This window comes from Rhyacophila brunnea, unplaced genomic scaffold, assembly GCF_057557595.1.
Source record: "Rhyacophila brunnea isolate RB1 unplaced genomic scaffold, BYU_Rbru_1.0 scaffold_4, whole genome shotgun sequence".
Taxonomy (NCBI): Eukaryota; Metazoa; Arthropoda; class Insecta; order Trichoptera; family Rhyacophilidae; genus Rhyacophila; species Rhyacophila brunnea.
The window spans coordinates 36,182,707-36,254,795 of NW_028233068.1; positions in this window are offsets into that span (position 1 = coordinate 36,182,707).

A 72,089-nucleotide genomic window follows, 5' to 3' on the forward strand; every position below is an offset into this window, starting at 1 on the left:
GTCAATAATATGTAAAACATGCTTTTAGTTTTCCAATACAGTAAAAGTGTGCGAGTGACTGGGTACTTTTTTTATTTATAGAGACAGGATACTAATATAACATAATATAATGTTCATATACTACATATCTATACTATTTACCAGACAGGCATTTTTTGCCTGTAAGAACTAAATACTGCACGCTACTGGTAATAAATACATAGGCACCATAGTTCCAAATTTGATAGGTAATACATAGCCATAACAAATGATATTTCCAAACAGTCACCTGCCTAGAGTACCTAATGCATTCAACATTCAATATCAGAAATAAGGTACACGTACAAAATTAATAGCGATGACCATACGTTATTAATCAATGCCACAATTATCTGGAACTATTTCTACACGGAGGAGCAATAAATAAATAGTTACAACTTAATGTCATTTTCGTCGAGGCATCAGAAAGCTGTTCCGTAAAAGAGGTGCATTTAAAAATCATGAACACAATATTGTTATCGAAATGTCTCTTCTTTAAAGTGGCTTTGTTTTTTAAAACAGGGTTGTACATTTTTTATACAGTCTTTGTGTGGTCTAATTAAAAAAATCATTACAGATAAATAACATAATATTCCATAAGAGTTTAATAATAAATTAATTAAATTACACAAAAATAGTTTTTTGTTTCGTCGTTTAAAAAAAGTATGTTCAACAAACAGCCCAAAAAATGCAGAATATAATATTATGTAAGACTAAATAAAAGTGTGTTGTTTATTTAAATTTAATTGCTGTGGTATTTTTTCCAATAATTAACAGTACATTAAATTAATTCTGATTAAATGCTCACTAACATTTAAATTTAAAGCAGATAACAGCTAATTTATTTTACATATCTGTTTTAACCTATATTGATTTTATTTTCATAATAATTATTATGTAGGTACCTGCTAATAAATGGGAGTAATGGTTTAATAGTCACATAATTAGGTACATGATGTGTATAGATTTAATTACCTACCTATCAGTTTTACATCCATGTATGTAACCATTGTGGCCATTCAGCTATCATTTGTAAAAAGGCGCCACAAATGTTGGCCTTCGTTTCAAGTACTTCTCGAGTCTTTTCGGATGTCACTGCATTAAAAATGATTTATAATTCCTTAGTTAGCCCTTAGTCAAGCCGGCTTGAGATTGAGTCGATTGTTTGGGCCTCACATCAGTTGAAATACGACCTTAACGAATTCATAAGAAATTTTTGAGACTCTTTTACTTGAGGCTGTATTTATATCTACTATCCGTGGCTTTATTCAACTAACTGTCTTTTAGATATACTTACATATGATTGAAGGTGTCTATATTTGGCAACGTATTTTTTCGCGACGTATACGTGGTGTAGGTATATGAGAACTTTACCATTATTTGTAATATTTACATGTGAGTCTTTGATAACTATCTTAGAGGTCGGTGTAAATACTTTATATGTTTTGTATTTACTCTTATTTTAATACTATTTCTTTGTTTTAAAATGTCATGTTGTGAACGTCTTGTATTTGTAATTTGTAAAATTTACTATATGTAAATAAATTTGAATTTGAACTAAACTAGAATAATAATTATTGACAATCTTCATAGAGGAGACGACACATAAAGAAGAAGGCGTGCGGATGGTTTCTTTGCATATTTTGTTTTTATTATGTCTTAGTATATATTATGTATACCTATTTAATTTTCTTGAATGCAAAGCAAAAAATAATTAACGCATAGCATTTGCCAACCCTGCTTTAAGAGATTGTTTGTTTGATGTTTTAGTGAGCGTGTCCCTGCAAGTGTTACTGATTTGATTTTTGTTGCTTTTTTCTTTAGGGCAAGTCTGGGGCAAGTGGCGCCCAATGAGCTAAGACATGGTTTAACTCATTAGAGACTTTAATTTAAATGATTCAGTATGATATACCTTAATAAAAAAAGTGATTTTAATTAAATTATCTAACAGTTAGATTCTAACTTATCTGACTGTACGATTTATTAAATACTTATTGAATAATATACGTATGTTTCATCTAGAAAAAAAATCTTCCAGATCGGAGGATTGGTCATTAATCTGGACATCGTCAGATATTCATTTTTAGATCTCATATCCAAAAATAAATGATTTATCCACAGAACATCAATGAAAACTACTATGACTATAAATAGACCTAATGATTAATAGTCCAGATTGGACCCTTGGTTGTTGTCTGAACTAAGGAATGTGGCCTTATTGGCCAAAAAGTCCCCAGAGTAGTGCGAGGATTTTTATGAAGTGGTCCAGTTCCTTATTTCAATGTTTACAAAATTTTGCTAGTAAAATCATGCGAATAAGAACACCCAAAAATAATAGTCCATGAAATTTTGAGATAACTTCGAACTAAGTAACAATCATACGCATAATATATGTAGAAATGACAAAATTAAACAGACCCACTTGTGATAAAATAATAATTACAGCAGGCATTTTTTAATGGGTTAATATTGATAACCACAACATTAAGATAAGGAAAGGTAGTTAAACCTTTAATAGTTGACCTTTTTCATTATTGTCTTCGCTGACGCCACTTCCACTCGCTCACTATCCACCACCTCACAACTCCAATAATAAAAATGGTTCTCAATATTCCAATGTCACAATGCTTTTGTAACTGTGGGGATGAAACTTACTCCTAAGTTTAATTACTTAAAAAAACTAGCACAAAATAAATGAAAATTATTTATTATTTGGATAGAGACTCACTTTAAAAACTAACCTCTTCTTTTCCCGATGATTTGGGCCCAAGTTAACGTTATTTTAATATTATGGCGATATTGGTGGGAATTGTAAAAATCAGTGAAAATCACGGCATTTACTGTATTCTGCATTATATTAAGCACATGGCTACGTTTAGCTGAAAACCACATCATTAGTGACTATCTTAAAATGTGTGGGAAGAGCTGCTCAAGTCGATTCAACCAACTGTTGGGCCCATCAGGCCGTCCTACTTAGTCGCCATAAAGGCCAATTTTGTTGCACTTAGAAAATTTGCGGCGTCATATTGCCAACGTGAGGATCTTTTCACTTGTTCGGCAGTTTTGTATTGTTATAACTTCTGATGTGACAAATTTGTTAAAATGCTTTTTTTATCTTTCCTGTTTATGTATATTAGATAGATTAGAGCCTTCATATTCTATAATAATACACCACCATAATCTAAATATAATTAATTATAGAAACCTCTCAATTAACAATTCTCATTTTTATAAAGCTTCAAATACACTCTATGACGATCGGTCATATATATGTCGAAAAACACGTTTCTTATGTTTGCGTCCTGTCTCACAGGGTGTCATAGAGTGTAAATACGATGTCATAGCTGTCATACAATATGTATGTATAAATGTCGGAATGGCATAGATTTGATCATAGACACTAAAACGTTCTTAGCATATATATGCCCGATCGTCATAGTCTATTTGAACCTTAAGGCTGCAATATCTATTAATTTATTTCCAATGTACGTAGTCATCACATCGGAATTGCTACAAACACTCGATAACGTCCTAGGGGCGGCAGGTTATATGAAAGTATGGTGAAGCAGGCTGGTATGGTGAAAAAAGTATGGTGAGGCGGACTGGTAATCAATTTGCGGCAAAGTTTCCACGTTAACATTATATTATATAGGTACGTTATAATGACCAAAGTAAATCCTCCGTTTGTCCTGCATTTTTTTTTATCGCGTCGCTATTTCTCGTAAGTTATCGGCTATTGTTGGCCTGGTTCATTCAGTCGTATGAGAAAGCCGATTACTTGCCCCTCTTTTTATTTAATACCTCTATGATAACGTCGAACCCCCGACTATCTACCTATCTATTATGTACTTACTTAGAATTTAGATGGCTGTGCATATATGACGGGTGGTGGTGGGCACTTAGATCAATGTATTCACAAACTTACAAAAATGAAAGTCTACGTTAATTTGTGTGCTTATGGGAAAGATTAACATTCCTATTTCAATTGAATTGTTTATCATTCTATTTAAAAAAAAAAAAAAAAGAATGATTTTACAAATGTTTACTGAACTACTAAACGCGGTAGGTAACAAAAAATGTAAAAAGTAAATGTGGTTATCGCATATGTTTCACAAATTTTTTTACAAACCTACAATATTCTCATATTTTGAAAAATACAACGAACTATAAAAATTTTTGATTGTCATGTCATGATTAATTAAATGATTTATTATTTTTTATGAACAGTTAATGCCGTGTGAAATGTCACGCCATTTTTGTTTTACTTTGAGAAGCACTGTTACAACGGTTGATTTCGTTATTTCACGAAATCGAAGATGTCTCTCAACGATGACCAGTTAATTAATTTAATCGAACTCAAGTATAATCTAGACTAGCTTTTTGGAAAAGTTTGAAGAATTTGATAAAACTAAATACCTACCGTGGATGATTGTGACTGTTTATTATAGGAATTGGTTTTAATGCCCTTTTAGTGATAATTTTAACGAAGTACTCATTATCAGTTTTAACTACGAATACTTACCTGCACATACTTGTGAGTCGTTACAATATACCTCATAGTAAAAAGAAATATTCAGTGCCTCATCTTAGATACCATTTCAAATTAATAGCTTTTTTAAATTTAAAATTAATTTGTAAAGACAATATAATAAGTGAGTACCTACATTCCTACATATTATACTAAACATCAAGTGTGTTAATTCGTAGGCCATACGAAATTTAATAGACTAATATACTTATTCACTAAAATTTAGATATAGTTAATCTATTATATACCTATTATTAATATTAAACTCATGTCAACAAAAAGAATGTGTCATCGAGTATTATTTAATAATGAATACTGTGATATCCCTATCCAGTTTTGTGAATAATATACCTACATCAATTTAATTTCATAACTTGTCATGTATTTCAGAAGATAACAATATTTTAAAAGAGATTCATTCTTCGCATTTCGGATAAAGTTAAAAATAACGAATTATTAATGTTTCCATGTTCGAGTTTTTCCACTGCCTCATGACGGATTTTTATTTAGTAGAAATGGAATCATTACTTTGGATACACCGTACCTATATATATACGCATAATTTAAAAACACATCAGAGAAACATATGACGACTAGAAAAAATCTCTTTTCCCAGCGAATGCGGGTTCGAATCCCAAAATTCGCGCCCATGTGCTTTGACCACTAAGCTACGTGTGTCTTATCTAATTGTGATGAAATAAACTAGCGATTCTTACAATTCTTACTGAAGCGCTCTCTAAATTGAGTTAACTGTTTGGAAATCGGTTTTTGTATTTTAATCAAGGTGTAAAAAATTTAGGTACCTACCTTAATTATACTAAACGATGTCAGGATCATTCAAAAATTTTATTATAACGTAGGTACTTGCACTTGCTAAAAAAATAATAAACAATTTTTTTATTCAACGAATAATTCACAAGATTTAAGAATGTAACATTCATTCTTTATTGAACACACAAAATTTGAAAACAGCAGTGAGAAATATATAACTATTAAAAATATATTTTTGAAGTTATACTTCTTTTAGCGTGTAAAACGCACTCGATTGGATTCGAACCACCGATTGTTCGGTTATCAGCCGAACGCACTACCTTTACGCCACAGTATGATACTGCAATCGTGACGATTATACAGTATAATATTATAGTTTAAAATTGTTCCGTTTTCTAGGCAGCGAATTTATTATCGTAAGTTGTAAATAGTTTAGCGGTCAAAGCACATGAGCGCGAATCCCAGGGAACGTGGGTTTGAACCCGCTGGGTGTTGTATTAAAAAAAACGATTTTTACTAATGGTTGTATGTTTCTCACGGATGTTTTCAAATTATTTATGTTCAATAAAGAATGTTACATTCTTAAATCTTTTAAATTATTAGTTGAATAAAAAAAATAGGATAGTATATAAATATAATATATAACTATTATAAAAAATCCAACCTCCAACAATCGTTCTTCCTGGTCTATTATGCTCCATGTTAACCCATTGGAGACAGGCAGAACAGGAGAAAAAAGTGGACCTACAGCCAGATTAAATGTTGTAGTAAATTTAATAAGAGTTTACTAAACCTGCTACAATGTTTATATTATATGATTATGTAATTATTTAACCATTTTTTTTAAACTTGTGTAAGTATTGAAACACTTATTTTTAACTCATATTTTTAACATGCAGGTAAATTTGAAGGGGCTTAAGAAACATCTAAAAGTAAAAAATAAAACAACGGACAAACCGATTGTCCAGTATCGCTTGGTCAATAGCTGCGTCAAATTGGCGCTGATTGTCTCCAATGGGAACAAAATTATTTTGGTCCATGTAGTGTATGCCAATTCAAATCATGTACCTACCTACCGTCTGGGCCTTTAGAATATCTTTACGAAATATAATGTAATATAGTTTAGTAATTTTAGTATTTACAGTAGGTGCCTATATGTATGTTATAATTACCCATGTGAATTTGGCATGGTCAGTGGATTCTATCCCGCAATCCATCGAACAGAATGATGGAATTCTAGCCCTCACATACTATAATGCCTAAGCTATAATAGATTAACTTGTTTTATTTTATATATTTTAATAATAACTTTAATTAATAACTATCCGGCTACCATCCACAGACAGGTAAATCATTATGTAGCGGTGGCATCAATTTCTTTTAGATGACCAATTTGTTCAAAAACCACACGCGGTGTTCTTTTGTGACCATTAAACAACCTTTTTGGTGGCAAAAAAACTAAAGCTGGCAATCGGTAGCGTTTTCACCTAAGGGCAAAAATAAAACGCGATTTACTAAAATGCCTAAAATGTTATATTGTAAAATCCCTTTATTGGTCATAATTTTTATTCTATGGTAAATTCATAATAGACTAGGTTGTAACCTATTTCGTATAATGAAACATGTATATATTAAAATATAAAATAAACACATGTTTTACAATTTTTACCTACATAATATTATGTAGGCGAGTGATGTTTCCATTTACTTGCCTTTGCATGGTGTGGGCCTTTCAATAGATTGGATGGTCATCTATGAATAATAATATATTGACATTTATAAAAATGTTATATCCACTTAAAATTGAAATGTTAATTTATGTTTACGAAACACCTAGATCCTAGAATTACATGAATTAGTATGATAATTTATCTTTAACAATCTAAATTGATAGCATCTGCTGTACCTACAGATTAGTTTTTGTTTGAATAATATATTTTTTGAACATACATAATTAATTTAGAAAACACTTTTAAGAAAATGTATGTTCAATAATTAGAATGGTACATTCTTAAATCTTGTGAATTATTCGTTGAATAAAAGAAATAGTTAATTAAAAAAATATTTTTTGTTTACGACGCTAAGGAATCATGCAGACCACAATTACTAGCGGATATGATATGTACCTACCTATGTCATAATTTTTACGATTTTCTTTTAATATCTTTGTTTAAGAAGAAATATCAAAATTGGTAGTTATTAAATTGACATACAATTTAGAATATATTATTATATACTACAAAAATGGTACGGAATGGTACCTACTGTGAGTTGCACTGTGCCTAGGGGCGTCACTTTGTATAAAACATAATATAAACTTATTAAAATGACTAGGAACCATATTAATCCGTATAATTAGGGGGTATCTTAAGATATGTTTTACATGTTACAGTTAGCTACGATTCTTTCAACCCTTTTTCAGATGATGAGAAAAGGATGAAGAAATGGAAGGTCATGATATTCACCCATATCCCGGATATCCATAAAATATCAATTTTCAGAAATGTTTCGTAGAACGTACAAAAATTTAGTTTTGAAACCATTTTAGTGGAAATACCTACATAATTAGGTATATGGAACAGTGTCATTAATTATGCTACCTAATCAAACTATGTATTCTCAAGGAGTTTCAAATAGTATGTAGATTTTTCAAGCTATTCCGAATTATATAATTATCAAAGAAGAATGAAACGTTCTTAAGTCGTGTGCAATATTGAGTCATTGACAGTTAATTATTAAGGGGTTAAGTTACATAATATAGACTGAAAAAGAATAAGTAAATCTAATACATACTATCGTTGGAATTACAATTCGCGTGAGCAAAGTAATATCACCTAGTATGCATATCATTGGTAGCTGCAAACTACTTAATGCTTATGTCTTATTCTAAGTATATTATATTTTCACTGCGAAGGGTAGAAAGTCACTGTCGTTCAAAATATCAGGGTGGTCACGATCCTCAGCCTTGAAGTAATGACTAAAAAGTAATATTTTATTTTCGTATTATAGATTTTTCCCTACCAATGTATAAACACATATTCACTGATTGATGACACAGTGTCATGATATTCCTAGTACTTACGCCCTTTAAATATGGTAATCAATCGTTCGCTTCTATTAAAACAACGCCCCGTTATATCATCGATGGATTCATACAATATTGTGTCATGATATTTTAAACACCGTGTAGATATATTAAAATGTAGCTTTATATTAAAAATTAAAGTGAGACCAAAACCAGTGGCTCTTTCACGTAATACCAGTGGCTTGAAATGATGTCTGGTATCACGCGACAGGAATTGTAAACAAAGCTTTGCGGACAGTTTAATAAAATATAACTGAAAAATATGAAACTATCATAAAAATAACGTAATTGGTAGATTTAAATTTATCATACTTGGGTATTATGTATACCTTCCTCAAAGATGTATATAGAAGCAGTTGAGATTAATTATAATATATTATGAAAGTGAAGCGGTAATATGTAGCACTAAGAGCGATTTCACACGAATGATTCACGTATCCGATACAGAATTCAGGTACGAGTATAATGGATACAGAGTTTACATTGTAATAAATGGATCCTTGCACGCGAAGATATTAGTGCGTATTGAGTAAACTAAGTATAACTATAATAATACCCGCACTTTGGCTAACGATTAAATTAACTACAATATTTTGTATTGCAGATTTACTTGAAGCAAGATTCAAAAGTGTTCCATGAGATTTATTTACCAAGGTCACACTCAAGTTTCTTAATGGACTGGAGCGCACCGGAACACAGCTCCGGTTCATGAAATTCACGAAATTATCGTTCAGTTTCGTGTAAAAAATAATTTGGCCATCTGAGTTATGTGTGCCATAAGAAAAAATATATAACATTTATTTTTACAAAACATACATCAAATTAGATTATATGGTATTATTTTCGGAAAATTATCGAGCGAAAATTTTCCATTTCAAGCGCTTGACTCACAATAGCATAAAAACACCTCGCAAGCATACATACCTTGTATTATAAGCATAATATAAGAAGTAATTTATCATTGTTTAAATGACCAATAATTGCCAGCTATCGAAATAGAAAATTTTAAGAACCGGGAAGCGCTATGCTTTCCCTAAAATATTAAAAAGTGTTCGATTTTTTCAATGTTTCCCTTCGGTTCTAGATTTTTTATGTTCTACAAGCACGTATTCTTATAAAAGCCACAATAAACTTGTATCGATAAACGGAGGTTCGAATCCCGCGTATAGAAAATTTACATATCATTTTTATTACCTTACCGCTTCTTGTCGCTTCTACGGTCATCCCTTGCAAGGATTGGGATGCTAACCTTACAGTCCCTGCACGGGAAAATAATTTCTAACAAACTATTTCGTTATTTTATGTAACTGATTCAGAATTTACTATATCGATACCTTAGTGCTATATAGAAACAACTCAAAATGCCTTATTATAAGAAAGATAATGGCGTTTGAAAATTTTACTCAAATTTTCATAATGTTAAATCAAAGCCTTGATTTTTAAAGTAAATGGGTTTATTTTTTTATTTAGGTCAAATGAACTTGGCAATGCACAATGAAATGTTACAGCTTAACAATCAACCCAGACATTCCCATTTATAATTGAATTAATGATTAATCCCAGAAAGGTTTATTCGATTTTATCACCCGTTGAAGAATTTTTTTGATTATTTTTTGTGTTAAATTATAAAGAACAGACTTTACTACATCAAATGGCATTATTAACTCTAAATTACAATGAAATTATGAATTGTTTTCCTATATAACTAGGGTATCGACTATCGATATGTTTACTATATTTTCTCGCAAACTAACGCAGTCCTTAACGAGCATTGATTATCCGGGTAGGTATATAGACATAAATGTGTTAACCCTTTACTGCATGATTTTTTTTTTTTGAAAAATTTTATTTTTTCTTGGTGTCAAAATGCCTTGTGAATAATGGAAAAATAATGAAAAAAATATTTTTCGAAAATTTCATTAAATTTTGTATGTTACTGCGTGGTGTAGCAGATTTACGACATTTGGAAATCTTACATTTCAGTATGACAAAATACAAAACCAAATGAAAAAAATTATAAAAAACTAATGTACACACCTTATTTGATGTGTAGATATTTTTATTCAACCAATTTCAATCTTCTGTATATTTTTTTTATTTATTTACAAATGCGGATTTTCGCGTACATACGAATTCGTCAACTGTCAAAGCAGAAATGCAGAGACTATAATGCAGAAATGCTTTATTTCTTGAAATTTCTAAACAAAATCGGTAAAGTAGGATGTTTATGGTAAAACAGTTTTCTAGGCATCGAAAAAGGATAATATTTGATAATTTACACATATGGCATTGGCTATATCGAAATAGTTTGAAATGTCGCAAATTTGCGACACTATGCAGTAAAGGGTAAAGATTCCTTTCAATATTATAAAACGTTAGGTTTTATACTTACCTGAGTAAAAAAAACACTAGGTATCTATATGGAGGTCGCAGATGATGAAGTATTTACGTGCCTACCTATATAGAACGAGTGACACAAGGATAATTCACATAAATCTGATTCCACGGGAGAATTAATAATTGATTTCCTCTGGAAAGAGGGACAGCCAAAATACCTTTTTGGTTTTTTAAAAGCTTTTATGACAGTTGGCGACGCCATGTCACTCTTAAAAATACACCGTGATCATAAAAATATCCCGAGATAAAAATAGTAGGAACCCATAAAAATACCAGCATAATTTCTAAAGAGGTTATTAGTTGATCACTATTATCTCACATGCATTTTGATTCTTGTATAAACATATATGGATTTCTTCTTATCTATTCTTATCTATATAAATGGTTATCATCATCATTACTGGCATAAAAACCCTGGGCTGGTGTTAGCCTTCTCCAAGAACTTAAGAACTTCCTCCACCCCCTCTCCTTATCTTGGGTCAGTATATGCGCCAGTCTGTCTAGCATATTTGTTGACATCGTCCGATCACCGGAGTCTGGGCCTGTAAGTCGACCTCCGACCGTCCATTCTGATATGCAAGATCAAGAAGATATTTCTTGGAAGAGGTTGTAGAGCCCCAGATTTTGTTATATTATACGCTATTCAGTATGGGTCCATATATCTTACACAGCATCTTTCCCTCGAATAAATCGATCCAACGCTCCGAGCCGTAGGTCAATATTAGTCGCATCAATGTCATGTATATCAGTGTATGACAGTGACGTCCCATGTGGCCAGGCAGGTCATGCGTTGCTTAGGAGCGGTAAATTATAAAGGGTGGAAAATTAAGAAATGTGTTTTTAGAGTATATTCTGCAAACACTATATTTAAGCATGTGACACTGGCGGCTGCTACTCGCATCCACTTTCAGTGGATAAAGATCAGATTTTCGATGCATTCATCCATTGAAATATTATATTTTTAGCAAGGAAACAATTTACATAAAAATTAAGACAACAAATTTTGTTATTTTAGTGCATATGGGCGGGCACTTTACCTATGGGTATCTCTGGATCTGGAAGGGGATACTATGTTTTGGGAGCATCTGCAATGAACATGAGCTTCAAGATCAACAAAACAAAATTTAATTATATATCCGTTCTGATCAACTAATCACATATTTTTCTGATCTCCAAATCAACGACTAGGTACCTCTTAAAGCGTGTCGACGCTTTGCATTCATCGGTTTTCTTTGTAACCAACCAAAATGTCATCGGTATAGAAATAAAATGGAGAGATATCAATAAATATGTGCTATTTTGGTCTACAAAATCTACTAACATGAATTTTTTTAACCATGTCGGATCCTAAAAAACTTTGCTAACACAACGAGGTTGTATTATTTTTTTATTATTGTAACGAAAAATGGATGTTAGCCACTTACTCAACTTATTAGGTTCATTCACTGGTCCAAACACATATTGAAAAACAGCATGACAGTTTTTTTCAGACCCTGAATTCAAACTTGGGACCCACGACATTAAAGGAATATAAAAATCCCCCCAGATTTCAAAACACCCACAGTGGACGTTGAAGCCCCTGCTAAGAAACACTGCTCTAAATGATACAACAGTTACCAATCAAACTAGTTACCATAAATAATATTCTTATTATCCATTTCTATTATCTCGGTACTGAGAGATTAATATAAAGATATGCCAATCGGCAAACGGATACAAACATAGTAACATCACTAGAATTTTATACAATATTAATATTTACGTGCAACCTGTAGTTCTAAAACCTTCCCAAACCAAAAAAATAATAATGATAGGTTCATTTTACAGCCGATAAGAAGGGATTCAGGACCGACGCGCATTATTTCAATCAAACCGCAAATAATATTAAAAAATACTACAACGTGCTTTGTTCTTTCATTGATAAATCTTATTTATCCTGCTCATTTTTTTTTGTTGCCTCTAGCATGAAATTAGTGCAGTCTCCCATCATTTCTCAATACAAAATTCAATATCGAATACATTTTCTTGAAGTAATTCCATTTAACAGACAGTTTTTAATTACATTTAATTAAACTTTGATTTTGTATTAAACAAATCTATAGAATATGCTAGTGTGTCTTACATTATGTTGTGTTTTATTTAAAGCTAGAGCTTTCGATTGAAAATTCTCGAGAAGTAATGGATAATTTTGATTCTTGTTTCTCGAGAATATTTTTTATTTTGAAAATCTTACTGTCGTAACTATTACTCTATACCTACGAGATTTGGGAAGACCTAAAAAGGTTGTAACAATTAATAATAATTAATGTTTTCCTTGTAAGGCCTAAAACAACCCCATACAAAATTTTTCAAGATTGAATGCATGAATAAAAAAATTCGGAAGCTTCTGAATTTTCATGCGACAGTAGGATTTCGTTTGATCCTGCGCTTGCGCAGTAGAAAATAGTGGCGAATCTGCCGGCAAAAAAACGAACTACACCGCGCAAAGACTCATTTTGAGGTTAACCGATTTTCACTACCTGTCAAATAGTACCATAAAATAACAACATCGCGTCCGCACTTTTACGTTTAAACAGTTATTGTCACGATAGTTTAAAATACACACTATTGCCGCTAGTAAACCCATGCACATGTACAGGCGCTATAATACATAATACGATGAAGCTAAATAATAAAGCATTGTTTCAATAGGCCATGTAAAGAATATTAAAATTGAGCATAAAAAAAGTATTAATCATTGGTATTATAATAATGTCCGCGATGGCCGAGCGGCTTACGCGTCGGCTTGTAATGTCGTAGGTCCCAGGTTTGAATCATGGGTCTGGCAAATACACAGTATATTGTTTTTCAATTTGTGTTGTTGTAGTCAGAGTATTGACTTAATAGGTTAAACAAGTGGCTAACAATAATATATTCTCGTAAAACAAAAATCTTTTAATACAAACATCCACTCCGTGGATGCCCATAATGATCCTATTAGGATCGAATATGGTCAAAAAAAGAAAGATAATAATTTTAAAAGTTCAAGAAACTTTGTTAAATTGGTATCTACGCAATATCATTGTTGTGAGTGTAAAAATATTCCCTAACAAATCTTTATAGCCCCCCTCATTTGAACAGTGGTGGGGTGTGGGGTGTATCACAGGGGGGCATATTAATACGCGCTTGGCATTCGAACCCGCCGCCACTGCTTCACTTTTAGTCTGATTGGTTTATAATTACGTTACGATCGAGCGGCTTGTTATTGCTTCGCATATTCGCGATTTTTATCGCAACAACAATTTTACCTAGCGTTCTTTTCTATTTATGCTTATGTGATACCATTATTATGTAACTTCCTACCCGAATACTATGTAAATTCGGCACAATAATGTAATACGTCGGTACTTAGCAGGTCGTGAATATGATTACAATGTAAATAACATTAATCCGTCATTATGAAATAATTTTGCGCAGAAGTAAACCACGGGCATCCGGATATTGCATTATTATACAGATTCAAAATAATCGTTATTTTATTGCATAAGGTAATTTAATAAAATTACAATTCGTATCACATCTAAAGAGTCGTGTAAAACTATTTCATAGGTAGGTAGACATGTAGTACATACGTCCAATACAAAATATCACGCTTTTAATGATACTACATAATTGTATGCTCGCCATTCATCGGAAATTTCATGATTTCCGGTATGTATAATAATATAAAAAAGTTAATTTTAAAAAACGGTTCAAAATTATGGGCTCAGATTCTATCAAATTGCTATTTATATCATAGCTGCTATGGTACTTAGAAGCTCGCTCGCTCTTTCACGTATATACATATACCTAAGGGCGGCAGGTTATATGAAAGTATGGTGAAGCAGGCAAGTATGGTGAGGCAGGCTGGTAATCAATTTGCGGCAAAATTTCCACGTTAACATTATATTATATGGGTACGTTATAACGACCAAAGTAAATCCTCCTTGATGCCCTGCATTTTTTTTATCGCGTTGCTATTTCTCGTAAGTTGTCGGATATTGTTCGACTGCTTCATTCAGTTGTATAATTGAGCCGATTCTTTGCCCCTGTTTTTATTTAATACCTCTATGACCTATACCCACGATCCCCACGATCCCCACGTCTCTTATTTATGCTAAAATAGTATTATAAAATTATAGCCATGTCAACTTCGTTGCAGAATTGTAAGGTTACCCAGTGCAGACAACAGAAATACTTACTAATTAGATTGGTGTTTCATGGTTTGAGTTAAGTAGGTAGATAGTTACCATTTCCAATTTCAACTTAATCGTGATATCATTATTATACATTTATGTGAGAGTTCTATTTCATTAATACAACAGTTAAGTTAAATTAACGACAAAATCGTTTCAAAATTATGATATTAATTAACCTACTAATTTCATAAACTCAACAATCTCAAATCCGATTGAGTATCGTAACGTAACAATAACATAGCAATTTACATAATGTGTGTTTCAATGTACCTAACTAGGAACCTATTAAATTGTAGATATCAGCGGGCCTATTCTATACACAAGGCTACTTTTAGTCCGCTACGGCAACTAAATAGGGTAGGAAAGTATCGAATTAATAACAATTATTGTAACAATTACAATAAGTTAGTTATAATTGTTACAATAAGTGCTTTGTTTTAACAGCACCTCTCTTCCCTGTGATAAATTTTAGATAGATATATACAGTTTTGATAGTTCAGACGGCTAATTTATTGTAATTTTTACAATAAGTCTTAATGTTTCGATACTTTTCTACTCTATTTAGCTGCTGTAGCGGACCGAAAGCAGGCTTGTGTATAGAATAGACCCGCAGGTCGGCCCTCCACATCACTGACGATGAGCAAAGGTTTTTTTGCTAGTACTTAATGACCAATTGAATTATAATAATGTAAATGGCCTGTCATTCAGTCAATATTTAGATGATTTTCTAGAGATACTTAATTTAATATTAACACATTGTAAATTGATAATAGAAGTCTATTGTATTCTCATAGCGCGTACCCAGTCGGTATCAACTGTTGTTAAATTCATTGGAATTGTTTAGTCAATAATGGAGATCACGTCTGGATTCTGTGGAAGCATAAAATGTTGAACAGAAAGAAAGAAGGTTTGAGATATTATTTGGTATTCCACTAAACCGAGCGAGGCACTTTGCGAATGTGAGTCGCAGGTCAATATATGAAGCACGTATGTAATAAAACTATACAGTCAAGACTTATTTCTACTAACGTTTGGCCAGGTAAGCTGAATTGCAGATCTAGATGTCGTCTTGAAAACTGAATTGCTCGGTAATATAACAACTGCCTATTTTATAAGATTTCGAAGAATATCCTTCTTCTGTATATATACTGCATTGATACCTATATGGAAGCTATTTTTTTTATTAGAATTAAATCACCATGTCGTTGCATTTTCGTACAAGGTGGTTGTTAATAATTTTGAACAATCACAAACACCAGGGCTTTGAGAAAAACACAAAAATATTGTGTCCTCGCCGGGAATCTAACCCAGAACTCTCGGGTGGAAGGCCAGCGGCTTATGCACTGCACCGCCAAATATATGCAACGTATTGCTTTAAAAAAGGATTAATGATAAATAAGAAAATAACGATTACAAATAACACGATTTCATGATGAACGAGATTAACAGGTAACATAAATGTTTTCACTCGTAACTAATTTATTGATTGTATGTGTGAGAAATTAAAAATAAAAAGCTCTGGTCATAACGTTAGTCAGAATAAATCTATATATTATTTGGATTCTTAACAAATTAGAATGACGTGTCTGGGAAAATTAAAAGCTCGCATAACCCTTTATTTTGATTATATTGACTTCGTTGTTAGTAGAAGCGTTTGTAGAATTTTATAAATGTTATTAATTCAAGAAAACCTTGTACCTACCTATCTAGATGCTTCTTATTTTTAATTCTTCACATATACCTACAATCAACTAAGTACTGCTAAATCGTTTCTACCTAGCCGAAATTTATCATGTGCGAAAAATTCTGTTTCCGGATCCGGTGTTATTTGTAACTGTTCTTTTCTTCTATAAGTGTTTTCATAATTAATTTTAATATAACTGCAACTAACTGACAATGTGAAAGGTCGTTTAACGCATTATCACGAAATAAAATTAATTTACGGTAGGTACACCATTTGTCAAAATCAGTAAGTTCACTTGCTCCCAGCGCTCGAAATGAACCAGAGCGGGCCGGAACATAGCTCCGGTTAGTGGAATTCCCGAGAGACTACCTACCGTTCCATATAACTTAATTATTTTACATATTTCTCTTATTGTTTAGTATGCTTATGTGAAACTTACTGGACGCATGACAAAATATAATAAGTATTTATGGCTTGTCGTAAACCTCTACTTTTACAATCAATAATGAGATCCTGTGTTATTTTTTTACTAAGATTTTTTATGTGATTTTCATTCAATTTTGGCTCTTAGCGAACAGACTTTGTTTTATATCGGGTGTTCTTCATAAAAAAACATTAATGTCTCGGGGTAGATATACCATACACTTGTTTATGGTCGATACCTATGGGAAGATAAGTAAATAATATAAACTTTGACAGTATTATTCGTAGAAAATCTTTTTTTCGCGTTGCCTACCCAAATATGCAGTACCTAGATGTGAGTGTCATATGTTTGAAGACTATTATTTCATTTGCCTCATATCAATCACCGCTTTCTCTAATCAGTTTAATCAGAAATATATTATCATTTTTTAAATCGTGTTTCCTATCCGATACCATATATTTATTTTCCGTCAATCTGTCAACAAATTAATTATAATATCATTTGATGCTTTACATACATATAGGTACTCGCACAGAACAGATAATAAATAGAATACCGATTGGCTATAGGTATTCAATAAGCCGCATGGTGAAGCAGGCTTTTGAATGTGTGAGTGTCCTACGAAAATGAAGCACGCACTATGCACGTGCAATAGTGTGTGTAATAGTGTGTGTAATACACCAACATTAAATTAGCGTAAATGCATAAACCAAGAGCAGTTTTCAGTATTCGACGTAAAACGTATTCTAGACATGTGTGTAAGTTTAACCCGGATTTTTCCTTACTCGAGTCGGTTACCTGCTATCGCCTTACCCGTTGTGTATTTCAGGTCCCATTATTTCTAACTTCCCTGGGTACTCGATATGCAGCTATTACTGAACTGTCAACATCAGAAACTATTATGAGAGTAAGCTTTAATTATCTTTAACGACCTACTTAAATTAATCTATTTCTTTATTTACGAGTCAATTTATTTTTGAAATTTAAGATTTTTCGTGTTTAATTTCTTCTCTCTCTTACAACTCTTCTCTTTCTCTTTCTTACAAATTTTCATATATTTTCTCACACGTGTCACAGATAAATCAACACAAATATATATTTAATGAAATCAACGATACAATTATGAACCTTTTAAGTAATTTATTCATAAAGCCTGTCGAATGTCCATGTCATGTTATTCACACAAGAAATTCAATATTTTTCTAAAGATGTTTGTTTTTCCTGTTCGATCTCAAAGTAATGTATGTAACGAAACAATAAGTTAGTAAGGCTTGAGAAGCGGCTGACGCGTGACTCGACTCGGAATGGTCCCATTCTGGTTTATATAACGTGGGGGGACCCCATGACAATAGCGTAATGTGCAACTTATTGTTCTGCGCGGGATAGCGCTCCTAGTCCCGTTGGTAGGATGACACCACACCAACTGATTCCTTGGAGGACTTTGTAATTTACATGATAAATTAAATATTACATGACAGTTATATAATTTGCAGTTATAATAGAATTGTAGGTTTTGAGCTAATTGTGACTTTGCTAAAATAAAGAAATCGAAATATCAAAAAAAATCTTTATTTTTCGGGTAGATACATTTTGTTATTTTTCTGAAATAAAATCTTGGCATCTTGAAGGGCCTCTAGTGGCTGTCACTAATAAGAAAATATGGACTAAGCATGAACAAGAAGTTTATGAGAATCGTGAGCAAAAATAATATCTCTGTGTGTAAAAAAGTACATTACCATGTTCTATCATAATTGGAGCATATGGGCCTATATGTAAAGAGTGGAGGTTGTGTTAACGGATTTTTACGATGAATAATTGTCAGCCATTTGCCCAACCGGGGATCAATCAATATACTATGACGTTGAAAAAAGAACATGAATATTTGATCAAGCGCGGGTTGCCAGACCTCGTAGTTCTACAAAGACGGCCGCTCTACGCGCTAAATGTTCGTCATATATATTTGATCTGTACCTCCTGTGATCCGTATTACCGTTAGTGTTTTTCCATTGTGGGCACCTTCAACTAACTTCGCAGGCTACTAGGCGCTAGCGAACTATCAGTTAAGGATCATTGAATTACGTGGCGCAAAAACGATACCTAACTGTTTGTTAGCTTTCTTCTCCATTGTAGTGTCCCTTACCATTGAGGATTGTGACTCCCTTAAATGTCTTAAGATTCACTTGGTCGAACCATCGTGTGGACGATATCTATCTTCCGCGTCGACTAATGATGTCTTCCCTTCTGGCTATATAGAAAAAAAAAACTGAAAAAGTCTGTGGAGAAGTGATTTTAGAGAGCCAGTCTTACACGTTTATTTTTCCAGTCCTCTTCCCCGTCTCTGGAATTCTCACAATACCATGCACCACCAACAACACCACATATCAAATTAATCACATCGTCTGTCTTTTTCCTTATTGTCAAAGGCTCACCATCATAAATAAAAATGGAAAGGATTAGACTCTGCGCGATGCAATCTTTGGTGCATTTTGATAAGGCACTCTACTTTTCAATATTTTGTTTAAGCTTATATAAATATAAATTTCACGCTGTGGACGTCTTGAATTAATAATTTGTTATGTACTAAATGTGTTTTTTATAAATAAATTTTGATTTTGGTATTAGATTCGTTTATCTCGAGACCCCGGCTCTGCTTTCCACTTCTACGTATTTAAGGAGTGCAGCCATCACTTATATCATATTTTACAATGAGTTCAGAGTCGTCTGCGTAGTTAAGGTTATAATAGTTTTTTCTACTTATAGATACCTACACATTCCTTCTAGTTTTCAACTAACCTGTACATTATATATATATATATATTAGCACAACAACAGACCATTATGCCCAATAACACTAGTATAGTGACACAGAAGTATAGTATAGGTAAATCAATATACTGCGGCACCATAGGCACGGTAAAAGCGCCTTGTTATTGTAGTGGTATTGTTTACCTGTATAGAAACATGCATTGCAAGTAACCCGCGCAATTTATTAGGTATACCTATTGTTATCTTAAAATAAAGGGAACCCCATACTGTTATCATATTTCCACTTTAAATGGTTTATTACTAGTAACATGCAAGACAAAACAGGGGGCAGCACAAGTTTGATATTAAGGTTTTTTCGGATACTATTTCTGGTGCTTACTCCAGGCCAAAATATCTACATATTTACATTGTATAAATATTAAACATTTCGATAGGAACGTTGAAAATGTTCTCATAAAAATGTCCATGACTTTTTGTATTCCGTCGTGGCTGGAAAATATTGTCCACATAATGATCTGTAGATCTCCTTGGTCTGAAGGCATTAGAAATAGTCCCAAACTTATATGAGTAATTATAGGATGTTTGCTAATATTATATATAAGATAGCGCGGAAAAAAATAAGATTAAAATAGAAACCTTAATTACCTTCAATTTTGTAATATTAACTTGTATGTAGATGAAAAAATTCATATATTATTATGTATTATAGTCACATACTCAGTAGCAGCCAGTCCCAAGTATGAATAAAGTTTGCACACCCATCCCCCAGGAAGAAATTACCCTATCACTTATTTATCATATCGTAAAAATGAGAGCCTCCCCACCCCACGCTTTTCTTTACATAGGTACCTATATATTCTTTGCTGTATATTCCTGCTGCAATTATTATTACGTGTTACCGTGGTACCTATTTTAGGAAGTTCATTGCGCCCGTTTGCTTTTATAACGGATATGGTATTTATATATAGTAAATGGACACACTCTTAAGTGATACCTACTTAATTTTGGAGAATTATATACACAGGTTTATTTTATTTTTTTGATTAATTAGGTACCTACTTAACTAATTATTTGTGTATCTATTTGGGTGTAGTAGTGTCTCTAGTGTATTTGTAAGTTCTCATTTATACTCCTAGGCAGGGCTTTTTTGTAATATAACGCGGTAGAATGGCGTTCCGGCACCTTTTTTCACGGTATTTTTAATATTTAAAAAGCATTTAGATCATGGGTGGCCAACACGAGGCCCGCGGGCCGCAAGCGGTCTGCTGGGTGTCAACTTGTGGCCCGTGGAGCAGTGATAAAATAAAAATAATATCAAATGCTGCCGCTATATGTGCTAATTTTGCAAATTGAGATTCGATTTTGGCTCAAGATTTTAAAAAGAACCGTGTACTTTTTGCTGAATTTGCAACGCCATTCTCCGTAGACGTGAATTTATTACCGAGAAATTTACAAATGGAACATTGTGAAATATGTTGCGATGAACAGTTAAAGGAGAAATTCTATCAGGTTGGTTTGGAAGAGTTTTACAAAACATATTTGGACAAGGAGAAATATCCTGCATTTTACAAACATGGTCTAATGATGACTTTGAAATGTTATTTTGCTGGCTATTTGGAAACACTTACACGTGTGAACAGCTTTTTAGTCGGATAAAGCATATCAAATCCCGAGTGAGAACACGAATCACTGATGTGCATTTGGAAAACTGTTTGCGTGTAGGAACGACCTCACTCGATATCGATATTGATGCACTTAGTTCTGCCACACAAAATCAAACTTCTCACCAAAATTTATTATTTTTATATTATTTTGTTTATTTTTTATTATTTAAAAAAGTCTAATCTAATAAATATATTTGATTCTCATTTTTGTTTTATTTTAATACCTAATATATAATATATATTTCTTTTTTGTTTTGTATAATAAAAAACATCGGTTGTGCGGCCCGGTAAGAAATCTCATTTTTAGAATCTAATCCGGCTGCTGAAAAGGTTGGCCACCCATGATTTAGATGAAACATTGTTCGCGATTACATAGTACAAGTTAATTTTCCTGAATCATCTCATATGAAAAGACATATCCTAAAATATCGCGTTTGATATGTGCATTGAGTTCTATTACCATTTCTTCAAGTGAATGTGAACGCGAATTTTCACAAATGAATCTAATTATTACCCCAATAAGAGCTTCGTTGAAGACCAAAACAGTTTCGGCACTTTTGGTCATCAAACTCGTCGGACCACATAATGACACTTTTCGATCTTTCAAAATACATTGATCGGTGGTGACTCAGTGGAAGAAGACATTCGGCCATAGACTCTAACTATAAAAAAAGAATCGAGACGATTTGTCAGACGAAAATTGGACTGAACTTTGGAAATCCCCATGGCCCCCACAAAGGGGGGGCTGACAGGGCTTTAGCCGGGGGATCGACCAGATAATTGAAATAACGCACATCACAAATTTGCTCTAATTGTAAAAAAAATCGCCTGCAGCGCTAATTTCTTTCGAGCATATTAACATTTTACAATATGTGGTTGTGTAATTGCATTTTTTGGTTAATGTTTGTTGATGCACATAACACCTTTAATTTTACCTCGAACACCATTTGAAAAACGCCACTATAGAGCATCATACTGCCTTTAACCTTAGTGATAGGTAGGGGGCCCGCTTCAGGATGTGGGTACCATGGAAATCACCATATACTTTTATTCAAATATATGACGTTTTTACAGTAGGTAAATTGTTCGGCAAGAAGTGAGTTCCGGCACCTTTATTTAAAAAAAAGAGCCCTGCTCCTAGGCCATCTGTATAATAAATACTCACATATCGTGATGGGTTTCGGGAATTTCCCGACGGGAATTCACGAGAAATTTTCGAGAATTTCCATCCCGAAACTCGAGAATTGAAATTTTTAATATTTCGGGAAATCCTGGATCTCGAGAATCTTTTATCGAGATTCGAGATTACATTATTATCAAATATTAATTAAAAAAAGGATATTTTTTTTTAAATTAAAATTAACAAATTTTGAGTTCGAGTGTGTCACAATGTGCCGTGCCCGTGATTGTGAACACCAGCGACGAAGAAAAAGATATGGCGAAACAACTTGAAAAATATATTATCCAGCAATGCTCAAAACCAAACGCAAACATTGCACAACATGCGACAAACGAACTTTTTTCGTCGTTTAAAAAAGAACTTAATGTACATGAAAAAAGTGGATAGAAAACACATAATTTTCAAAAACTGATCGGGACATTTAACATAATAATTAAGCCAACGTCGACTCAAAATGAGCGCAATTTTTCAATTTTGTGTCTCAAAAGCGTACGCGATTGTCAGACGCAGCCATTGACAGTGTGTGCTTTTTGAAATTCCATTTTAATAAGTGATGTTTTGGATTATTTTTGTTTCCCTACTTCTATTTATTTATCTTCTTACTTAAATAAAAAAAAATCATATTTTTTTGGAATTTGTCTGTTTTTACACTGATTTTATGGATTTTTACAGGTTTTTTTTTATTCTCCCGATATCTCTAGAATTCCCGAGAATTCTTTTCTGGAAATCCCGAATCACGAAATTGAGATTTTCTGGGAAAATACTTTCCTCCCATATAAAGTATAATTATGTTACACTAGCTCCATATACACTATTTATTTAATATTTATGTTATAACTACTTAACCAATGTATTTTTCGGTCAATATTAATAATAATAATAATATTGGTTCGGTTATTTCGGTTGTTATTTCGGTTAATATTAATAACAATAATAATATTGGTAACCAGGTGCACACACAAAATAATAATTTGGGAGGGGTCAATTTTGAAAAAAATATCCATAATATTCGTTAATTATTGATTTCTAACGCGGTGACTTCAACATTCACTCCGGATACCACTAGTGCTTCCCTTCACTTCAATCACGGAATATCAGACTTTTTACGTACACTCCTTATACCAGACACTCCGCACTTTAAATCTAGCGATAAAGACCGCAGGTAAGGGTATACTTGTGAGTTTTGTGAGCTGCCACACCCACAAGTGGTTATCGAGTGCGCGTGGATTAACAGTGATAATTATTAGGATCGTAAGTATCGGGTTGTGTCGTCAGCGCTGTCTTGTCGCAGGTCTTGAATGTAGGTATAATGCTGAGAGAGTGGGGTCAAGCCATTTGTAGGCTGTTCGATGGCCTCTCTCTCTGCTATCTGGAAATCATTCAGGTCACGATCCTCAGTCATAAAATCCTGATAAAGTAATATTCCATTACATTAAATAATTTGTATTTTTCTGTTATTGAAAAAAAACATTCAGTGATAATATAGACCTTCATACCTATAATGCCTTTTTTTCGACCATGTCCGATCCCAATAGGATCATATGGGCCTCCACAGAGTAGAGGTTTGTATTAACAGATTTTTGTTTTTTACGAGAAATGGATGTCAGCCACTTGCTCAACCTATTAGGTCCATACCCTGACTCACACACAAATTGAAAAAACAATATGTGTACTTGCCAGACCCAGGATTCGAACCTGGGACCCACGGCGTGATAGTCCAACGCTTAAGCAGCGCGGCCACCGTGGGCGCCTATAATGCCTACCTATATATTATCAGCATCATGATCCTGGACATTCATATAAATATGACTTATTTTATAATTCGAATACCAACTTTAACACGTACCTAATCCTTTTTATGTACCTACGTGTAAATGGTTTCATTGGGTTATTATAATATTTATCTGCACACAAAGTACAATAATGAGATACATATTATGTAGCTGCGTTTTGTAGAAGAGTAGCCCTAAATAAGTTACAATAAATATTTTTAAAATCAATATGAAAAAAGATGAACTTATAAGATATATGTTTTGTTACAATTAAAATAAGGGGTAAAAAAAGTTTAATACGAAGGGAAAAAAACTTCATGTTTCCCATATAAATAACCCAAAACGTTTATTTTCACAAACTGTCTTCTTCCGTGTTTATTTCTACCTTTTTTCAAGATGACCTTTAAAAAAACACGAGGAATAAAAAAAACCTAATAAGTGTCATCATTATAGAGATGCCGCCGTAATGAAAGGGTCGGCCCTACCGGATAGGGCGGCGATTCGCGAAGTCTCCTGTGTTCGAAAAAGCTCTATAAAATATCACCACTTCCTCAAATTAGCACCGCTTGTTAAGCGCGTTTATGGACACTGTTGATATTAAATTTTTATCTCGGCTTTTTGGCGACCGGGTGTTCACAAACAAGATTATAAGTTTGAGGCAAAGATGTTTTGCATTTTATCGTTTAAACGTTAAACTTATCAGTACATATTATAATATTATGTTGTGTGCGTATAGGGAGCTCGTTGATTTTGTCTGTTCTCTTTTGTGTCAATGTTGAGAATTTTGGACCTTAGTCATATCAGTCTGGAACATTTTTTTCTTGCTGCTGACCTTTTAATTACCTTTTAATTACCACACTTAAGGGCGGACATGCTCAGCGTAGGTGTATAGTAGTATCATTAGAATTATCTTCAAATGTGTTAATCTTGCCCATTTTTTGAATAATAAAATGCCTAATTCTTGTCAAATTTGGGATCACAGAGATTATCAAAATATTTTTTTATCGTAAATATTTCACTATAATAATGTCGACATAAATTATACTAATGGTTTTATAAATGCGTTTAAAAATTAATAAATGTAAAAAATCTTAACACCACTGCACATGCATGTACTGAAATATGACTATATTCTAAAACATTAGAGCGAGAGGTTTAAAAGAATACTATTTTATGTAATAAAAATACTTTATGCAGTCATCAAATGTTTAAAATAAATATAAAGGAGAATAAGGGTTCAAAATTATATAAATAGATTATCTACAACGTTTAAGGAATGTCCAGGATCATGCTATGAAAATGCAATAAAAGCTCCATTTTGACCTACGCTGAGCATGTTCCCCCTTAAATAACACGTTAATTATATCTAATGGCCAAGTACTCCAATTACGCCAGTCGCGGTGTTATCACTAAAAGCAGTAAGCATATTTTTCTTATCGTCCCCGGAGTATGTACAACAACAACAATTCATACAATGTGTCCATGATCCTGAGGGAGGACCCATTGGGTTAAACAAATATCTAACTGCCATTCCTTGTGAAAATCTGTTTATATACCATCTCCACTTTGTGGACACTCATATGCTCCACTTGAGAGAAAAATGTTTTATTTTAAGGATAAGTATAGTTATAAAATAACAATAATGTATCAATTCTTTTAAAACAAAATATAAAGTATCCAATAAAAAATACTCAGTTGAATGGAGATGTACACTTTATTAGTCAACGACTAATAACAAAATAAATCATTACTTAACCTACTAAACTTATTATTTAGGTATATTATTTTAGGTATGACAAATAGTTGTAATTCAATTATCGAACTTATTCGGTCCTTGTCCCAGGCGAACATACACATTGAACAAACAACGTGTATTCTTTTTCTGACCGCGTGATATAGCCCGCAACCAACGGAGCCATTAACAAGTAAGTCTTCATGGGCGTAGGTTGTAGTATTTACTAGAGGTGAGTTGGAAATACTGTCACCAGTTTGTGTACTCAAGTATCGGATGAAACTACCCATACTCAGTACGTATGGCCCAATAAACTTGTTCCAAAAAACTTGTGATGATATCATCGCGAGTCGCTGGCTAGTTGGTAGACTTTCAATACTATTGACATTAAATGTGCGCGAGCGAGGTAGCACTTGAATACAATTATATTTTAATTTATTAGTCTATGCGTGCGAATGACATCATTTTATGTATGAACAAATAAGTCATAAATTTTCTGTATCAGCATATTATTCCCTCGGAAATGTGGTGACGTGACTGAGGTAACACAGTTTACAATAAAAAAAATCATTGTTATTCATTTTATGTTAACAAGAAGAGTATAACATAACATAAAAACAACTCATAAATTTAAAATGTGTTTAAAATTTTATAATAAATGGAACATTTCGAAAAGCCCGGCTCAGTGTATTTTTAGCGATTCTATTGAAGCCGATATTTCAAATACTGATATAGAGTTGTTTTAGCTCCAGTTTAGTATGAGACTTATGTCGCATACGCACGCCAACCGCTCTATATAGTATTCCAAATACTAGTAAGTATTTTGGAATAAGTTTTGATTAAGTATTTTTTTATACTGGTATATATGGTTTTATACTGGTACTTAGTCTTCAAAATCGACCAGTTTTCCCACTTCTAGTGTTTACCATTTATAAAAATATAATCGGATACGTATAGGTATCCGTCAATATATTAAGTTCTCTACAAACTACAATTATTCTAACAACGTTCCCTTTTCTTTTTCTAACCACCTTGTAGTATCACGATTCATTCATAGAAACAATCATTGAAGAAGTTTTATATCTTCGTTTCCTCTTAGACATGCTACAAATGGATAGGTAGAGAGATACCATAAAAACCGCAAAAAGCATCAATTCAATCATTAAAATACTAAACACGACAATCGAATTTGTACATTGCCGAGATGCAACCCAAAACAGAGATAACAAAACGTTTACTTTTATATAAACACTGACTATAAAATATTTAATTCACAAAAGATACTGTTTATTTCGTGTGGTTTTTATGAGTGAACCAGCCATGGCCACCACAAGGGGGGGGGGGCTGACAGGGCTCTAGCCTGGGGGCCCGGGCTCAGGAAGAGCCCGGCGTCACGAGTCGACCAGACAACTGAGATAAACACAGTTCACAAATTTGCTCTAATAGTAAAAGAAGTCGCCTGCGGCGCTATTTTCCATCAATGTTATTAATAATTTAAAACATTTGGTTTTACGATGCAATTTTTAACTGTGTGCCGATACTCGACAACTACATAATTCAAATGGATTTACAAATTAAAAATACAAAAAATCGCTAAAAATACACCTTAATTTTACCGCGTACACCATTTGGAAAACTCTACTACAGTGCGTCACACTGCCGTTACCCTTATCGATAGGTAGGGGGGCCCGCCAAACATCCTAGTCTGGGAGCCCGCTTCAGGATGTGGGGGCCATGGAACCAGCAGTCAAATAATATTCTTAATATTTCAATAAAAACATATGCGTATATACGTATTAGTATTATATTATCGTTTTCAAAGGGGATGAGCTCTAGATATATATTTAGTATTAAAAAACTTGTATTACCGAAATACGAAATATTAAAATTATCATCAGTTGTCGCCTTATTACTGGGGATCGTAGTCTTCCTCAACAATTCCTATCTTGCTCGTGATTCTCCTCCAGTTGTCCATGGAACTTCAAATTACTGATACAAATGAAGATCCTGGTCGATAGATCCGGCGTCCGGGTGTTCTTCCTCTTTTACCATTTATTATTATACTATCACCACCCTGCCAATAATGATCACATCTTAGCTACATATTTGATTTTAAAAACACATAAGTTTTACGTACATTACTGTTAGCATTGCAAATATTTTATAAAGTACATACTAATTTAAAACCTTTTCATCTTTAGGGGGTGGCGAAAATAAAACATAAGAACTTAGCAAAGAGAACGGTTTATATTTTATAGATTAAGACAAACAGCGTACAATTTACAATACATAGTATCATATAAGTACCTAAATTAAAGACTTAAAATGGAGCGGCCTGCTCGGTGAAGTGAAAGCTCCGAGGCCATTGTTACTAACAGTTATTCGCATGTATATAACAAGAAAGTGACGATTCTATCAAATTTTTATCTCAGCATCTAAGATCCCAGCCGATGCTAAGTGTCGGTGTGATCCACAGAACAGATAATAAATAGAATACCGATGGGCCATATTCAATACGCCGCATGGTGAAGCAGGATTTTGAATGTGTGAGTGTCTTACGAAAATGAAGCACGTATTATGCACGTGGAATGATGTGTGTAATACACCAACATTAAATGAGCGTAAATGTATAAAACGACAGCAGTTTTCAGTATTCGACGTAAAACGTATTATTGACACGTGTGTGAGTTTAACCCGGATTCTTCCTTACTCGAGTCGGTTGCCTGCTATCGCCTTACCCGTTATGTATTTCAGTTCCCATTATTTCTGAGTACCCTGGTGTGACCTTATCAAAAACGGCTCAATGGAGAACATACAGGTACAAGGTTAGTCACCATCTAATACATAGTAAGCCATACACATTCATAAAACTACTTAAATAAAAAGTCGTAGAAAATCCTTGCTATAAGACCGTTAAATGACGATAATTTAGCGTAATTCTCGGAAGAAGGCAATTTAATGGATACCTACTTGAAAAAATATATGTATCGAATGTAAAATAGGATGACTATCCGAATATTAAACGCCTATAATAATATTATTTAGGCATATAATATTTTATATTATGACTTACCTACCTTTATATTAATAATATGCAAAAACGGGCTCCAAAAGAAATTGTTATTTCTACCTGTCGCGTATTAAATCCTCTACCTGCAGTCCGATTTTTTTTGCAATGTTTTTATGACACACAAAGACAAAACTCATCACAGGTGAATAAAAAACCCCACCCACAGTTAGGAAGCAAAAAAACACGTTATTAGGCGATTATTAACTCTGTTCTGACAAATAACTGGCACTTCGTTGAAATATGATTTCTCAGTTGAATCTTCTTGACTCACAAGGTAACGAAATATACCACTTTAATGATTTCTTAAAGGTCGTGTATTTGTACCTAAATTAATATCTTGACGTTTGCGGATTTGGTTTCAATTTTATTGCGGGTAAGTACCTACCTATTTAAATTAAACATAATAGTATTATTACCTGAATAGGCTATAAAAAATTCTTCCGGAACAGGAAAACCAAATAAATTATCAGTTTCAATGGGTCGAGTGACGAGTCATCTTACTTACAGTTACACAATTCTACTAGTTTACAGTTAATAACTAGAAATAACTACATTATTATTATTATGTTTGTAAAATATTTTACTAGTAACTTTTCCATATTTATGAAATACTTACATCGGCTTTATCTTATTATTATTAACATTGTCAATTATTAATCTAATGCGAGGAATGTGTAAATACAAAAAATACATAATATAATATTATATTTTGATAAACCTATTTACTATTCAACTAAGAACTCCATTTTACCACGTTTTTCTTAGCTCGCATTCTTGTTTGTCCGGTGGTTGTTTATCCAGTACAAATCTTGCAATCGATTTTTAACTAACTTCCCGACTAGCTAGACATTTGAAACTTTTAGAATATATCAGAACACGATGCCAATGCATCCTTTTAATACTTGTAGCCATCTTTAAGTAGAATTGAATTCATTTTCAGTTAATTCTGTTTTGTATGAAAAGTTATTTCGGAAGAAATCCGTAATACAATCCACTATTATTGGTTGCTAAGGGGGTGGTCCTAGCAACTAAATTATTAATATATACGTGCGGTACTATGGAAATCAAAATAACATTTCAGTATTCTATATTTGTTTGTTTGTTGCAAAATAGCAAAAAAAATGATTTGCTGACAATTGCCTTATTTGTCCTAAATTATTAATACATATAATTGTCAAGCTTATATGATTCAACAGAAAATTTAAAAACGTGGTAAGATAAAAAGTTCTTTTTATCTTATAATTATTTAGTATAGGTTCAACGTGCATTTCATCCACCATTTGACACATCATTACTCTACCTTTATACTGTGGCGTAACAAACGTTCGTTAAACTTAAATGTTTGAGCTTTGAGTGTTGCATGAGGAACTTTCAAAGACGTCTCGCCTGAAAGTGATGAAAATGTGTCAGGTATTAGGGAATGTTATAATCATGTTAATTATGGCCGAACCATGTGGAAAGAGATCGTTCAATGGCTGATGTCATAATTTGAAAAATCAGGCTATTGTATTATTCTCCCCCCTCCCTTCTTCCTCATCATCATCAAGGTAAAGGTAAGAATACATATATATTTTTTGGCTGTCTATTACCTACTGGCATTTCAAGTAAAAAAAGGTTATTAATTATAATTTTATTAAAATCTAATGCACGACTTTACACCAATTGGCCTAATGACTAATTAGTACTCTCTAGCATTGTTATCTGTATTGTAATTCACGGGTTCTCAATACATCAAATCGCCAACTAAAAAATAGTAAACTGAAAAAAATATGGACTATGATGCAACTTTTTATAAAAAAAATTATTTTTAATCGGTGTCACGATATTTGAATAACATGCTGTCAAAATATGTTGACCTTCTTTGAACGAAATTTTATAATGAGATTTATTTTTTGTGAGAAATTTGTTTGCCAGTAGGCGGCTCTCGTGGTGCAGTACGTAAGGCGCTGACCTTCCATCCGAGAACTCTGCGTTCGATTCCCGATAAGGACACAATATATGTAGGTGATTTTCTCAAACCCCGGGTGTTTGTGATTGTTCAAAACTACTAACAACCACATTGTACGAAAAAGCAAGGACATGTTTATTAATAATTTGAAGAAAAAAAAAGTTTCCCAGTAAGCAAACAGAGATTAATAAAGTGAAATCAACTATAATGTTTGCTAATGCAAAAGTAGAAGTAAATCCAGCCTGAAATGCGCACGAATCTTCTGTGCAGTTCTAATTTCAAAAACATTGCTTCGAAGTCAAATGATGACAATATGACAGATGAAAAAATTAGTTATTTATTAAACTATTTGTGAATATTAATTATTTTGTCGTGTTCCTCATGGGGAAAATTTTCGCAAAGCATGAAAAAGATTTATTGGAAAGTCTTAGAAGACATTTTGTCCATTTAGACGACTTTATTAATAATTATTAATTGTGAAAAAACACTTTTACATACGCAGGACCTTTTCCTTGGCAATGGTAAAAAATGATTAGGTATGGGATTAGGTACAAATTTTATAGGGCGACTTTTTGTTATTTTAGTTGTTTTAGACTTATTGCCATCTACACAAGTCATGGTGCGGGTAACCTAGTTTTATATTTTCGAATTTGGTAGGAACTCGCTAAACACAAAATAACGAAACAGTACTTATTGAAAATTCCCAGCCTGGACAGTTTAAATAGAACTTTACCCACATAAATATCTTATAAGTATATTAAAATTAAACAATAGTGACAATACGACTGAGTGGTAGTTTTCGTTGAAGCGCAGAATATTTTCAGAAATTATAGATGCCAACATAAAATTCGTAATAATTAAAAATAATTTACATATTATTTCGTAGATTCTTGAAAGAGCTGTCCGCCGAGTTTTAAATAATATTGTAAGAGATAAAACAACCAATTAATAGTAATATAAAATTATGGTCTTTTTCAATTTACTTAATTAATATTTTTAGACACTATTTTGATATTTTAATAACCGGTGTCTTGGTAGTATTTAATAAAATAGAGATTAATTTGTCGACATAATTAATTACCTCTAGCATCTATTAGGAATATTATCATCAACTGTGCGTCATTGGAACGGTCATAAGAGCCTAATTAAAACTATTTTCGATACTTACTATCGCCTTATAATAATCGAGTGCCAAATTTGAATCGAATGACAGTTCGATGGGTCCCGTTTGCTACCGGAATAAAAAACTTAAATTAATAATGTCCGACTGAGTGTTACATTAAAAATCAATCGCCTTATCTTTTGCCTCTTAATGAGGTAGGTGGTTAAATGAATGGCTTAGAGGAAGAACAACAAATTTAATATTATGTTTTTTATTGAATGAATAATACAGAGGATTTAAGAATGCAACCTAAAGAGCTTTTCATGTACATCCATCGCTATCCGGGTAGGGGTTAATCGATTAAATTATCGAAAAAAAATCTATCAACTATCTATTTATAATTGTGTCTTTTCTTCAGTAGGTATGTTACACACAATAGTTTTGAGTCACGTGAATAAAAAAATATGTCGCTGTTATTTTTATCTTCATAAATTAGGAACCAGTACACTAAGCGTATAAGAGAGAAACGATTAGTCAGTTCAATTTATATGTGATTATGGGAAATTAAATAAATATTTAAGATTTATAATATATAAGTAGATACATATTCCTTTTAACACTACAATAGATCTAGAGCCCCAATGACAGTAGTGTATTTAGTAATGGAAGAGAAACAACCATAAACACTTAGGCTTTGGGAAAATCACATTAATATTACTGTGTCCTCGCCGGGAATCGAACCCGGAGCTTTCGGATGAAAGGCCAGCGCTTTATGCCGTGTCTACACTGGCAACAAGTTGCTGGCAACCTCGTCAGATTTTACGAAAATTATGATAATTATCGTAAAATTTATTGAGGTTGCCAGCAACTTGTTGCCAGTATGGACACGGCATTACGCACTGCACCACGAGAGCCCGTCGCTTTGATTTTTTTTTTATCTATCGACAATAGTTGTCTTTGCTATTACGAAATTTTATTAATAAATAAATAAAATTAAAACATATTATGGCTTAGAAAAAAGTTGTGCATGGGAGGGAGGTTTTGATGTTTAGAAACTGCAATCCGGCACTATTTTAATTAGCACTACACCACTTCTACTAAACTAAACTATTCAAAAATTGTGTTCAGTTAAACAGGTGGTAACACCATACATATACATAATAATATAGATATTAACAGGAGCTACGTTTTTCTCAGGCAGTTTATTCTACGTATGGTAAAAATAAGTATCTACTCAAATGAACCCTAATGTTAATCGTCGTTCTCATTTTTGGGACCTAATGTTTATTTAACTACTTTATTAAATATACCTAATATTGTTATATCTAATGTCTTAGATACTACTGTTTTCCTTTAAGGTATAGCAAGACTAAATTGGGTGGATTACATTTTGTTTCGACCAACTTAAATGTTTCAATAAATTAGACCTACTTAAATACATTCGTAATCGATTCATGCATCTCAAGCAACCGTCGTATTTATATATTAATATTTAACGCTATATCGTTATAGAAAACAGGGCAATACACTATTCTTTAATACCTAATATATTTAATTAATTAATCTGGCAATCATTTTCTTTTTTTATTACATAGGTTCTTTATATTAACTCGATTTTTTCGCCCATTTCCCGTACCCACCCCAGATATATAATATTCGGTAAACATGTAGTAGGACTGCGGTGACAACATGTCATATTCAAATTTAGGGGCGGTCCGGTGCTCCAAACACTTGGTCTCTATACAACGTTCTTAAAAAACATATGTTTTGTTATTATAATGATCATATCGATCTGAAACCTTCACTAATCTATTTCACGTGGTCTGCATGCATTTATATTTAATTCTCAGATTATTAGTATTAAGACCATAACTATATAAGATCATATATAATCATCACTGATGCATTGAGCAAATAGACGCTCTAATCTGTGACGATGACGTATTTATTATATACTTAAAATATTAAATATATCTTAATCTTGATATATTTTGAGAAAAAATATCCCTTACCATAGAAACCTTTACGTGTTTGATTTCTTAGTTCAGATATACATATGATTTTTTTTTAAATTTTTCTATGGTGGCTTCATTTATTTTGTATTTTAAATTAGAATTATAATTCGATCTACAGGCATTCCATATATTAAAGTAAAGCGAGCGAAGATTTTTCTTCTTTCCGTATTTTTTTCTAATTATTTTACTTATTTGAATTAATTTTCCTATTATTATTTATTATTTAATATGACGAAATTCTGCCTCTATAAAAAATTCTTGAAACCAGATTATGTTACGATTCTGAGGCGTGGAAATTAAGGTTCTCAGATACTTGAGCGTGAAACCTTGAAAAATACCTTTGAGGATGGCAATAACGTAACTACTATTATAATCATCTTCACACCTTTATAAGCTTTTTGGTCAGCTTCACGTTGTCAAATATATCAACACCTAATGCCTGCGATCATGGCCCCCACATCCTAAAGCAGGCCCCCCTACCTATCGCTAAGTTTAATAGCATGTGAGATGCACAGCATAAGCGTTTTCGAAATTGTGTTCGAGGTAAAAGTAAGGGCCTTCAGTTTATTTTAAGCGATTTTTTGTAGTTTTAATACATCTACTTGAATTATGGAGTAGTCGAGTCAACACAAAAAATCAAAAATTGCAACTTACAATCTAAATGTTGACGACCCCGTCGTGAAATAGCGCCGCATGAGATTTTTTTTACTATTAGAGCATTGTGATGTATGTTTATCTCACATATCCAATTGACCCGGCACGCCAGGGCCCCCCTGAGCCCGGGCCCCTAGACTAGAGCCCTGTCAGATCCCACCTTGTGGGGGGCATGCCTGCAATAGACAAACCATGTGATACGTAAATATAAAGAAACACCGACAAACGTTTAATGTTGCAAAAGAGAAACAGAGTGCGGTAAGACCACGACTTGGCATGATGGCCTACAGAGAGAAAGCTGTAATCTCTATTAGTGGACGAATGAAGTACGTTACAAGGAGAAGGGTGTGCCTGAGGTTATAGTACTAGAAAAAAAGGAAAACCAAGTTGTAAAAAGTGAAAAATACCCATCAAAGAGCAATTGAAAATCACCTATTAGAGAGCTTTAATTCATTAAAAATAACATCACACTCGTTTATTAAATACTTTCGTTGAACTTTCAAGTAAGCACTTGTGAGTCCATTTGCCGGAAGTTAGAGCTTTCTGCGGCTGCGCTGTAGGAGAATCCGTCATTGTTCTTACAGTTTTTACTGTGTAAAAAGTAATTTGCCCAATTTAGCGAACCCATTCGTATAAAATAAGTATACGTACTTAATCAACCACACAAGTAAGTAAATATATTATTCATTTCAGAAATAATTGTATTAATTGCAAACAGTTTGGTTTAAAAATACGTGATTTTTAAACACTTTTTGTCGGGACATAAAACAAATTAGTTAAGGTCACGACCCTATTAGAAGACTTACATGACAAATAAATGTAATTAATTAATTAATTAATTGCGATAAAAATCCTTTTACCTAGCATTCAGTATGCACAAGCGACAAACTGGTTATCCTGGTCGACATTTAATCGAGGCATAACGTAGGTCTTACAAACCACTTCTTATACTCTTTTGGTCGTGACATGATTGATCACGTGTCGTTACTAAGTGGCAACTGGCAACTGACTACTGACTTAACTGGCAAATGGACAGTGTCCAATGTAATCGGCATTAAAACCGAATAAATAAACATTTAATGGTTGCCATATTCGTAAAACAACTTCTTTGCTAATTGAATCATTAAGAGTATTACCAATCACTTAACATAACGACTAATAACTGCATATTTATATTCAATATTTCGTATCTATCGCGTTATATATATTTTCCATTAATGATTGATTAAAATATTTTACTATTGATCGCATGGGTATGTTGAAGTACCTATTCAAAAAATAGTCAATCTTTTCTTATACACATTGAAAAAAATAACAGTTACACAAAAATGTTTTTTATGAACGACAAAATAAATAATTATGATAAATAACCAGATACAATTATTATTTAAATTTATTTCCACAATTAATTTTAAATAATGAACAGATATCTTTCGCATCGCAAAAACAATATTTTTAACGAATGGAAAATACATAGTTAGGTACTATAATAGCATGCATAATAATATAAAACGTGTTTAAAACGGTTAAATGAAGTTGGGTATGTACCTAAGTACACCGAAAAAAATATTTAAAACAATAATTTTTCTTTTGCGAAACTCCAATCGAAAGCATCCCATAATTTCATTTTGCTAGAGCACTTTGGGCTAAACCTTTTATATATTAATATTTTTTTTTCAATTATATTATGTAAAGTACCTACATACTTAAAATCCTCTTGTAGAAATTATTTACCATTCAAATTTGTATATTTACATGAGCAAACCTAATAAATTATAATTACTTATATTAAATAATATAAAGTAAATAGTAGTTATTATCTGCCTAGATTTTAATCAGGGTTGCCACCTACCATTTACAGCATACTCACGTTTGAGTGCAATAATATCTGTAGAAACCATCAAGCTTCCGATAAGCAACCAAAGTACCAGTCAGAAGCTCTGTTGGGTAGTGCTTTTGATAGGGAAGCAAAGAGCATTAATTATTGACGGAGTGTAATACAATACTCGTGTCCCTGTCTCACCCCTGCTCGATTCGATAAACATTAGTCAAGGGGTATGGCCAGACCCACATTGGGCTTTCAAATAGTTGATTTAAAAAATGGTGACTCAAAACAGTTTAAATCAGCCATAAAATTATTAAATTTTGCCAACATTTAACAAAGATGCGTACTTTTCATAAATTAATGAGTTTAATTTCATAGAACAAATACTCAACTATCATTCAAAATGCTCCAATAATCAGTGATGTCTCGTGTGACTACGCAGGTCATGAGTTGCTTAGAGACAGTAAATGTAGGCAGACATTGCGATATACCTACCTACATATTTGATAGTAGATTTCGTGGACGTATTTTTTTTCGCCAGTAGAGATTATTGTTACTTTCTCAATAAGCTACAGCTCAAATCTAAACATTGCAACGTCAGCTATCTGCAAACACAATACTAGGTCACTGCTCCCCTCAAGTTGTCTACAAGTATCAGGCCCGTCCCAACTAACTCGACTGTCCCTGTGCGAAATCCCACCTATCTTTAGAATATATTCATAATATATTATTTGAAATCGTATAAGTTATAGGTATATTTGGTTCCAATTCTGCCCTGTTCGTAAAGTTAGAACGGGTCGATGAAGCGCTCGTCAGAGCTGTGATCTGTCAAAATGCGACATGTCACTTTTCAACAACATTTTGCAAAATGAAAAAAAGTCACATTCTATCATTTAAATTAAAGATGACGGGCTTTAAAAAATTAAACAGCTCACCAACGATTTATACACCTACCAGCGACTGGTAAAAGAATTATCTAAAATATTATGTTTATAATTTAATATTGAAGATACCCTTTTTTTAATGTATTTATATCTAGAAAAAAAGATTTACGTGAATTGAAACCTATTTTTAATAGATTTAATTATTATTGTGAGTTATTTATGTTTCTTACTAGTAAAATCTACCACATATATATGATATTCAGGAATATCCACATGGTGTTTAAAACATTTTAAACTATAAGTACAAAAAATAATTACAAGATAAAAAGAACTTTTTATATACCACGTTTTTAAATTTTCTGTTGAATCATATATACTTGACAATTCTATGTATTAATAAAATCTTTTTATTGTACTTGATAGAAATACTGAATAAATATAGAATACTGAAATGTCATTTTGACATTTCATATTGATTTCCATAGTAACGCACGTATATATTAATAATTTAGTTGCTAGGACCCCCTTAGCAACCAACAATAATAACTTTCCATACAAAACAGAATTAACTGAAAATGAATTCAATTCTGCTTAAAAATGGCTAAAAGTATTAAAAGAATGCATTGTCGTCGTGTTCTGATATATTCTAAATGTTTCGAATGTCTAGCTAATCGGGAAGTTAGTTAAAAATCTTCAATCGTCCAATACAAATCTTGGACAAACAAGAAAAAAATTGTACCGGACACACAAGAAAAAATGTGTACTGAACAAACAAGAATACGAGCTAATAAAAACGTGGTAATAAGCCATTGTTCTGTTCATTTTTTGTTATAATATTAATCAGTGTATTAATATGATTATATTTAAACGTTTTTATTATATTTCAATCATAAAATTGAATACTTACTCAATAAAATTATAACAATAAGTATGAAGATTTTTTTCAACCCTTTCAAAATCCTCGCACCTATCTAGAGACAGAAACTATTATATAAGTATTCTGTCTGACTTCTATATAATTTGATTACCTAGTCTTATCAATAATAATCAATAAATATATTGTTATTAATAGATATTATATTTCCATCAATTATTATTTGATTTTATGAAATAGGTCAATTATTGCAATTGAACTAATGTTGTCCGTACATTCTATTAAAAATCTATTTACCTATTAAAACGTATTGAAAAATTGTCATTACAATATTATTGCACTAAGTTTTTTTGACCTAACCACCTAAAACATAATATAATAATCAATGATGTCTGTATCCAAAATACCGTTCCCCTGCTATGCTTTGTCAAAAAAAAATATTACAATATTATTTTTAATGATTGACACATTACATGACACATAAGCACTGGAATAAACTAGCAAGACATATTAGTGTAGTTATGTAAGTACTTAAGGAATGCTGCTAAAACATATATTTATTATAAAATAAAATGTAAAACAAAAATATATATTTCCATTTAATTGAAACATCACTTACTCTCTATAAAATAATATTCACATATAAAAAACAACGCACGTGCGTACAAAATTACCAATCGGTCAAATGCTTCACGAACAGCGCGTCTTTGGTCTCAATGCTATACTGCCATCTGTTACCGGTACAAAAACCTTACGGCGATAACTGCATATGTAGTTACAATATAAAGCCTATTTGTTTGGGTAGCCATTACTATTACTGAAAAATGAAACACTTAAGAAATTGTACACTATTGCAGACAAAACATCCTTTTATTTCCATATTTACAGTTATACAACCAATAAACAAAAACATATTTTTTTTTAAATACGATTGATAAATTTTTGTAACATATTTTCCTTTGCAGTATTATTACACTTTTATATCAATCATACCTATATATATTTTTTAAATATTATTATTAACCATGTCCTTGCTTTTTCATACAAGGTGGTTGTTAGTAATTTTGAACAATCACAAACACCCGACTTTGAGAAAATCACATAAATATATTATGTCCTCACTGGGAATCGAACACAGAGCTCCAAGGTGGAAGGCCAGAGCTTTACGCACTGCACCACGAGAGCCGCCTACATCAATCATATTATAAAATAGTTTAATAAATTACTTTTATAAGTATGATATTAAATAATGCTGTTTCTAAGTAGTAAATCGCTATCCAGTTGAGGGGCATAAACACTGGAGCATATAATCGGGTGGAATGAAAGCAGTGTATGTGTGTATTTACTTATTTACAGTTCGGAAATAATAAATGATGATAAAACGATGCAGAATATTAAATTGGCCAGACCGAACGGCTAACTTAATTATATCGCAATATATATACCGATGATAAATAATGGCGTACGCAATAAAATTGCATTTTTATTGGTTATCTCTTTATATTGTATGCGGAGGGGAGGGCTCGTTTCCAATTGTTACGATATTACACGACAGTGGCGTGGTCCCAAACATTTTTTTTACAATTTCTTAAATAGGTACGTTGATTGAAAATAAATCTCCTTCTCTTTCCTCCTCAGTTACTTTCTACCTTCCTTGTATATGACCTGCTGGAAATTATACTTCTCATTGCCATAAATATGACCAAAGTATGCATCGCAGCTTTGATGGTAACTACAAGTTCTCCTGGTTTATTGGCTCACCTTTATTTGTAATATGATAAGGTCTAGGAATCCACATTGTACATTTTTCATTTACCTACTGATAAACCACCACACTTCTGGTCTAGCTCAGTTTCAGTTTTTTTTGAAGGTGGGTATCATAATTGTTCTTTTTGTACTAGCAAACTGTCACTTTGGGTTTTTGTATGGTTTTTTTTTTTTGGTCTGGATTGGGATGTGGAGATAATAACACACCTGAATTTGTTTTATAAACGGCAGGGTATATTTAAGTGGATGTTATATAATTGTTACATTTTTTTATAATTTGTTTTACGGAGGACAAAATTCATGCGTTTACTGTTTGGCTGTTTTCCGAATACTGCCCGCCATCTTGTATTCCGTTTTCAACGGCTTTCAAGGTGACGTTGCAATATCTCCAACGGTTTTAAGACAATGTTGCCGGCAGATATTTAACATTATTTAATTATTTTCTAACAACTCTTTTTCTTCTCCTTGCACTATCTAACATTCCTCTCTCTCAGTCACAATACAAGTTATTTTTCCCATTCATTCTTTATACATGGTATTACAATTTATTGGCGTTTTTTTTCTATACATTCTACTGACATGTTTCATACATTATTGTTAGCGACAGTTGGTCACTTTTTATACTGTTTAAGTGGCGAAGCCCAATTGCATTCGTCGTCTCGCATACTTTCTTACTTATTCACACCTGGTCTTCCACGAACCGTGTCCTCAGCCTCAAAGACACGGGCCGTGGGACTTATTTCTGGAAAGAAACGTCCCTCTGTGTGATCAAGGGTGCGGCTCGGTGCAGTTTATTTGACTACGAGTCCAATGGCTAGTTCAGGCCACTCTACACCCCTAAAAGGTACTCTAGGTATAAGACCCGAAGTCCGAGGTCGTGACACTACATAATAATAATAATAAATGTGGCGGGTTAAGGGACTTGGAGGTCGAAAGTACTGATTGACTTTGAGTCCCTACGATAAAAAATTCAATAAAAACCATAATTTCCAACTACCAAAGTATATAGTAAAAATAACAATGTAGCTTTTCTCTATCCACTTTTTATCTAAGATCACAGTTAATGACACATACCTGATAATATAAATGATTTTTTTTTGTACCTACAAGTACGTATCTGTTTGTGTGGTTGTTTTATACCCCCTTTTGATGTTAGTTGCAGTGATTTTGTTATGCTTTTGGGTAATATTTTATATTCAATTTGTTATTTAATAATGACTGTTTTGAACTGTTTCTAAATCTTCTGACGAATCTATTGCGTCATCTGCGCCAAAGAAGCTATCTGTAGGTATATGCGCATAACTTATTTAAAAATATATATAATTTTGCTTGTAGTATTTCGAGAATTCTTGGCACAATTTGAACCACGGTTGAAAAAAATTGTGGGGCACAACTATTGTGTACGATAAGATATGCCATTATAGTCTAGCTATAAAATAAAGTTACAGTCAGTTAAGTATCTATAGCAAAATATATTGTTTTAAACTTCACAGCTAACCTCGTCCAATTATCCTGATGATAGGGCCATACTAAATATGGTAACGAATTAATTGCGCAGATATTCCGTTGATTCATGTTTTACCTTAGTCATTATGGCATCAATGTCAAATAATTACAAGATAAAAAGAACTTTTTATATACAACGTTTTTAATTTTTCTGTTGATTTATTATGCTCAATATGCTCAAACTTGTACTTGATAATATGAAGTAAATAAAAAACAAACAAACAAATATAGAATACTGAAATGTCATTTTGATTTTCATAGTAACGCACGTATATATTAATAATTTAGTTGCTAGGACCACCCACTTTGCAACTAATAATAGTGGATTGGATTACGGATTTCTTCCGAAATAACTTTTCATACAAAACAGAATTAACTGAAAATGAATTCAATTCTACTTAAAGATGGCTAAAAGTATTAAAAGAATGCATTGGCATCGTGTTCTGATAATATATTCTAAAAGTTTCAAATGTCTAGCTAGTCGGGAAGTTAGTTAAAAATCGATTGCAAGATTTGTACTGGATAAACAACCACCGGACAAATAAGAATACGAGCTAATAAAAACGTTGTAAAATAGAAACCTACGTCTTTGTAAAATAGTTAATCACATCCATGTTATGGAATTAAGTAAGTCGAATAGCTTACATTCTAAGAAGATTCAAATGGACAACACAATCAAAGACCCTCCAAGTCAACCCACCCCGCACCACACACGGTTTTAATCAAGCGTATCACGAGACCCTACGTTTGGATGTGAAGTATCAGCAGTTTTTTACGCCTGGTAATATCTCAGGACCAGACACCCAAGACTGAGATCGTCACGCTCTCAAGTGAGCTTTGACTGTGTTTGACCTAAGTCAACAAAAAGTCCCATAGGAGATAAAGGCACGGAGAACTCACATAAAATAAAATAAGTTTAATTATAAATATAATACAAAAACAAGGTAAATAATACGGACATACAAAAACTATGTGAAGAGATCTTTACGTCTGCAATAACATGCCACAATTTTTTTAAATGCAATATAATTGGCCTTCGTGGCGACCAGGTCGGACGGCCTGATGGGCCCAACGTGGACAGCTCACGTTGTTACCTAGGTGCAATATTACAATAATCTTAGAGCTTAGCCATAGAATCGTTAACAACGTCAATACTCAAGACAGATTAATATACAGGCTGAGTGTGACCAACAGGAGAAAGGAAACTCGGGATTGATACGCTTGAAGGACTGTTGTGCAGTTGGTAAATGGATCAGAATAGATAGTGGTGTCAATATTATTTAAATTAATTTTATATTTTTTTTTAATTACTTCGAACTGACAAATATACACCACGCCACTGGTTATAATTGGAACAATAAGGGGCAGAGTTAATATAATTGTTTAAAAATTTATAACGCCACTCTCCCCTCGCTTCGTAATATAAATTAACAATAACACCCCTCCAATTTAATACACTGCCTTTCAGATTATCAAATTGATATCCATGCGTATTAAATAAATTTAAATGTTTTCATTGTTACGATTAACAGATAAACAAATTTGAATATTTTTTTTCATTTCATTTCTACTTGTAATAAAAGGAATTTCAAACCAATTTCAAATATAAGAATAGCATATTGGCATACACCAGTGGTTTCCAAACTTTATGTTACTACGCCTCCTTTTAAAAAAATCTAATCTTGGCGCCCCCCTCCCCTCTTTATTTCATTAAATAATACAGACACCTTTTTAAATATCATCATATATCAAAAATTATCATTTAAGTATATCAATCATCATATAGGTATCACATCAAATTGCAAACGGATAACCACATATTTAAAATATTTAACAGCCTTGAAACAAAGCATCGCCTTTTTTTACTGTTAATAAAATAACGTGAAACGTGCATTAGCAAACTAACCAAGAACTCATTAAATAGATTTTTGTTTGATTCAATGTATCTGGCGCACAAATCATTTAAAAGTGGCAACATGGCGAACTTATTTTTTTGAGTAATTTTGATTTTCAAAGCTCCAATATTTTAAGAATGCCTTCATTTCGTCTTTTAAAATAGACAAGTTTAACAACAAAATTATCGTTCCTAAACAAATTTGCCTCAAATTTTAATATTATGATTTAACCCTTTTATTTCATTTTTTCACGAGATATCCAGCACGCTTCACAATATACCTACTATAGAAGTAAGGTATTATAAAATTAGTCTCCATATTTTCAGACAAGTTTGCAAACAACCTTTTATAGAATTGTTTTATGCAGTTTATATCTAGCGACCGTTTTATAAAATAAGCATTTGCAAACTGCAAACCTGTGGCTACATTAATTGCGTGAAACTTCTCGCGCCTCCCTTCGCAACACTCCGCGCCTCCCAGTTTGGAAATCGCTGGCATACACAAAGTGGCTTTTAGACCCATTGGTCACCGCAAGCGTTTTTAACTGTGTATAGTTATTAAAAGATTTTAATAGATAGGCACCTACTTATTGACAGCAATAAAGCTACAATTAATAATTCATTGGGCTATTTCGAGTATTTAAACAAGTACCTAATCACCAGCTAAGCTATAACTCCAATTGTGCTGGCATTCTAAATACGGTTTTATAAACTCTACAGGTATTGTCAAGAGATATTAAGATTTGTCTTCCAAATGCTGTTAGCCAGTGGCGAGGTGTGGAGGTAGGCTGTCAAGATCCGACATAAATAGTGCACACTAACTTTGTCAATCATACTTATTTGTTTTCATTGAACTAAGAATATAAATGATTGCAGATGGTGCTGGTTAGTTTTATAATTCAATTAATCCCGGCCTAATCCAAACCATAATAGTTTAGGAATGCTGTGGGCGATTCAACAAAAACAGTGCACACTTTTTCGGTGAAACTTATTTATTTCGTTGAATTAAGAATAGATACATATTATTACAGGTGGTGGTAGTTAGTTTTTTTTAATTCATTGAGCCCTGCCTAAACCAAACCATAATAGATAAAAAATATTCTTCTGCCTATAAATATATGATTTAATGCCATAATTTTAGATATTTTAATATACGAATGTCTTTTGACTACATATTATCTATTATGGCTTGGTTTACTCAGGGTTTAGTTGAATTTGAAAAACATACCGACACTTCTGCAATTTGTAGTCTTAGTTCAATGAAAAGAAATATTATTTATGACTGACAAATGTGCACTATTTATGTCGGATATTAACATTTTACCTCCCCACTTCACCTGCTATGAGCCTCTGAATCTAAATGAAGTATTTGCATCAAAACTTTTTGCCTACAGGACCTTTAGAAGAGATACGATTGTTGAGTAGATTTTGGACAAGACTGGCGGAGGCAACTGGAAGAGGCCAAAATATACAGTGAATTGTTGCAACAGTGATATATTATTTACTATCCATTGTAACATTAGTGGTTTATGATATTTTTATTCAATACAATCTAACATTATAAATATAAAATGAAGTAGTTAATAATAGCTGCTACAGAAGACTCGGCGCTCTTTCCGATAACAATAACATAATTGGCAAAAATTTCGCCTCGATTTTATGATAAGCTATTAAATACACGGGGGGCGCTCGCCAATCTCAGGGGGCATCTCCCTTCAAACAATTATCCTGTGGGGAGCATCTCTTCAGCGCAAATGACATTTTAATTCGATTATCCGTTCTTTCCCCTTTTGCGCGCATGCCGAAACCCGTGCTGTCTCAGAACACACTTTTTGTTATATATATCACGCATATTTCATAATATCAAATTAAATTAATTAAATATAAGCATACATATTGAAAACAAACTTGATTCGAGATTTGTTTAATATTAATTTATATTGAGTACCTATTACAAGAATATAATTCTTTTACCTCACGAAGGCGTGTTTCCAGTCCACCGATAGTGTGGGCTGAGCAATTAGAATTTATTTCTCCCCAGAATTTTGCTAGTGTGCATCTTGTTTAACAGAGTGGGGGTACACCTTCGTAAAGTAACAGATCTATACCAGCTACTTATTATACTTCCAGTTGCAGTACTTTATAATGTCAATGTATATCATTACCTCCTCGACGGATTTACACCGTGAAACGGAGAGGAGACTTGAGTATTCCAAAGATATGTATAACTATTGTGGTAGTTGTCTAACTACCGGAAGGGTATCTCAAGTCAGATAGGTATAAGAACAAGAATCAGATTAAAACAGGTCGGTTCGAAAGGCAGAAGGGAACCACTGGAATTTTTCTATGAACAGAATATTATGTTGACGGAAAACAATACAATAACGGTATCAAATTTTCGACTTCCTTTGGACAGTAGCTACAAGGTTTAAGGGGAGAGGCATGCCAGCAGAGAACCTAGCGAAAAAATACGAAACTTGCAATTTGAGATTTTTTTTTGATAATTTACAATTTCAACTGTATTAATTAATAAATATGTATCTGAAAACATTAAAAAGATTTTTTGTTTTTTTTTTTAAATTTAAAGATAAACTTACAATTGTAAAAAAATGTAATAACATGTGAATTCGAATTCGAATTTTTTATCGTTTAGATTTTTGACTATTTCATCATTTTAATATTTTTTATATTTATTTTAAAAAACATCGATTTTTATAAAAATATAAATGTGTATAACTTGAAATCCTTTTTATTTATATAACAACTCCGAAACAATAACTTACACGTCCATGTAATACTTCGTCAGAGTTAAGAACCTGACGCCTGAATCGGATAAACTACGGAAACAAGAATGTCATCATTTGTATTGTGTATAATAAGACCAGTTGTCATATTTTACGGTTCGAAAACACGGTGCATGATCAAAATTATAGAAAGAGTGCTGCGTGGTATTTTATAACCTATCAATGACATACATCAGAGTGTAGATGAAGATCCAACAGCGAACTATACGCATTTTACAGGAGCTCACACATCGTACAGTCTATCAAATCGGGCTGTCATAAATGGCTGGAGGATGTACGGATGACGACTCAGACATGATAAATAAATTGAGATTCAGGAAGCCGAAATGCAAACGAATACCTGGTCAATCTCGTACAAAATGGAAGGATAGTGTCGAAATGAGTTTAAAGTTATTGGGCAACCAAAACTGGAATTTAGAAGATGTGAACCATCAATAATAAAACACATAATATTTCATATTTTCTTTTTTTTCATTTATATTACTTTCAATGATGTACTACATAAAATATGCTAATTTTATTAATAACAATGTATTATAATTATGTACATTTTCGATATCAATAAATTTTAAGTAGGTACATACATATGTAAACAATTGTGAAAATACTTTAAACTCGTAATAAGTACTAAATGTCTCATATAATTTTTAAGATTATCTTGGTATCAATAAAATACTAATAGCTGTAGTAGTTATGTGGTCAACATATGTTCAACACCTGCGTTCATATTAAAGTTTAATTAGTTAAGAATAAAATATTGACATACACACGTTCACGGTTGAGTGTTGAACCAATTAAATGAACTGTTTTGCTGATTGTCAGTATTAATTTTAGTGTCAAATTATGGAAATGCATTATAACGATTCAGAGGCGTACCATTTCTACAATCCTTTACAAATAGGATTATCTGACATATCATGTATTTAAACCATCAGTAGCAAAGACTTCATACTAAGCGATTATTTGAACCTACCTCCTTACGAAAAATATTTTTTAATTTCATATTGACGTATTTATATAATCAGATTTATTATCTAATATATAAAAATTAATATTTGTGTGTTTGTGTGTTTGTTTGTTCGTATTTAATGCGCAGCCATACCGTTCATCCGATTGCGATAAAACTTTGTAAACTTATTGCTTGCACTTGCGGGAAGAGTATAGGCTATACTAATATATAAAAATGAATGTCTGTCTGTCTGTATGTCTGTCTGTCTGTGTGTCTGTCCCGTATGCGTTCCTATACCATTCATCCGATTGCAATGAAATTTTGGAAAGTGGTTGTATGCACACCCATGAAGGTTTCTAAATTAGAAAAATCATCTTCTTCTTCTTCTTCTTCATTCTATTTTCTTTTATTCGTATGGTTCCTATACCATTCATCCGATTGCAATGAAATTTTGGTAAGTGGTTGTATGCACATTCATGAAGGTTTCTGAATTAGAAAAATCATCATTTTCGTCTTTTTCTTCATTCTATCTTCTTTTATTTGTATGGTTCCTATACCGTTCATCCGATTGCGATGAAACCTTCGTCAGTTATTGTGTTAACACCCGCAAAGGTTTCTAAAATAGTACAACCATCTTCTTCTTCTTCTTCTTCTTCATTTTATCTTCTTTTATTCGTATGGTTCCTATACCATTCATCCGATTGCAATAAAACCTTCGTCAGTTGTTGTGGTAACACCCGCAATGGTTTTTGAATTAGTACAACCATCTTCTTCTTCTTCTTTTTCTTCTATTCTATATTATTCTATTCGTATGCGTTCCTATTCCATTCATCCGATTGCAATAAAATTTTCGTCAATAATTGTGCCAACACCCGCGAAGGTTTCTGAATTAGTACAACCATCTTCTTCTTCTTCTTCATTCTATTTTATTTTATTCGTATGGTCCCTATACCATTCATGCGATTGCGATGAAACCTTCGTCAGTTATTGTGGTAATACCCGCAATGGTTTTTGAATTAGTACAAGTATCTTCTTCTTCTTCCTTGGTTCCTATACCATTCATCCGATTGCAATGAAAATTTGGTAAGTGGTTGTATGCACATCCATGAAGGTTTCTGAATTAGAAAAATCATCATCTTCTTCTATTCGTATGCGTTCTTATACCATTCATCCAATTGCGATGAAAATTTGACCAGTTGTTGTGCGCAAGCCCGCGAAGGTTTCTGAATTAGCACAACCATCTTCTTCTATTCGTATGCGTTCCTATACCATTCATCCGATTGCAATGAAACTTTGGTGAGTTGTCGTGCGCACGCCTGCAAAGGTTTCTGAAATAGTAAAACCATCATCTTCTTCTTCTTCTTCATTCTATCTTCTTCTATTCGTATGCGTTCTTTACCATTCATCCAATTGCGATGAAAATTTGACCAGTTGTTGTGCGCAAGCCCTTGGTTCCTATACCATTCATCCGATTGCAATGAAAATTTGGTAAGTGGTTGTATGCACATCCATGAAGGTTTCTGAATTAGAAAAATTATCATCTTCTTCTTCATTCTATCTTCTTCTATTCGTATGCGTTCTTATACCATTCATCCAATTGCGATGAAAATTTGACCAGTTGTTGTGCGCAAGCCCGCGAAGGTTTCTGAATTAGCACAACCATCTTCTTCTATTCGTATGCGTTCCTATACCATTCATCCGATTGCAATGAAACTTTGGTGAGTTGTCGTGCGCACGCCTGCAAAGGTTTCTGAAATAGTAAAACCATCATCTTCTTCTTCTTCTTCATTCTATCTTCTTCTATTCGTATGCGTTCTTTACCATTCATCCAATTGCGATGAAAATTTGACCAGTTGTTGTGCGCAAGCCCGCGAAGGTTTCTGAATTAGTACAACCATCTTCTTCTATTCCTATGCGTTCCTATACCATTCATCCGATTGCAATGAAACTTTGGTGAGTTGTCGTGCGCACGCCTGCGAAGGTTTCTGAATTAGTAAAACCATTATCTTCTTCTTCTATTTGAATTCGTACCTACACCATTCATCCGATTGCAATGAAACTTTGGTGAGTTGTCGTGCGCATGCCCACAAAGATTTCTGAATTAGAAAATCATCTTCTACTTCTATTCTTATGCGTTCCTATACCATTCATCCGATTGCAATGACATTTTGATCAAGTGTTGTGCCCTTGCCCGCAAAGGTTTCTGAATTAGTACAACCATCTTCTTCTTCTTCTATTCGTATGCGTTCCTATACCATTAATCCGATTGCAATGAAACTTTGGTGAGTTCTCATGCGCATGCCCACAAAGATTTCTGATTTAGAAAATCATCTTCTTCTACTATTCGTATGCGCTCCTATACCATTCATCCGATTGCGATGAAACTTTTGTCAGTTGTTGTGCGCACACCTGCGAAGGTTTCTAAATTATTATTATATAAAATACAAAGTTTGTTGTTTGTTTTTTCCATCCAATTTTGATTTTTTTTTACTACATATTAATAACATTAATAACGTTTTCATATTTTGGATTCGATTTTAATTTAGTGTTCTTATGTTTGACCTTTACTCCTATTAGAATTATTTTCATATTGCCATATTGTATTACACAGATATTTTAATATTAAAAAAATAATTACCTCTTATTATTTTTCAAATATCTAAGATAAATATAACCACGAAGCGACCCTGTGCGAAGCCGGGTACTTCAGCTAGTATTATATAAAATAATGAAGTTAATTTGCCAACGACATCTATCGTATAGTTATGTAGGAATGTATTATATAATAAGCATAATCTGTCTAAAGTTTTAAAAACTATGCCACATCCGTTTTCTCTCTTTAGCATTGTACTGTTCCAGTCCATACAAAACGATAGGCTACTAGAGCTACGCCTAACACATTTGCCCATAATATTATTATCTATGACTGCACGCTTGCACGTTTGTACAAAATAAGTTCTTAATAAGATAATTATTTTAAAATAAAACCTATGGGATTCAATCACATATAAATATTGATTGTTTTTAAAAATTAAAAATAATTTATCACGTGATTTTTAATTATTAGTTAGTTCAGTCATAGACTAACATTATTTATTCAGTCAGTTATCGTTATGTCAGTTGAGATCTGGTATTGTAGTCATTCGTCAGTGTTTTAAATGTTATAAGTATTTTAAAATGTCCAGTTTTACGGGTGAAATTGTAATGGAACACATAACAACGGATTTTTTCAAAGATGACAATATATTTTGTGCGAATGTTACGTTTATAAATATTTACGAAAATACATCATTCAAACTCATCGCTCAATTTTAGGTATATCGTCTGTGAGTTTTGAAATTTTATCGATTTAGTGTGTCGTTGTCATTAGTGTGTACCTATTCAGGCTATTCATCAGTAGTAATATCGGATTATCTTTTTATTTCCCGTATTCCTTAAGTCCAGCCTAGTTGACTTAAGGAATCCGTAATAAAAATGTGTACGAGCTGTATGCAAAAGTTGACGATCAGCGTGCAGCTTGCCAAATAAGCAGAAAAACTTTATACTTATAAAAAGACAATCGTATAGAAATAATAGTCTGATACGTAGTCCGACGGCATTCTTAGTGCATATTATATAGAACATAATTTTATTATTTTGAGCGAATGGCTAACAATCATATCTTGTAATAATTAAGTTCAAAAAATGCACATCGGATTGTGAAGCCAATGGTGATCGATGATGAATGGTTATATCAAGAATTGACATTTAACAATATTAATGTTTTAGTTTCATACCATAATAATATTATACCTACACAACATGTCCCTATCCTTTTTCTAAAGCGCTTGCTTAATATACACGTATAATTATTATTATGCATAAGCGGTTTTTCTAATTTAATAAATATTGCTGTACGCCACTGTCCAATATAAATTAACGGGTGTCCAATCCAAAGCTAATTATCCACTCATAGTAATTATTAACGTGTCAACAAAATATGATGACTCTAAACTTATGGTACTGTTGATTTTAATTAAAACACAGTCAAATGCACAATGAAGTAGACACGATTAAATGAAATATTAAAGGGTTGATTGCTATTGTTTTTTTTTTACTAAATATATCATTTTTATTTCAATTATACCAACTATAAACTCGACATGTTATTACTGTTTCAAGATGAATAATATGGTATCTATCAAAAGGTTATTTGATAATTGATTTTGCACATTTTGAGCGAAAATATATGACAAATCATTATACTTATATGCATTGCCCCCACAAGGGGGGGGCTGACAGGACCCTAGCCTGGGGGCCCGGGCTCAGGAGGCTGATAAATAAGATAAACACAGATCACAAATTTGCTTCACTAGTAAAAAAAAAAAAAAAAACTCGCGTGCAATTATGCGGTTGTACGATACAACTTTTAATTGCGTATCAATACTCAACAACTCCATAATTCAAATGGATGTATTAATACATAGGTAGGTACCTACACATTAATTTTACCGCGAACACCATTTGGAAAACGCTACCGTAGAGCGTCACACTGCCTTTATCCTTAGCGATAGATAGGGGGGGGGGCGCCAAAGATCATAGCCTGGGGGCCCGCTTCAGGATGTGGGGGCCATGCTTATATGTAAACCATTTAATGGTTTAGAAGAATATAATATATTTTTAATGATATTTTTATTTTAATCAACGTACCTACTGTTAAATATTTCATTGGTTATCAAATAATAAGGTATAATTTTAATTTTTTTTAAAAACAAAAAAATGTAATGTTAATCTAGAGATGACAGCTTAGCTCGACTCGACGACCCGACTTTTTTATAAAGTCGGAAGAAGTTATAAAAAATAATGTATTGTTAATGCAACTAATTTACTTATGGTCAAATAAATCATGAAAATTTTATAAATTTCTCAATATTTCCATATGTGTACACGTTTTTATAACACGATATAAAATGAAACCATAAAATTTTGAAAATAACATTTTTTTTAATACGTCTGTTCTAATTAAATTAAATCACATATATATTTAAAATCAATTTCGTAGAATTAACTTACTGTTAGTGAAATGTTAATAATTATAAATCAATCGTTCTGTTGGCGAAGGCGTTGAAAGATTAATAATGAGTAATGCCTGATGACTGATGAGTGACGAGGGTGCAATTAGACAAGTTTCATCCAGTTTGCTTACAATACACTTCACCATTTTGATTCATTACGACGTAGTTAATCAAAACACCACAATCGTAGAGGGTTCACTCAAACGGTAAGAGTTTCAACAGAGCCACAGTGTCAAAACTCCATCGATCAAACACCATTATCTACGTTCATTAATATTAGTGAAATAAATATAGTCATATAAATAAATATATATATACGAGTATATATATATTATCCTAATCATGATTGTCCGTTTATTTTATTTTGTATGTCAACGTTGAATGTTCACTTCTAGAGTTTATAATCCAGGACAGAAGTATCAAATCCATCTTGAGATTCCGGGATCCCGACATTAAACAAAACATTCATTATTCACATAAAAATATAATAAAAATCTCACATTTAGTAATACTCCCTTGATTTATGACATAGTTTATACCAATTCAGTAAATTGTATATAAACAGTTGTACGTACACAGTACGACTGTCAATATTTATTCAAATAACAGATGGCAGAATAGCATTGAGACACGATGAAACATTTACCGTCCAGCATTTCACCAAGCTGTAATTTGTACGTTTTTTAAAAACGTCTGCCATTTTTTTTGAGATGCGATGCTTTTATGTAGTGTTCCATTTCGAGTATATTTTTGTAATGATCATATTGTGTAGAGTTGTAGACTTGTAGAGTTGTAGACATAGAATCCTTGTAGAAACTTAGTGGAGATTGCTTGTATCAGGCAGAGAGAAGTGGAATTTTGAAGTTTTCTAGAGGTGGCCAAGACAAATTTAATATTTGGTCGCTTTGGCACGTAAGAGGTAACTTTGGGGATCATGGGGATATATCCATTTATTGCTACGAAGGTAATACTATAAGTTTGTTCGCATTAATTTATAATATGGCAGAAAATGCGGGTCGTGGCGATGGATTGAGGATTATAACGTGACTTTGAACTTGATCCATACCTACTTTGATGCTGAAGCATGATAGAGTGAAGACTCAAGCTGTTTACTGAAAATATCAATATTTTTCCGCTTAGTTTTAGTACGTATTTGTTGAGCGCTACATACTAAATTGATTTTTTATAATTTATTTACGATTAATACATATATTGCATAAAAATAATAATCCGGCTATCTCTTTCTGAAAATGAATGTCACAAATACTGTAACAATTCTTTTTAAATAAATTAGATATCATATATACATTATGTTTTTTTTCTATATTCTATTTCTATTTCTATTATTGAATAAAACACATCACAAGTGTAATCCAATGCAGTGTTTGTTGTCTTTTTTAACACTCGATTGCCCCTACAATTGACAAATCACCCGCTGGACAATAATTGGAACAGGGGAATGGCTGTTTAGGTACCAGGCCAGTTGCATCACCCGGGTTTTAAGGTATTAAAACCCGGTAGGATATATAATATTTACAACTGGATTATTAATGATACGTAATACCTAAATCAATATAAAATATTTATTGATACCTACTTTCTTTTACTTTTAGATGAGTAACAACTGTAGCAAAGAACAGGTATAAAACAAACAGCTCTAAAGATAATAGTTCATAGATTTAAGAGAACAAATTTAAATTATTTAGTTGTTTGTTATAAAATAATCAGTATCACGTATAGACATTTTGAGACGAGAGAATTTATTCTGAGCCCACCTCAATAACCGATCGACCTAACCGTTGTACATACTATTATAATAAATCTTCTCTTTCAAGTGACACTTTGGTAAACTCCCATAGGATAATTATACATACCAAACTATCTTTAAACTTTTAGTGCCTACGCACCTATATGCCTCAGTCGCTTGGGTGCTACGGCACTGCTACGCCATGACGTAGCACCCCCCACACTAAAGCTGTATATCATTAATCGATTACAAATTACATTACAAATGTTGTAATGTTAAATAATGCAATATTAAAAATATAGTTAAGTTGTATCCTGGTTACAAAATATATATATATATGTACTTAATGTAAATCTCGCCAATAATTAATATTCAACAATCGACAAATCTATTACAATGGGTCCTACAAATCAGGGGGTTTGGGTCGAAATCCCGAAGGCCGAAATCCCGAAAAATAAAAAAAATAGAAACAGTAATGATTGCGCAATCTTAACACTTATCTTGAATTGCGCAAATTTTACAAGAGAGGCAAAAACCAATTTTTCCACAAAAAAATGGTTTTCGATATTTCGAGATTTCGGCATTCGGGATTTCGGCCTTCGGGATTTCGGCTTTCGAGATTTCAGCATTCGGGATTTCGGCCTTCGGGATTTCAGCCTTCGGGATTTCCTCCGTCACCCCAAATTAGGATATTCTAATATTCGTGATTTTTTTTGTAGCTTCGACACTTACGACATAATTTGTCCTATATTATCGTATGTTATTATAAGTTGCATCTTACTTCGTCAGAATTCTCGTTTCATATTATGGGACGTATGCCAGAAAGGTAAAAGCTACACTTTCATTATAAAAAAATGCATGTATAATCATTAATCAGGAATGTTAAAGAAATTTTATAGAAACGGAATCTAAATACATAGCTGAAAAAGATTGCTAAGACTAGTGATTAAATTAGTTGTAACTCATTTTGCATCGCAGATTCACTTGTATCAAACTTCACAATTATGTGCACTAACATAATATAGCTGTCAGGATTATACTGCATTGAGATAAAAATGCCATTGTTACAAAAATATAAAACAAGTTTTTATCTGATGGACCAACATCATTTGAAGAATTTAGATGAATATGTAATTTTAAAAATCGCGTACTTTCTATGCTGATACCTACATATTATTTTTTTATATGGCAGCCAATTCAACCACACTTAAAACGTAATGGAATCACCATCACGTGTTTTAATACAAACGGAACAGATGAATCCATCAAGTAATCATTTAAACTCTTTGGTGTAGTCCTAATCAATTTATAATACTGTATGTTTTGCAATGTTTAACATATTTTGAGCCTCAATTGGTCAAAACCTTGATGCGAAACAGACATTCATTGTTTGTAAGTTTTGTTTGGTGAAGTGAGTTGATAAAGCGAAGCCAAGTGAATCGGTCAACCCTACAAATAATTGCACACCCTTATAATGAAGGGGAGCAAAAACCAATGCTTTTTTTTATGTTCATCCAAACCTAACATAACAATAGAACAGATTTACTGGATATTTGTGATATTAAAGTGAGTAGGTATACAATATCCAAATTTTCGAGAATTACGAGATCCGTTTTGAATCAAATATAATAATATATTTGATTTGATTAAAATTACATAGTATTACCTTCTAAAATATAATTAAGTTAAATCAATTGTTTTTTTGATTTCTAAAATATAATTTTTTTAATAAATTATAAATAATGTTACCATCTTCACAGTGTGAAAGTATATTTTTTTTAAATACGAGGATTGTTTGTTAACCGTACGCCTAACACTACTTGAGTCCATGCGCTAGACCCAAGCACAAATATCATTGATGAATGATATGCGAATTTGATACAATCATGGGATTGCAACCTGTAACCTATGCATGAAGCAAAAGGCGAGCGAAATGCTATTTTCTTCACTTTAGGCTTATTAGGCCTCTTTGCACTGTCGACTGGTCTCCTGAAACCATGGCTGCCAGCAACTAGAAATTCTGGGTGGTTGCCGCAACCGCGTGCGTAAATGCTGGACTGAGTTCCTTTCTAATGCTTCATGGTTGCTGTTGGCGTGGTTGGTAGCAACTAGTTGACAGTGCGAAAGGGGCCTTACACATCATTCATTACCAATCAACGATTATGAAAATCAGATATATTTTTATATGAAGTTTGAGTTGTATCAGAACTCTTGAATATTTATTCATAAAATTGATAGTCATTTTATTTAAATAAATCATGACGTACTTTTTATATTAATTTGTAGAGAGATTAATTTAATTTTAATCGTAACGTAGATTACTAACGATAAATATAACAAAAAGTATCAAAAAAGTTAGTTAACCCTGCTTCAGACAAATATTCAACCCTTGTTATTTCCCGCCTGATTGTCTATTGCAGAAGTTGACAACGTTTTAAGAATACTTATATAATAACATATTAAATCGGTATTAACCTAGCTTGGATGTATTTAATTGTACAATATCTATTACATATGTAACACAGTTATCAAGACGATCGAGTTAGTACTATCGATGTCGTTCATTTTTTTTCATCAATCAATATACCAATGAAACCGTCGAGCACTGTAATTGATAGATACTCCAGGAAAGTATCTGGGTCCAAGTGGTAAACTGGGTTATTCGAAAAATGTAACTTTTTCAGGCGAGGCATAAATAAAATTATTTAATTTAAAGTACTTAAATTTTCCAAATCCTCCCAAATATCCATATATACTATTCCGTATATACTATATTATACTTATGTATGTAGTTGCAACATTTAGAATTCTGTATTTATGTAATATAAATAATAAAACGATAGCAAATGATAATGATCCAAATCCTTCAGATACAAATGAATAAGTACATATGTGGGATTTATAAGGTTAATTCTACAGACTCAAAAGTATATTTCTTATGGTATTTTTCTTCTGCGGGAAAATAAAAAAGTGACTATGAATTGCGACGTAGAGAAACTAATTCCCATTTCCCAACGAATACGTCAAAATAAGCATTAAAATCAAATACCTTGCACTATAAAGAATTCAATTTTTCCAGATTTTTTGCAAGGCGGTCTCATAAATAATGACATAGATCTTAGATAAATCAGTAGTAGGTATAAAATAGAAACCAGTGGCCAGTGGGTTTGGGTCAAAATCCCGAATGGCCAAAATGCAGAGGGCTGAAATCCCGTAGGCCAAAATCCCGAAAAAGTAATTTTTTCGTATACTTTTTATATGTGTGTGTAAAATGCAAGTAAATAAAATCATGCAAACTCATTTTACAACCTTTTTCTTAGCTCGTATTCTTATTTGTCCGGTGGTTCTTTGTCCGGTACAAATCTTGCAATCGATTTTTAACTAACTTCCCCACTAACTAGACATTTGAAACTATTAGAATATATCAGAACACGATGCCAATGCATCCTTTTAATACTTTTAGCCATCTTTAAGTAGAATTGAATTCATTTTCAGTTAATTCTCTTTTGTATGAAAAGTTATTTCAACACCATTATTGGTTGCTAGGGGTCCGGGGTCCTAGCAACTAAATTATTAATATATACGTGCGTTACTATGGAAATCAATATGACATGTCATGATGACATTTCAGTATTATTTCTATCAAGTACAAATTTTTTTGATCGTTTAAGCTAGTCAAGTCAAGTTTACATGATTTAACAGAAAATTTAAAAACGTTGTACATAAAAAGTTCTTTTTATCTTGTAATTATTTTAAATAAGATGAAATATTTTGTGTAAGAAACCTCAATGATAAACGTGTACAAGGAACCTAATCATAAAAGCATTTTAGACAATAAAACATGTACATGTGCTGAGACTGATGAAGCATATTAAATAATTTATACTATTGCTACTTCGATAATATAGCGAAGCGGGAATCGGTTCAATCCTCAGTACGTTACCACTGACTAGGCACAAATACAGGGTGTAGCAACAGTTATAATGCCGTTTGATACCTCCTCTGCTAAACTTGTACAGCTCAATCAACTGCTGATTAAAATGTAATCGGATAAACCGCCGAGACCTCCCTCTCTATCCCTGCTTGCAGAGACAGAGATACACTCAAGTGGGAGAGGGATGACATAAAAGAAGATAGATTTGGAAAAACAGAGAGAGAAAGTATGGGCCGGCGAGACGCCTATATATGTTGATACGTACTAACAATCATGTAACTAAACACATGAATAATAAAACGGCGAGAAAATTTTGATTGGAGTAATTTATTTTACTTATAGTGGTATGATTTTTTTTATTTCGCTAATACTACCAAATATATTAACATTTGTCATAAAATGAATAATAAAATATCTGTTATTTACGAGTAAACTTTCATTTCGCCAATTCAAAATTATATGGGTACCTACCTAATCTAACCAAATTTACTTCCAATTAGTCATTTGCTTAGGATATTATAATATTTTAAGAACACAGCTTACACAACACGAACTATTGGGATTAAAATACACACATCTACATAATATATATAACAATATAGAATAATTATTGAGGTTATGCATTGAAATCACACGGTTCGATACGGATCATAGACATTTGTTTTATTAATATATTTTAAGCGAGCATCAGGCGAGCCGAGCAGAATTCACGGTCTGTTTAGAGATATAAATTTTACAGAAACCGTCAAAGAAACGGTATAATTCTATTCGGTTTGAACGATTGCCTTTTGTATTTTTTTTTCGTTTTTTTTGGCAGCCCTTACCTTGGGTGTACCTACACTATAGTGGTTAGAAGTTAAAGAATTTTAATATCTTCGTCAGCATCACATGACTATGAACCATGGCTGATTCAGCTGTCGGTTAGTGCTACGCCACCTCACTCGGCATTCAACTACAGATAAAACTAAGCTAAAATAATGAACCGATATTTACAAAACAGCATTACGTTATCTCTTTGGTATGCTGTAACCGTGTCCACCTTACAGAATATATAAATTCAATGAAGTGTAGTTAATATTTTTTAACTGAATAAGATTGACACAAAAAAGTCATATCACTCGTATCTATTTCATTTCATCCCCCATTAAGCACGACATCAGTTGATTCAATGGATTTGTGTTGTTCTGTTATCCATTCGAGTTGTTTGTTTCATCATCCCTTGTAAATAATAAGGCTCGAAGCGTGTCAAATAAGGGTGTCTGATTCCATTGGGAAAAATTATACAAGGGCGGTATAAAAGCTCAGCCTTTTTGATACTGTTAACGCTTTAAGAACGGATACCTACATTTTTTTTTTGAGTAAAATTCTTTATTTTTATTATTATTTAAATTCTAAATATTATGATTTTTTTAATAGTCAAGTTTTTGTGTACACTATGAACATATGTACCTATATGCCTTCTCACCACCACGATTTTTTATCGAACATCGCATACCGGTTGATACTCTTCCGACAGTAATTTTATTTTAGGTATAGTACATTCAAAATTGTTGGAATATATGTACTTATTACTGAAAATTAATTGCAATTGGCCGACGAAAAGGGTCTTTAAATTCCTTTGTATGTATTTTATATTACGAGTATATTTAAAAAAAATACTTATCCGGTACAACTGCGAAAACTGCCTGCTGAATGTAGATAAACGACTATAACACATGAAAAAAAAACAATAGATATACATACAGACAGTGATCTTAGTGTTATAATATTACTTTACTACAATTTTATCGGTGATATGCGGATTGACCCGAAAATTTCGGAAGAAAATAAAGTATTTCTTTTTAATATAATTTTTGTACAGAAATTTTCTTAACATTCGCCACAATGCGGTGTCAACTTGTTTTAATACTTATAAGCAGTGACGTCCCGTGGGAGTAGGCAGATTGAGCGTCGCTTGGGGGCGGCAGTTACTTGAAGAGCGGCAAATCGAGGAAAATCATTTGGAATATATAGAAATAGCTACATAAACTTAGTAATAATGAAAATATCTTTCCATTTAAAAAATCAGGTCACTGTTTTTATCGGGTTAACGATATCTAGTTTACTTCCATTGCCCTTCAACGTCTTTGGTGACCAGAAACCAGAGACCACACTTGCAGATTTGTGATTAGTCTAATATTTTGTTGGTAATGTACACATTTTTTATTGGACTCATGAAAGGATGATAAAAATAATGTATAAAAAATGAGGCGGCATTTTGGCGCTGCCTAGGGGCGGCATTTTATCTAGGGACGTCACTGCTTATTAGGAATATTAGGATTATAAACCAATAATTTTACATTGTTTATAGATGACGCAATTTTATCATGTTTTATATTTGGTACTTATACGAGGAATAATAAATCAATTTTCACTATTTGTTGCAGAAATTGCATTACACTATAAACTATAATATTTATTTATTCAACGAATAATTCACAACATTTGAGACTATAATAAATATTATTTTTACCACGTTTTTATTACCACGTTTTTCTTAGCTCGTATTCTTGTTTGTCCGGTGGTTGTTTATCCAGTACAAAATTGCAATCGATTTTTAACTAACTTCCCGACTAGCTGGACATTTGAAACTTTTAGAATATATCAGAACACGATGCCAATGCATTCTTTTAATACATTTAGCCATCTTTAAGTAGAATTGAATTCATTTTCAGTTAATTCTGTTTTGTATGAAAATTTATTTCGGAAGAAATCCGTAATCCAATCATCTATTATTGGTTGCTAAGAGGGTGGTTCTAGCTACTAAATTATTAATATATACGTGCGATATTATGGAAATTAGAATGCCATTTCAGTATTCTATATTTGTTTGTTTGTTGCAAAATAGCAAAAAAATGATTTGTTGACAATTGCCTTATTTGTCCTTTTAGAATTGTCAAGTTTAGATGATTCAATTTTTTTTCAATTTCAATTTATCTTGTAATTATTTTTTGAACATACATAATTTGAAAACACCTGCTATAAAAGACCGTCGTATTTTTCCACAGACTTTTTGTAGTAGGTAGATATCTATCTGAGATGTTTTAAAATTATGCTTTACATTGTTATTGATACAAGTTTATTTTAATACCTCTATGGTCACATCGCATCGCACCGTGCCTGAACACGTTATGACAAGACTCCAGCTAATTCTAGAACCGTGTGAATATTGCATGGGAAACATTCGAATGCTTTCCCATTCCCGGTCCCGAGTTCGATTCCCAGCGGGGCACAAGTGCGATTGATGGGGATAATAAAACACTTGCTCTTTTTAGTGGATCTAAATACGCTCTCGATTAACTATTCAAACCGAGTCAAATCACAATTCAATCATTGGAATTGATGGTTGAAACGAGAACCTCTCTTTTATTACAGTTTTACACACCTACATTAGAAGAACGGTTATCACGTTTCGCTTGCAATTGGTGTTCCGTATTATTTTATTTTACGAATATTAGTTATATACCATTAATTAAATCTATTGAAGTCTTCATGATGCATCTGTCGTAGTCAAGTGACCCATGGAGCCAGATGGACTATCCACTAGGACAGTTCGGTGCCACACAATCGAATGAAACTCGACATAAATAGACGTTCGTGAATTATTGGTACTTTAAAAATACATATCTAATATTATTATTTAATACTTAGTGAGAATTTAAATATGCACAAGTATGTTTTAATTGTGCAAATTTTAAGTTTCAACGAGAAGAGGGTTCTTTTATTTTTATATAAAGCCTCAGGCATGATGATTCTCAATCCGAAATAAAAAACATTATGTTAAGAGCAAAATCAATTAAAACTACTAAGTAGTAGATAGGAACTGATTAAAATTCCTCGTCTACTTTCCGTATAAAATCGTAACGAACGTCTATTTATTTCATTCAACAGCGCCCAGTTGTCCCATTCTCGTCATCTAGGTTATTTTTAATATACGCCCAATGCACAAATATTATGTATTATTGTACTATTTCGATGCCTAAATATAATTTTGAATCAAAAATTATCTCCGTAATATGTATCAGCGTCTAAACCTTATTTAAATTAAGTATCTGGAAAAAAATCACTTGTTTGTTTTTGTTTCTGTTAATCCTGTCAGTATAACCTCAACTCTGCGGATGTCCGTTATTTGGTACCTAGCTAAGTATTTCATCAGTTTATAATCATTTCATATTTTAAACCTAGACTGTCATACATAGATTCACGAGTACATGAGCCGATTTGAATTTCAACGTTATTTAATTAGAAATAACAAACACTTTCAAAGTAATAAGTTTTATTTGAACTTATTCCAGAATATAGTACAAAGGTCCATAACCGGTTTCGTCCGTACGTAATTTCTCAATTGGTAACAAAACTTTATAGTAAAACATATTTTACAACATTTTTTGTTGACCTTTAAAGTATATAGGTATTATACAATACATTCAACACACGCTTAAAACACTCCATGGGCGCTTCTGATTTATTTCGTTAATAGTTTATTTTGTATTCTTGAGAGCGGTAAATTTGTGACTACTGTGAAATTCTTGATGACACTAATTATTAAGAAAGAAGGATTTTTTCAAATTTTTCGGACTAAAGTAATAAATTATGTCATACAATATGTGCCTTATTGTGTTCTGCAAACTGATAGTAGTAGTCTTTGTTTTCACCCCTAGTGTTATTATGGAAGAATTTATTTATTGCACTATCCGAAGAATTAAAAAAAAACCTTTTTTTGTCTCAGAGGCCAGTGGCGAACTAAGATGTAAACATTACCTACATATTATTAAGTATTTCTTTTTTACCGTTTTACCTAGATATTTTCATAGTGTAGAAATTATTTCAAATGACTTTCATGCGGATTTTTGTTAGCTATATGCAAATGCAGACATAGTCCAAATAAGCATTAAGCATTCAAGTGAATCTTTCTGGTTGCAAACAATTCATCATGATTGGGTTTTATTTTTACACTGCCCAGACACGTGGTATGACTTAGATGGTAACCGGACAAAACAGGACATGACAAAATAGAACATGACAAAACAGAACATGACAAAACAAAACAATAACAATACAGAACATGATAAAACAGAACAGCCAGGTTTTTTCCGGGTGTTCTGTTTTGTCACATATTATAAATAAACATTTGAAATATCTCCCTTAAAATCTGTTCATCTAGATGATCTATATATATATACACTAAAATGTAAACGGGTACCAATAATAATATATTGTAGTGAGAATAATGAATACCTACCTACTACTATTGATATGTATGTGCCTATATACTTGTATAGGTATATGTATATTTTTTAGTTTAGTTTAGTTTACCTTCTAGTTATGGCGAGCCTTTCTTCTGATGAAATACTTCTTCTCATAGCTGTGCTGTGTCAAAACTTTTTATTTTATTTTGTAAAACTGCTGACCTACCGAATGTATTAATAGTATTTACAACAAGTTTTTAGAAACAATGCAAGTATTCAAATTATTCACAATATTATGTTTTTATACTTCATCCTTTACTTAGTGGGTATCTAGGTAATAAGGTTTTTACCCTTTCTTCGTGTATTAACTTATAATCTTTTTTTTATTGTATTAATAAATAATAATAGTACAAAACTTAAATCAATTAGAATTTAAATTCAAACTCCATCAAGTACCGTCGGTCGATAGTATTGATCAGACAAAGTTTATGATGATACATAATAGGCACAATAATAGGTAATTTTCAAAACGCTATCGATATAAAACAGTCCAGTGGGTCTATTCTATGCTTATCGACCGCTAAAGTGATAAAGTGAAAAATATTATCAAACTTAGGGTAGGTTTGTATCAAAATATTAGCACTTATTGTAACAATTACACGAAGCCGGTTTTTATTGTTGCAATAAGTGCTATATTTTAACAGCACCTATCTTGCTGCTGTTAAAATATCGCACTTATTGCAACAATAAAAACCGGCTTCGTGTAATTGTTACAATAAGTGCTAATATTTTGATACAAACCTACCCTAAGTTTGATACTATTTATCAATTTAGTGTTCGATAAGTATAGAATAGACCCACAGCTCCAAAAGAAGCAATAGTGGGAAAATAAATGTAGGTATAATGCAATATTATGTACTGATTTTATATTGATTTATTTACCCTTGTACACCACTGTAATGAGAGATAAATACTCTCGCAGCAGGGTGCAGTTTCAAAAAAAGGCGTTTATGAATCTCCTTGAAAACTGTGTTTTCTCTGTCCAGATGTTTGGACAGCATCGTCGATATATCGCCGTAAACGAAACGCAAACAAAACGCATTCGACCCGTAAACGACGTTTGGCGGATGAATCCGAAACTTCGCTTTGCCGTGTGCGCGCAGCCTTAGTCGATCTTTAGTCGAAAAACCTTGAAAACCGGCGCCTCAAACCGACGTCAAATTATTATCTCAGAGTTTAAGAGGAGGGTGGGATTTGATCGCGGCTACCCCTTGTCAATAGGCCTTTATTGGACAATCAATCAACTTATATTTCACACCCTTCCATTAAGAATATCTACTCTATATACGTATACATATTTCTTGAAAAATATTAACAAGCAAGTCCACCAAGTGGTTGTAAGTAATGTTGTAAGATATTTTTTTAAACCAATTTACTATAGATTTTAGTATACTTAATATTTTTTATGGTAGGTACATGTAGGCAGTAGGGTAACTATTTAATACAGAGGTAATTTGCAAAAGGTGAGAAATACCTGTTTCTTAATGAGGTTTTTATTTATATCTTATTTTATATATTTTTAATGATTTTGGCACCTAAGCATAAAAAGGATCGCTATCCCTAACATTAGATAATAATTCATAGATACAACGCTGAACAATATAGACTATATGACAATTCCATCGATTAATATTGGAAACTGTGTTGGCTAGGACATGTGCACCAACCAAACCTTTTGCATACCATGCGCCAATTTTTTTCACAGACGTGTTCAGATGCGCCATACAACTCAAGCACCTTTTCTACCTTCTTACGTTCACGGTTGGAGTTGAAAAATAGGGATAGGGGTAGGATCTGCTTCGCAAAGGAATAACTCAATCACGCAATTAAATTAATTAATTTATGCCAGTTCAAAAAATACAAGTTTATTGGAGTACCAATCTACAATAGTCAGAAATGATTTTTTGGACGAAAGGGTAATCGCTGACGGTGCTACAGCTGCTGGACTGTTACTGAGAGCAGTAGAGAATTCTTCAAATTTGAATCAGTTATTTGCGACTTTGTTTTGCTTTTAATCAATTTCATGGATGAAAATGCTTGTTCACATCTGTATGTCGATCCAAAACGACATAATTATATAACTTTTTGCAAATTTTCTTAGCTCTAGGAATTGTTCACAGGGTAATAATGAACGCCAGAAATTAATTATGTCAGAAGCTTTTTCATCTGGAAAAATCTCATCAAATTTCATTTTCAATAATGAATTTGTTTTTAAATCGATCAGGTCCATTTTTATGTTACTAGGCATCTGCATTACATTTTGTTTACCAAATGAAAATGGATTTATAAATGTGAGCATGCAGTTTTCTTCTTCAGCAATATCATGAAAACGACTTTCAAATGACGCCTTGCAAGATCTTGATTTTTTCAATACAACATTCTGCTCTTTTAAGTGTGGAAGTTGAATCAAATCCTCATTATTTGACTGAGGGATGGGCAGTTTTAATTTCATTTTAAATGAACTGATGTAATTTTCTTAGCTAGGAAATAATTTATTCTTGCCTTGTAGTTTTAAATTTAGATCATTGAGATGGCTAGTAATATCAACTAAAAATGCCAAATCAAATAGCCAGTTGTTGTCAAATAAAAGATTATGTAGGCGCAAAGATGCAATGCGCCACTTGTAATCATCTAATGCGCCACGGTTTGGCCACATCACTGCTCTATATAAACGACTACAAGAGAATAATAAAAGCGAATAACGGGGCAAAAAATCGTTTACTAAAGGGTGCTTTTAAGCTGGTACGGTAAGGATCTCCATTGACCGTAACGCTGGCCAAATTTTTAAATAAATATGGTTGATGATGCCACCAACGTGTAAACCATACCAAAATTTTCATTTTTGTGGATGTAATGGAGTCCGTAGGGTCTTTTCTGGGTTGGCCCATAAGAATAAAAAACATAAGAAAAAATTTGGATACAGCCCAACAGGATAATATCCATACAGCCAAAAGCAAAGTTTCTCAAAAGAGTCAAAAAAATTCTTCTGGATCCTCTCCACCATAAGGCCATACTTCAACTGATGCATGGCCAAGACAATAGACCCACTCTCAAATCTGCTTCTAACTAAGGAGTAATAGAGAATATTTGTTAATACTACGGTATTATATCAAAAAAGACCCAGGAAGTACGCAAGACAATGTCCAAGACTTGTAGCGACTTTTTACAAACGGTATCCGAATGACCACTAAATATAATGCCAAGATCCCTTACAGGTGATATTCGCGAAAGAACTCTGCCATACATCGAATACTGGAAAAAACATTACTCGTGAGGCTTTTAGTAAACGATTAAAATATTGCATTTATCAAGTCCAATTTGTTGTAGTTGTAGAATACTCAGTATATACTTTAGGTCGCCATGCTACTTAAAAATTATGGTGATATTAAAATTTCAAGTCGTGATGATAAATTTTATAATCGGTATGAATGTAAAAGGTCGTTTTGAATCATTTGTGTGAATAGGAACCTACCTATCAACATATAAATATTAGAATCAAATGGTTGACGTCATCAAATTGTTTTGAAAATGTTGACTAAAACAATAAATTATTTCTATGAAAAAATTAAATGTTGGCTAAATATCAACCAAAAATAATTATTTTTTCTGCTAAAAAAATGTTTCCACACCAGCTTGACAGCGACGAAAAATAAAGCCATTTTATTGGTTTTGTCAGTTTGTGTGCACACTTAGTATGAATATGTGAATAACACATAAAATTTATTTAGCTCTTTTTTGAGCTATTTTTGTTTATTCTCTAGATTATATACGTGTTCAGTGGCGTAACAATAATGATTTAAGGATATCATACATTCTCAAAATGAGCCAAAAACCTACATCGGAGCAAATGTACGATGCTTGACTTTGTTTTAAGCTTCTTGTCATATGGAATGATTAAAGAATATTTTTAGTATACCTACTAAATAATACAAACAAAGTTTTATGGGAATGCTTTCTTTTCTGCACCATAGAGTTTCTTTTACGTGTTTTAGTAATTTAATTTACCATTAGTATATGTCAATCAAACCAATAAGAGTCCTACAATACTGTAAAATCTGACCAAAAAATCTATTAATTCCTCATAACGAAATAAAAATAGCCAGATCGCAATACTCGATAATTTCTCATTCATATATTTTTAGGTGATTGAAAAACAATATTTATATAGGTATTATGTATGTATAGCTATGTATGTGTAGAACACTTTGGAACTCGCGAATCAGATCAAGCCATTTTAGCGTTGTGTAACTGCTTTATATAGACATTTGTGATTCAGTTGTTGAGGTGCCATGATTAGTTGATGGCTTAGGTATAAGTATAGACATCGCTCTAAATTGACCGGAGTGCAATGGATCACAGCACCGTTCCGCGAAATCCTCGAGGGTGGTAGAATTGGAATACCTACCAACTTACTGTTAATTGAAATCGTAGGTTGCCGATGATCCAGCTATTCTGGATTATTGGTAGGTAGTTGACGATCTCACTGCATTTAAGTTAATCCCCCAACAAGCCACATCAGAGTTTAATCAGGTGGGGATTCTACGTATGAATATGAAGCATAAACATTTTTTTTTGACACAGATTGTCTCAGATTACCATAAACTGAGGTCACCACATACTTTGACTGAGTTTACTAATGTGATTTTGAATTTACTGACTATGATAGAAAGAAATAGGTGGAGGCAAAATTTAAAATATATATATATATATATATATAATAAATAACAAAAGGCGTAGCTTCATCTTCAAGGTTTAATATTATGATGTTATTCGCACGTGTATGTACGCATGCTCTCAGACGCTTATAGAGAAATAGAAATATGTTATGCCGGCGCTCCATTGGCACGCAAGTCAGACGATTTACAGTCTTCGGACTTTTTTTCGCGTGGAGCACCCCAGATCTGCGGACTTTTTAATCCGCATACCAGACTCGTTGGATTTCAAACATGTTTGATATTTTACTCTTCGAGTTGCCAGACTTCATCCGTCGATACGCGATCATTCGGACCGAGAAAAAAATCTGTAATTGTTTTAAACATTTTCATTTATTAATTTGTTAATTTACACATTAGAAAATGGGAGATTTATCAATTATATTTTTATTTTTATTTATGAAATTCATAAAAGAAAACGTAAAACTTGTGTTGTTTTCACTGCTATATTATTTTATACAAGTCTACATATAAATAACACAAAATTATAGGATTATCGGAAGACATTGCGATAATCGCAACTTTTGACAGCTCGACTTTTTTATTTGTTCGTTGATCAGTAGCAGAGCATAGACAAATCGGACGATTTATTGTCCTCGGATTTTTGGCTCGCCAATGGAGCGCTGGCATTATATTATATCGCATGCGAATGGATGCATTTTTGATCCACTTTTCGTCACACAACCGCACAAAAATTATCGCAAAAAAAAAAAATCTTCATACGATTACCGCTTTTATTTCTTTGATTTTTAAGATTAAAACATATCATTTGAAAAAAACTTTAATCGTTAGAAAGTGGAGATATATTAATTTAAACATTCATGGAAGCAAACTAAAAAAAATCTTATAACCTAGCGTGTTTTGTATTGTAAATTATACCCAATGGCGATTTATTGCAGAGGTATATTGTTTACAATGGTCCCTCTAAGCTTATCAGCGCTTTAGATCTATACGTAGATACCTAAAAAAACACTGTTTGAAAGTATGTCATGAAAATACTCTAATCCTCATTAGATGATGTGTATGTATTTTATTATTACCTCGTTTTTCTTAGCTCGTATTCTTGTTTGTCCGGTGGTTGTTTATCCAGTACAAATCTTGCAATTGATTTTTAACTAACTTCCCGACTAGCTAGACATTTGAAACTTTTAGAATATATCAGAACACGATGCCAATGCATTTTTTTAATACTTTTAGCCATCTTTAAGTAGAATTGAATTCATTTTCAGTTAATTCTGTTTTGTATGAAAAGCTATTTCGGAAGAAATCCGTAATCCAATCCACTATTATTGGTTGTTAAGGAGGTGGTCCTAGCAACTAAATTATTAATATATACCTACGTGCGTTACTATGGAAATCAAAATGACATTTCAGTATTCTATATTTGTTTGTTTGTTGCAAAATAGCAAAAAAATGATTTGTTAACAATCGCCTTATTTGTCCTAAATTATTAATACATAGAATTTTATATGATACAACAGAAAATTTAAAAACGTGGTATATAAAAAGTTCTTTTTATCTTGTAATTATTTTTATCTATTGTCTAAGATTTTTTTTAAAGATTTTTAATAATAATAATCTAATAAATTTTAATAATAACAATTTACATAGGTTTATAGAAGGACAATTTTTTCTGGCATTGCAGCCACAACAAAATCACTTTGGAAATGTATTAGTGTCATTTGAAAATAATGATGCTAACACCTAAATGAATCACCTTTACTGCCATAACAATCTGATACCATTCAACCTAACAAATTTCCATACGAATTAAGACTAAAAATGGTAACACTCTTAAGTCTAATACGTCTGCCTAAGGGCAGGACTTTTGTCTACGAATATCATTGTGCCCTATTCTCCAAAGTAGTAAGTATGTAAAAACGTGTCAAAAAATTTAAGCCTACTAAAACCTACTTAAAATTTTCTTAAATTTATATTTCAAGACAAAATTTCCCTGTTCGATTCAATCAAAATATTCAATTTCATCGGACTTACGGATGTAATCCCACCTTCTTCCATCAAAATTGGTTACCCCACTATATCTGCAAAAACCTATTAGATACTTATATTACATTGTATCTCTCTCTAATGGGCATTAATATTTTCTTCAATCCCTTCTCAAATGCTAATTATACCTTAAACGAATTGCTCGATCGATTTATAGACAAGCTCACGCATCGGTTTCCTCTAATGAGGACATTATTGTAGTGATTATTTTAGTAAATGCATCTCCACGTGGTCTGGGGGGCGGAGGGCGGAGGGCGGAGGGGAGTGGCAGAGACCCGACGGGATAACCGCTCGCCAGACCGCTTATACACCGGTAATTTAGTATTTTTACAAATTATAGCGTTGTCGTGCCATCGAGTACGCTTCTCAAAATATCTGCTAATATGTAGTTAGTTGTCTTTTGATAAAAACAACTACGAACCTAATATTATTAAATTTCTTTGTGGAAAAACATTTTCGCTTGAAAAGCTATAAAAAAGATGCTGACTTTGATTCTGAATGGAATTTCATAATTTATTTATTTTTTGGCCAGAATAGCTAAATAAAAGCTGTCGATTCACTCTGAACGATAAGGAACCGAGAATCTCGAGAAATCAAAAAACCATCTCGAATTCTCATGGTAAATAAAAAAGTCGTTCTAATTTTTACGAGGACTCTTCTATTTCTCACGCTTATTATGTCCAATACATCAACTATGGAGGCCAGCGCAGACGTAGCCGACATCAAAATGTATGTGGTGAATTGTAGAAATTAGGTTACTAAAATTCAATGCTGTCGCAACCCAGAGAAATCTTGTAACAATAGATAAACGATGAGAGGAATTCGCGATGGTGACGAATAGCAAAATTCTTAAATGCACATGTTCAAGTTATGAACGAAACTTGGATTCCAAACACATGTTGTACTAAATGTCATCGTACTGTCAGTGGATCTCCCGATAATTTTGCAAAATTTATATAAAACATACAGTAATAAATACCTCAAATAAATATAAGAAAAATAATTAGGCTACATGTGCAGGTACGTCCTTAGACAAAATATAATATTGGCAGGTACCTTCTATCAAAATGTTTGGCAATCACTGCGTCAAGCTGTTCGATAAACGTCGTAGCAATCTGCTCTTTTCTAAAAATGACAATAATAATAATTTTGTGATTTCCACAAAACTCTTTCTAAGCGCAAAGGTTTATCCAAAGAGAAATAAAAAATACTACAAATCGTAAACGAGAATGTTTCACAGGGGTTGTCTTAAGAAAAAAATATTTGTTTCGTTTGATGGAATAACCCTTTTTACAATAATGATGGTACCCAAAAATATCAGCTCTTTTTTTGTCCTTAAAATTGAAATACATTTTTTTATTCGCTACAAATGCAATATAAAATACCTAGGTAAGTACTCGAAAAAGTTGAAAAATCATTTATTTACCGAAATAATTTGCTGCTATTATCGTGACGTAAAAATAACGTAAAACCCTATATTTAATACCTCTATGGTAAAACCTCTACAAGTCAGCGATTATATTCGGAGAGCAATAATCTATCCAGAGATTTTTGACGATTTCAGTACTAATGGTGGAGTTGATAACTAAGTATAGAAAAAAAATCTCTTTGTTGGCGGGATTGTATGTAAAAAAATAGTGGCTTGTTTCCGATGTAACTATTGCTTCGGTTACTTTTTACATGTTTTTTTTTATTTTACAAAATTATTAATTTAACTAAATAATTTATTGCAAACGTCTTTTAGGTTTATAGCACTAATATAAGGAAACGCCTTAATGAAATTTTCTAAAAGTGAATCTGAAATACCAATAAGCCAT